The 60,639-nt window shown below is 49.9% G+C and overlaps 1 protein-coding gene across 1 annotated transcript; it reads left to right on the forward strand.

The window, feature by feature from the left end:
- The first annotated feature begins 2,343 nt into the window (after nt 1-2,343).
- On the forward strand, nt 2,344-44,476 carry SLC6A2 (solute carrier family 6 member 2). The gene is made up of 14 exons (XM_069456334.1): nt 2,344-2,864; nt 15,170-15,301; nt 17,206-17,443; nt 27,758-27,896; nt 35,440-35,574; nt 36,566-36,669; nt 37,801-37,925; nt 38,700-38,812; nt 40,053-40,181; nt 40,644-40,743; nt 41,743-41,843; nt 42,114-42,281; nt 43,760-43,831; nt 44,453-44,476. Exons 1-14 carry the CDS (start codon nt 2,564-2,566, stop codon nt 44,474-44,476), a joined length of 1,881 nt encoding a protein of 626 aa, XP_069312435.1. The 5' UTR covers nt 2,344-2,563.
- Nucleotides 44,477-60,639: the final 16,163 nt, after the last annotated feature.

Genomic DNA, 60,639 nt, shown 5'->3' on the forward strand with positions numbered 1-60,639 from the left:
TCCTCAAAGGCTTGTCACGATGGGCCATAGCTCAAAGGAGACAAACACCCCGATGTGTGGGAACCCACAGTTCCGGGCACTTGTCCTGAAACCTCTGCTTAGTCCTTTCCCTGACCGGCCTCCTGTCTTCAGCCCCCAGAAGGCCAGGGAAGAGCGACCATTCCTCTAGGTTTCCCTTCTTCTCCCCTCTGTGTCCCGCTCAGAGGACATTTGTCAGGCTGGTCCCTCTGGCGCAAATGCTCTGAACACCCCCATGCACCACCATTCATTTATTCACTTCACTTGCTCATTGGTGCCCTAGTTGTGTAGGACGGACAAGATCCCTGCTCTCCTGGAGCTCATGTGCCACCCAAGAGGAGACAGAAAATAAACAAACAAATAAAGAGGATAAATTTGGATAGTGATGTAATGAGGGGAATAAGTAGGGTGATATGATGGAAACTGGGCATATTTTAGATTTGAGTGGGTGGGAAGGGACCTCTGGACTGAGACCTGAACAACTCTGGCAGAGGAAACAGCATGTGCAAAGGTCCTGGGGTGGGTTAGAGCGTGGAATGTTTAAAGAGTGGAAAGGCTGGCATGGCTGGGCTGATCCAAACTCCCACCCATCCCACTTAAGTGCTGTCGCCTCTCTGCGGTTCCTTGGCTCACCCCCCATCCCTTTCTGGCAGATTCAGCTCCACCCAGCTTGCACACGTTAGTGGTCACCACCGGTCCTACCACGCTGGGTTGTGATCCACTCTTTACACACTGGCCTGGGAGCTTTTGGAAGGCAGGGACTATCTCCTCCCCAGCCAACACTGCTCAGGCATACAGCAGGTGATCAGCATTGTTTGATGAATAAATAAATTAATCAATAGCTAAATGAACGAGGAAGAGAATAACCAGGAATGACTACCAGGTCCAAATGGCTTTCTGCTTTACTTAACTGCCACCTTCTCAAATTCCCTGACCCGTTACTTACACTGCAACCACGCTGACCCCATTCCCTCAGCACACTTCACTTTCCCCATAGCACATGTCACCGTGTCACCTACCGTACAGTGTGCTTATTTAGTATGTTTCCTGTTTCCCCCTGTCTCCCACCACAGAAGGTAAACTCCAGGACGTCAGGAGTCTCTGATCGTCCTGTCCACTATCGTACCCCAAGTGTCTAGAACAGTGCCTGGCCCTTGGCAGGCGCGTGTAAGAGCCAGTGAGTAAAGGGATGAATGAATGAGGAAATAAACGAGTGAATAGCGGTTCTCAGCCTCATAGAAGAGGGGTCACAATCTCAAATGCTCTGCTCGCCTGCCGGTAACAGAGATGTTGAAATAAGTGCTGGGCTGTGACTTGCCAACACGCTAAAGCAGTCCAGTAAAATCGCCCAATAGCCCGCTGGCCCCCAGTGTGCAGTCCAGGGCACGGAGCAGAATGTTCCCATTTTGTTGATGGAGAAACTCTGACCAGGTAGTTTAAGTGGCCTGCAACGGATGACAGAGCCGGTGCTGCACGGGTCGCTGTCTGCCCCCGTTTCCCCGCCCCCATCCTTTCTGGGTCCCCTCTCTGACACAACTCAGACCCCAGTTCTGGGAGTCTGTCGCTCTCCTCCTGCTGTCGGACGGCAGAACCTGGTGTTCTTGGGAGAGGCGTGCCTTACCCTGTCGCGGGATGCAAAGGGAGGGCGCGCCTGGGTCCCCGAGTCCCCGGGAGCCCGGCTCCCGCCACCCCCGGGCCCGCGCCGCGCTCCCGCCCCTGCCCACCCCCGGCCGCGCTGTCAGTCTCCATTAGCGCTAACAGGCTCCAGACGGAGCGGGCCGGGCGCTGGGCTAATGCAATCGGCGCGTTACCTGGGGCGCAGGCTACATTACCAGCCCGGCCTCCGCCCGGGCGGCCAGAACCAGCCAGCCCGCACCCCGCCGGTCGCCCCGCGCCTCCAGCGCTTCCCCGGCCGCGCCCGAGCGCCACGCGGCGGAGCTCAGCCCCGGGCCCGCCAAGGCGCGGCCGATCGGGGCAGGCAGGGCGCACCGCACCCGGGACAGCCTAGCCGCCGGACACGTGAGTGCGCCCTGCAAAGCGCGGACCGGGCCAGGTGTGACCGGCCTGGGGAGGCCAGGACCGGGACGCGCGACCTGGGGTGCCAGCAAGTTTGTAGTGCACAGGTGTAAGTGTCCGGGAAGGCTACCGGGGCTGTTGAGGTGGCCCAGACCTGAGCTGGGGAGGAGTGCGGCGCGCTGCACCGGGCCCTGTCACAACACTGGGAAACCTCTGCCTCGGTGTGTCCAAACCCCGCCGTTTGGGGGCGAGAGAGAGCGGGTGAACGAGGGAGGGCGCTGCGGGGTCTTCAGCAGGACCCACAGGGCGGTCTCCAACTCTCACTTCCGTCCCAGTCGGGCGCACAACCTCTGTTTTCCAACAAACGCGCGCCCTTTTCTGAGAACCTTGTGTCAGCTCAGCGCGTGCTGATGCTACCGTCCCTAGGCGCTCCTGGGGGCGTCTCAGGAGGCGCAAGCGGGGAGGAACAGCCCGGTGACCACCTCTTTTCCTTTTATCCAAGCAGAGGCTCGGCGTGCCCTCGGGACCAATGAAGTCCCTCTCGCCAGCCGCACCCATGCTTCTGGCGCGGATGAACCCGCAGGTGCAGCCTGAGAACAGCGGGGAGGACCTCGGGCCCGAGCAGCCCCTGCGGGCGCGCAAAACTGCGGAGCTGCTGGTGGTGAAGGAGCGCAACGGCGTCCAGTGCCTCCTGGCGCCCCGCGGCGGCGACGCGCAGCCCAGGGAGACCTGGGGCAAGAAGATCGACTTCCTGCTGTCAGTGGTCGGCTTCGCGGTGGACCTAGCCAACGTGTGGCGCTTCCCCTACCTCTGCTACAAGAACGGCGGCGGTGAGCACTGGGGGGGGCTGGGGGGTCGAACTTGGGAGGCTACCTGTCCACAGCGGTGGCCGGGACAGGAGCTGGGATACACATGGGAGAAGAACGAGGAGACACAGTGGCAAGTCTGGGGTGCAAGAAGGGACACGGCTCACAGAAAAAGAAGGATTGGAGTCTTCAGTGGAAGAGTGAAATCGAGGCATGACCTTGGACAGCGATAGGCGCGTGGGTGGAAAGACAGAATCTGGGGCACCAGGTCGGGGGAGGAAGCTTGACCCGATGGGCCTCAGGAAGGGAAGTGGAGATTTGGAGAGCTCTTGAAGGAGCACCGTAAGTCTGTGGGATGTGACAGCGAGGCACATGGTGACCCTAAATCCAGCACTTTGAGCCTTGAGGCAGGGACTTTTGGGCCAGGAAGGGGTAGAAGACTTGGGTTCCCTAAAGGCACCTGAGGAGGCCCTGCGCTCCTGGGGACAGAGACCCTGGAATAGGCTGGCAGTCGTTTTGCTGGAGGGGTCAGCGTGCACAGCCTCAGCTGGATCAGGTCCGTAGGTGCCAAGAGCTGGCCTGGTCCTCGAGGCAGGAGGCCTGAGTGATTGGGATGAAGGTCCTGGCCACATTGCAGGGTGGAGTGGGAGAGGGGCTGACAAGACTCAGTGGAGCAGCCAGGCTGCTGGCCGGATTATCCACCTGCCCTGGCATGAGCACCCAAGGTCACCTATGGTCAGTCAGGAGGAGGGGAGGGTGCCGCGCTGGGGGAAGCAGCCCGGAAGTCAGGTGCTGAGCCCTAAGCCCAGCTCCACCCTGAGGGGCTTTGTCCCCAGAGTGCCCACACCACCCCAGTCCTGCCACTGTTGCTGAGGTGAGCTCAGAGGTGCCCCACTGAGAGCCTGGGAAAATGACCTTCTGGAGGAAGAAACTGGAGAAGGGGGGAGCCCTGGGAACCCCTCTCTATCCACTGAGCCACTCTCCCATTAGTGGCTGTGACTCAGGACTTGAGGGAGGTCAGAGGGAGGGAGGGTGAAAGTTTGGAGCTGGGTGAAGGGAAAACTTACGACTTTGTTCCCTAGGGTCTGAGACTCAGCTCTTCCACACTTGCTTTGGCACGGGCAATGCTTGGTGTTTGAAAGGGCGGGGTGACCACAGGGAGCAGAGGACGCTGCTCAGAAAGCATCTGGCTCTTTCTATGAGCAAGGTAGCCCAAGGTTGGAGCCACAGATGAGGGTTTGCATTCGTGATCTCCTTTGGCACCTCCTGAGATGGGTCTGTCATTGTCAGATACTCTCAGACAAGATATCTGGGACAGCAATCCTGAGCTTCAGGAGTAGCTGAGGTCTGGGGCCTGACCCCTTGGGGACACTTGCTACTGTGCAGGCTCAGTACTAGCGCCTGGCCCTAGGATGGTGGTGGGCGGAGAGAAAGGTGAGAAAAGGGAAGCAACAGGCCGCTTCTCAAGGGTTTCTGGGCGGGTTTGAGCATCCTGGCTCTTTGGACCTAAGGAGAGAGAAGATGCAGATTCGATATATTTTTAGCAGCCAGGGAGATGATGAATGAGAGACCTTAGGACACACCATCCCTCATGTCCTCAGTGACCGTACGAGACTGCTTGTCCCTAGACAGGGGAAGTCTCTGTCATCAATCAGCAATATTTATCTGGTTCCTCTCAATGTGAGGCCCCGCAAGGGTCACCTAGATGCATGGACAGCCACTTCTGTCTCCCAGGAGCTTAGTCACCTAAGGTCTTATTGTCGTGCTGCTACAAGTTCTTTCCGTTGTCGTACATGCTTGTTGCAACTGAAAGCACCCCAGACAACCAACGTGACAAGTCAGCTAGACGGCCATCCCAGGGCTTGCATCGGGCTGCGTGCTCACTTGGCCATTACCACCAAAGCGGATAAAGGGCACCTGTTGTATGCAAGGTGGTATGCCAGGTTCCTAGGGTGCAAAATGGAACAACTGTGTCACAGGTTGCAATCCTTAGGTGAGGTTGGCTGGAAGCTCCTTCTCTTGGGCTTACCAGCCCTGTACATAGCCTGTCTCAAGTTGGGTGATTTGTGTCTTTGTGGGTTTATCTCCCAAACAGGGGCACATTGAGGGCAGGGACTTGATTTTTTTGTCCCTGTATTTCTAATGCCCAAGATAAGGCCTAGACCCTAGGAATGTGGCAGAAGGTGCCCAACAAACTTCCAAGCTCTCAGAGACCTCCTGCTGTATCCAGAAACAACAATAGAAACACCTGGTGATAACCAACAAAGTGAAGTCGCAGGCAGCCTACATGTTGGGAGTCTTAGCTATAGAGTCTCAGGTTCCAGTTCCTACCTATGTGGCTTTAGCAACTCGTAAAAGCTCAGTTTCCCCATCTGTCAAATGGCCATAATGCTGTTCATCTCAGAGCGTTATTGTGAGGACCACTTGCAGTAACGCCCATGGGGAGCCTGGCCTGGAGTCTGGCCTTAGGAAAGGCGGCTGCTGCTTTTTATTAACATCATTGTGATGATGTATGACATGGGTGGAGAGGTGACAAGTATTCTAAAGGCCCAAGGAGGGGCTGCTTAGGAAATACTCGGAGGGGGTGAGCTGTGGTTGGAACGCAGTTGCTTTGGAGGGTGGGCACAGACAAGCCGTGGGCAGGTAGGAGGTGTTCCGGCTGTGCACCGGGGTGGGAACGTACGGGAATCGTCTCAGAGCATAGCGGCGCAGGCTGGCTGAAGGGCAGGCCAGGAGAGATAAGGAGGGCAAGTTGGGGCTGGGCTGCGGAGGCCTTGAATGCCAGGCTAAGGGTGGGGACGCTGTTGTGCCGGTGAATTTCCATTTCTGGTTAGGATGTCCACACGGTTGGTGTGGGGGTGCAGTGCAGCCCCCCATCTTGGAGTATGAGGCAGCTCCTTTCTCACTTACCCTCACCCCTCCAGAGCTGTTCAGCTGTTCCACTCTGGGCATATTTCTGCTGAGACCTCCTGGCTGTTCCTTGTGGATCAATTCTCATGCGGTAATTCTGAAGTTAGCCTCAGACATAGGCAAGCGGGCAGGAAGGTGGGTATCCTAGAATTGAGGAAGCAGCCAGAAGGCCCACGTTTGAATCCCGGTTCTGCCGCTCACTGTGTGACCTCAAGCACGGCACAGCTCCTCTCTGAGCCTCCAGTTGTCTGCTACAGCTGGACATAAGCTTAGATGACCGCCCCCCCGGCCCCCAAGATTCATCCCTTTCCAATGCCCTGGCTCAGGGCTAAACCCAAGCCGGGACTCACCCGCCCTACAATAGCCCTCAGTCTGTGTGCTCTTCTGGTGCCAGTATTAACAGAGTAACGCTCCAATTCTGACTGTTCACGCTGGCCCAGACTGGAGGATGTTTTGAAATGATGGAGGTGCCAGTAGTTTAGGCCCCTGGCTAATATTTTCTGGATGAATTACTGGGGAAGATCGGCCTGTCTGAACATCTTACCAAAGGCCAGCTGCTGGGAGGCACGGGGTGTGGGAGGTTTCGGGAGGGGAAAGCCACTCTCAGAAATGCTGAGGCTTTGGTCCGAACAGCTGGTCTCTGTGGGAAGGCAGGACCAGGCAGCGGGGCTATTTCTAGGGTTCTAGATTTTCCCTCCACACCGGTGATCTTGGTCCGTGCTGGTCCCTGGAGAGGAGCAGGTAGATCCACTGGGTGCCCTCGTCTGCCCCCCTTCTGGAGAAGAGGCCGGTGTGAATTAATTATCCTTTGCACATCGCTGTTTTCATTCGAGACGTGCCCTGAGGACAGCTCTGAGCTGTGTGTTGCAGAGAAACTATGGCCTTTAGGTTCAGACAGACTTGGGTTTGAATCTGAGTCTGACATTTGCTAGACACCCTCACCTTCCCTGACCTGAGCCTCCATTTCCTTGTGTAGAAAAGGAGAATAACCCAGCACCCTGTGGCAGGGTAGGATGACATCAGAGCCAGTGCCTGTAAACTGCTTGATGTGGTGCCGTGTAATGGGAGCTCAATGAACTCGGTTGTTAATATTTTGTTATTGTTCAATGATATTGGCTGCACGCTGGACCCAGGAGTGGGGCAGGGTCTCAATTTTGGAAGAAGCAGAATTTATCCCAAGAGGAAATTGGTGGAGGGAAACACAGCTGCAAAGCGTTGCCACTTGGGCCTGGGGCCCTGGGATGAAGACCGGGCTTTGCTCTACGTCCTGACAGCCTGACCGCATCTCACCATAGATTCCCCACCCGGAAAAGAGGGTTCACATTCCTGCATGGGGTCCCTTAAAGGCACCATGAGATACTGTGGTTCTGAGTCCCCAGTGGACTTCCCTTCCTTCCCCAAGGAAGTTCAGGGGCTCAGGGACCCACAGCTCTTTTGGGAACCCTCGTGGCCAAAATATCTAGGATTCTCGAAACCAGGTACAAAGTAATGGCTGCAGAGGTCGGGAGTTCCCAAACTCGGGCCACTTACATCTGGCCTGGCCGCAGGGGCCGTCTACACCCCGAGCTTCCTGAGCCAGACACAGATTGCTCAGTTTGGCTGCGCACTGAGGCAGCCAGCTGGTGTGGCGCTCGGCTGACAAGTCTGCACACCCCTTGGCAGAAGTAAGGCGCCCATTTGGGACCTCGATCTGGGGTCACCAGCGTGATTTGGCCCGTTTCTCCAAGCTTGCCAAAGCATCTGGAGAGGCTGTTCCCGACAAGATGCGGTTTAATAGGGATAAATGTTGCATCCTGCCCTGCAGTCCCCAACCCCACTGCCTAAGTACGGATTAGGTTACAGCGCAAGTGGAGAAAGGCCCCGGGGCTTTCACTAGCTGCATCCTCCATGTGAGCCGCTGCTGAGATGCACTTATTTAACCAGAACCACTTCCTAAATGCCTGTCATATGCCGGGGACATGGAGATGCACGAGAGACAATCCGTGCCTTTAGGGAGCTCACAGTCCACCGCAGATACCCTGAAAGTTAATGTCATTGCAGATTGTATTATTGAAGGTATTATATCCCAAATGAGGGAGGTGAGGTCCTCCTCTGTTCTTTGTGGGCCATATTGCCCTCTGCAGTGTGGTTCTGAGCACCCCAAACACCCTCTAACTTGTTTCTTTTAAAGAGGTCAGGATGGAGGAAATAGGAGACCAGAATCTTCACAGAGCTTTTAATAAAGCCACAGGTTTAGTAGTAAAAATAAAGCCCAGACCCTCCAAAGTTAACAGCAGAGAGAGAATCGCCACCCGAGGAGGGGTAACCCCAGCACTAGTTTCCCTGAATCCCACCCCTGGCTCCCTACTTTGCGAGCTGGGTTTGACCTGTCGGGCAGTGGGTGTGTTTCCTCCCTGGGGCTGTGTCCGGGTCTCAGAGTGTGTTTGTACTATTGTCTCACTCAGCAACAACGATCCACACAGAGGACTTCTGTGACCCAGTGTGTGTGGCCTTCTCTCCACCAACAAGCAAGCACTCAGTTCTGCAGTGGACACCAGCTGGGTGTCCTCCGGGTCAATCCTGACACTGTCCACCTGGGGGTGGCATCAGATCCCGCAGATCGAGGGCCCAGTCCCCAAGGCCGCCCCCTGCTTCAGATGCCAATCACAAGCTCCAGGTTGTTGCACCTGTGCTTCTGACCCGCCGGCTTTAATCGGGGTTCCCGTGACCCCCTCCTTGGGTTCACTTAATTTGCTAGAGTGGCTCACAGAATCAGGGAAACACGCATGTTTACTGCTTTATTATAAAGGATATTACAAAGGATACGGATGAAGAGATACATAGGGCAAGGCCTGTGCTCTCCCAGGCACGCCACCCTCCAGGAACCCCCTTGTGTTCAGCTCTCCAGAAGCTCTTGGGCCTTCCATGGAGACTTCGTTGGCATGATTGACAAGTGTATGACAATGTGATTGGACAATGTGATCTAATACTAAGGCTGAGTGGGGAAGCCCAGCAAGGGTCCAGATTCTTCTTGGCCTCTCTGTGTAGGATTCCTTTCCCCAGGGCATGGGGCAGGACCCCTTCTGAAACAGGGGTCTTATGACCTGCAATCGGGAAGGCAGGTCAGAGACTGTCTTTATGGCCAGTCCCAGGACAGACAGGCTGGGGAAAGTTCGTGCCTTGGGGAGAAAAGGGAGCAGGTGAGAAGAAGGCAGGAGAAGGCTAGAGAGAGAGAGAGAGTCTGTTTCTCGAGGTCTGTTTCTGAGGCCTAAAGTGTCCCAACATTATAACAAGTGCTATTGGAGTTACGAGCCAGGAACTGTGCATGAAAACCCACATATATGATGTATATATGATATATGTGTATATATATCATATGTATTATAGTATCGCACAGAGCTATGGCAAGAGCTCAGCTGTAGAGACTGGAGGTGAAGGTCAGGGAGTGTCTTAGTCCATTTAGTGTTGCTAAACAGAGTATGTGAGATTGGAAATTTATAAAGAAAAGAAGTTTAATTGGCTGGAAGTGTCACGATTGGACAGCTGCTTCAGGTGAGGGTCTCAGACTGCTCCCACTCGTGGCGGAAAGCAGAAAGGGAGCTGGGTGTGCAAAGAGATCACCTGGCGAGAGAGTAAACGAGAGTGGAGCAAGAACTCACTGCCCCTCAGGAGGACCTGAATCTATTCATGAGGGATCTGCCCCATGACCCAAACACCTGCCATTAGGCCCTACCCCAATGCCACTACATTGGGGATCAAACTTCAACATGAGTTTTGGGGGGACAAACAAACCCCATCCAAACTCTAGTGGGAAGCAACCGCTTTTGGGGCCAAAAAAGCCAGTTGCCATCATTCTGTATAGAATTCCCTCTTACAGCAGCGGGAACTTACTATGCAAAGGCTTATACGGATGGGGCTGGCGGGTCTCGGTGAACTGCAGGGAAAGGAGCAATGAGGCGCCAGCCCCACCTGGGCTGGGGTTACAGTGCCCACAGTGGTGTGGAGCCCCGAGGACATCAGTCTTGGAGGAGGAGGGGAGGAGGAGACATGAGCTGGCCACTGTGCGCCCAGCCGAGGGTCTCTCTGTGTTGCCGACCCGGAGTGAGCTGGGCTTGGTTCATCATAGGAACGGGGTGTTTTCCTCCAGAAATGGCCACTCGACGGGAAAACACTCTGAGGGGGACCCCACGCCTGATCTGTTTGCTCTCCGGGCCCCTGAGGCGCATGGACGATGGCATGAAGTCAGGGGGAAGGGGCCGCAGGGGAGAGGTTTGGGGGAGGGAGGCAAACAGGGCTGGCTAGAGGGGGTGACCCCCATGGGGCTCTGAAGCTGGGAAAGCCCTCAGACCCGTCCTGAGGGGAACGCCACGGTGAGGCCCCGGGACTTCATGCCCCAGTGTTGATGCGTCATTGGGTGCCAGTTGCTTGGGAAGGGGATGTGGCCTTGGGTGACGCAATTCCCAAAGGGCTGGCAGCAGAGGGCTGGGGACTCCTAGTGGCTGAGGGGGACAGGCATGTCACTCCTGAGGGGGGGTGTGGGAGTCCTTTTCGGCAACAGAGTGGGTGGTGACCTGTGGTATCCTTTGTCCTGCCCTTGCTCAGGGTCAGCACACTTGCTTGGACACAAGGGGAGGTAGCCAGCCCCTCTTGGGACAGGGACATGAGGAGCCCAAGGGACTGCGTCAGAGTCCCGTGCTGCTGAGCCTCCAGCCGGCCGGTGTTCACGCCGCGCTCTGCAAGGGCCCGGCCACCCTCCAGCACACGGGCGAGCCTGTACTTGCTGCTTCCAGTTGACAAAGGTGCCTCACATCCGTCCTCGAGTATAATGACGGGACATGATTCCGTTTACAGAGCACCCACTCAGTGCCCGGCAGCTCACCGCTGTTATCTGTGGTTATCGCGGCAAACCAGCCAGACAGGTGTCATTATCCCCATTTACAAAGCCGGAGCTACGGCTCAGAGAAGGCACATTTACCCAGGGTCACACAGCGGTTACTAGCAGGGCTGGGGGCAGGATTGTCCTCAGAGGCAGGCGAGGGGCTGCCCTGGTCCTGTGCTGCAGAGAGCCCAGCTCCACCCGCTTCCAGGCCCGCGTGGGCCTCGGGCTGGGTTCCTGCTTCTGCAATATGGACCGTGCCGCGGTACTCACAGCCCCAGGCCCAGGGGGAGGCCGGGGGCGTGTTGTCTGCAGGGGCTGTGGACAGAGCTCACACGTGGGTGGGAGAGTCCACATGCATGTACAAAAGGCCCCTCACGTGGCTGGATGGAGGGGGAGGCGGAAGGCGGGGGCAGGGCAAATGGGACACCCCTGTGCTGTCACCCCCCAGCCCAGAGCCCCAAGAGCTGAGGATTCCGAGCTTGAACTTGACAATAGGCCCCTTACAAAGGTCTCTTTGTCAAAATAGGTTAATGGAACGTTTCATTTCACAATTGGGACTTGATTTGTCATCTTTAAATATACTGACTTGGAGCAGCCTGTCTCCTGACTCAAGTCCAGCCTCCCTTGCGCGCTGCTGTCTGCTGTGCTGTCGGGGTGCCCTGGGGTGTGGAGGGAGGAGGGACTAACCTGGCCCCCCCAGGCAGGGAACAAGGTTTTCTTGGGCCTCTGGCGAAAGCCACAGGCAGTGACAACCTATAGCTGTACTGTGGGCACTAAGGGAATAGTTTTGTGGATTTTCCTTTCTTGGGTATTTTAGGGTGTGGCCAGAATTCTCAGGTTAAGGAACCGTGCCCTCAACAGACTGGGCATCTGCTAGGTGTTGGGGGACCCTCTCTCCTACCTGCAGTCCCCTCTGGGACCACACTCCCTCCGCCGCCCTGCAGTTCCCCATGGGGGTTGGGGGGGTGGGGGGAGCCCACCCCTCACTGACCCGCCTCCCCTGGGCATTTCCTCCCTCTTCCTGAGGTCCCCCTCACTGCCAGGGCTGCTCCAGCACATTCCACTCTGAACTTACTCACCCCTGGGCTTCTCTTCCTGAGGACTTGGCATTTGCATAGAGGATTCCAGACCCCTCTGTGACCGGCGGAGTTTCTCTCTGGTGGTGGGATGGCAGGCAGTGGAGGTGATGGGTCAGACACTCTCCTTACTAAATTCATCCAAGGGCCATTGGTTATTGTCTTTTTCACAGCTGACAGATATTTTTCTCATGTGGTCGTGTGAGTGTGTCAACGTGCAAAATTATGTATGTTTCTTTGCGTGAGCATGCACAGGTGTGCATTTGTGTGCATGCATGTTTTTGAAGACTCGCAGGTACTGAGCCCCGCACGAGGTATATCCTGCCTGTGTTTTTCCAGGTCTGGCCCCCTCAGCCCAGCACCTCCACAGCCAGAGCATTCCAGAGCCAAGACAGGATTCTGGGCTCGTGGGCCCGGAGACCCTCAGGCCCTGTGTGCGGCTGGTTGCAGCTGGCACCACCATACATGGAGATGCAGAAGGACCGCAAGAATGTGGCAGTTACGAGCCTTGCAGGGCAGTAACTTCTAGGGGGGTTGCAAATAGCCTCAGTTTCCAAGGAGCCGCTGCAGGGCTGTTTTTAATTAGCCATCGCGCAGCTGACTTCTGTCACCCTGAAGCGCCTGTCTGACCCTTCAACCCTGCCCTGGTTTCCTTCTGCAAGGGGCCTTGCACAAGCCAGCTGTCCTCTCAGAGAATAAGGCCCTGGCCATGGGCGGCCGTCTGTGTTTCATTCATACTCAGCCATTTCACCAATCTTGATCCGCTTTCACCCGAGTGAAGCCTTGGCTGGCCCACATCTAACACACTCCTAGACAAGAGCTGCACCCGCTTTCCTTCCTCGCTCTGTTAGCTGTGACTCCCGGCCAGCAGAGAAGAGATGAATGTCAAATGGGCAGTCTACCTACCCGTTGGCAGTGCCACCCCCAGGCTTGGCATTGGGGAAACTGGCCCAAGTGAGACGCTGGGCTGACCGGCTGATGTTGCCCTCTCCCTTTCTTGGCTGTGTAGAAAAGAACATTGAGTCGTCAGTGGCCAACCATGGGGCCAAGATCTGAGCCGTAACTCCTGGCTTTTTCCTTCCGCATGTTCCCTTGGGCCACTGACTTCAGTCTCCAGGCCTATTAGACACTTTGACACATCAATCCACCCTCTCCCTTCCCCAGCCCTGGCTCTCCACCTGCACGGGGAGCAGCAGCTGGCCGCAGGCAGAGTGGAGCTCACACAGACGCAGGTCTGCAGCCAGGCCGCATACTCACTGGGCTGGACAAGCAACTTGATCTTTTTAAGCCTTAGTTTTCTTGTCCGTGAAATGGGATTAGTGGTAATTCTTTCTCGGGGTGGCATTAAGTGAACACTCATGTAAAAATTTGTGTGTGGCTTGGCATATAACAGGTGCTTAATAAATGGTACTTGTTATGTGCACCAAGCCCACTGTCTACCTCCAACAGCAGCGGTGGCGACACCATCCTGTCGGCAGTGTGGACGGGCATGGGCTCCCGTGCCAGAGCAGCCCTCTCTATGCAGGAGAGAGAGAAGAGAGGAGAATGAACGGAGGAAATGAGGAGGGGGAGCAATGGCACGTGGCCGCTTCTAGAAGTCCAGTCTGGAGCAGGAGCTGGAGCCTGGGACCAGCCTATGACAACAGACCAGGTGGCTCACCTGGTCCCAGATCTCCAGTCCCAGAACAACCACCCTCTGACCCTATTCAGACTCATGTCCTTCATCTAGGCTAGAATGTTCTAGAATCTACGGGATGTGTTGGGAACAGCTCCGGAGCTTTGGAGCCAGACAGACCTAGGTCCACATTCCAGACCCATCACTTACCAGCAGGGTGAGTTTGGTCAAGTCACTTAATTTCTCCAAGCCTCAGTTTCCTCCTCTGAAAAGTTGCTACCCCAGAGGCTTTCTGGGTAGTATAAATGGATCATAGATGCCCAGTGCCCAGTGTGCTACTTGATATATAAGAGGTTCATGTCCCAGTAGTTTTCCCTACCCCTCACCCCACTGGCCCATCTTGTGCTCAGAAGGGTCTGAGTCTCCCAGCATCGGGGCCAACACTTCATGCTTTGTCCTTAAGAGCCCTGGGCTTCCTGAGAAGTCCTGAGATGAAGACAGAGACCGAGTCTGAGTAGCTGAGTGAGTTTGACCCTCAGTGCCATGTGACCTTGCCCCAGTTCTTTGCTAGCTGGGAGCCTTAGTGTCCACGTCTGTAAAATGGAGATAGTAATAATCTTTGCATTTTAGGGTTGTGAGGATTGACGGAGATGTTGCATGAAAAGTGTCTGGCACACAGTAGGGGCTCAGCAAGGGTAGCTGCTGGTATCTGCTGCGAATATTGCTAATGTTACCCTTGTTATATAATTCCCGCTTTCTTAGTTTCTTAGAGAGTATTTGGTTTCCAAGGCTACAGCATCTCAGCCAAAGGCCGATGGCAGGAGGAATCTGGCTCCAGCCCGGCCACCTCTGGCTGCATCTAGAAAGGAGCTGGCATTTTGCATTGGTCACGCTTGCAGCCCGGGCTGACGTGGCATGTGTCCCAGTGAGTCACCTCGTGGCGTCAGAGCTGCCAGGGCACACTGAGAATGGTCTCTGGAACTCAGATGCATCTAGTTCCACCAGGAATTGTCCAGGGATTAGTTGCTGCCTGTTGCCTGGGAGTCCCCTCAAGTTTCCGGGATGCTCTGGGTGGGCATATCCCTGGTCAGACTTGAGCCTCTGGCCCCTTTGTTCCAGAGTTTATCTTCAGCCATCTGTCGCAGGGCGAACCTAACAGGCTGCAAGACACGAATGCGAGTCCTGCTCCTGTCATTTACCAGCGGTGCACACAGGGACAATTCGACTCCCTTCTCTGCCCCTCAGCTTCCCCCCGGGGGACATAATGACCCTGACTGCTTACGATGTTTGCAGACTACTGTGAGACTCCCGAAGGATCCAGTGAGATCATGTTTGGGGAAGCCACATGTGACGCTAAAATGATATCGATAGGAACAAAATTAGAAACTCAGTCCTACGTAACTTTAGGCACTGTCTCCCCCTCTCTGGTTTTGATTTTCTTGCCTGTAAAAGGAAGAGTTTGGGTTAGACTGGAATTCCCAGAGTGGTGACTCATGAAAGAAAAGGTTCCGTGTTTAAATAAATTCAGTAAAGGCTACATTGTTATCCTCCTCGTGGTGTGTCACAGCAAGCACTTGTGTATCAAGGGCTAGGAGAAGCCTGCGAGAAACAAACCTTAGTTTTGCTTAAACAGATGATACTGTGCTGCTAATGTGACCACAGAACATTATTATTATTATTATTATTACTATTGCACTTATTCTTACTGTTAGGATTATTTGTATTCATTGCTCTGCATGACTCTATTTACCTGCCCCCAAACACTCCTTGGGAAATGGCCAGGTGAGCAGACGACTCAGCGCAGACTCTGATCCAAGCACTCTGAGGGGCAGGAGTCTAGCGGGTCACACTCTGCCTCTGTGTCCTCCAGGTGCCTTCCTCATCCCCTACACCCTGTTCCTCATCATCGCAGGGATGCCCCTGTTCTACATGGAGCTGGCGCTGGGACAGTACAACCGGGAGGGGGCAGCCACCGTGTGGAAGATCTGCCCATTCTTCAAAGGTAAAAAAGGGGCCAGGGAGAAGTCAATGGTTGTTCAAAAAGGCTTCCCTGTTGCCCCTGGGGAATCAGCTCCAAAGGTGAGATCTGAGGTCGACCTCTCTTATGGGATTCACAGATATTGACAAGGTCAAGGGTGTCCACCATCCAAAGTTACACGGAGAACATTTGATATGCCAGGAATAGCATTAGCACAGAGTCTGGAAACCTGAGTTCCAGTCCAGGCTATACCAGCTGAATGACCAGAGTCTGTTTTCCTATATGGGAAATTCTTACAAAAGTGTCAGAAGTACCCAGCACATATATCACTACTCTCCATTCTTGCTCCCATGGCAGACATGATAAATTGATCATGGATCTTTATGAGCTCAGCCAAAAAGCAGACTCACAATCCTTAATGCAACAGCCACAACTAATTGATTGCAGCTCAGATATGAGATGAAGCCTACTTGCATTCCAGACTAAGAGCATATCTGCAGAGAGTAGCCATAGCAACTCCCATTTCTTGGCCCCTGTGGAGCTGGGAGAAGAGTGTGGAGTAAGACGTGGTCTCTATCAAGCACTGGTTAGAGAACTGGGGCTACATGGCGATGAGGGCCACGGTGACTCCCATGAGCCTCTGCTCAGCTGGCAGGTGTATCCTGAGTACCTCCTGTGTACTCAGTCCCATGGGAGATACAGGCTGATATCTTACAAGACACATACTAGTTAAGATTTTCTATTGTTTGATTGCCAGAATCCAACTCAAACTGGATTTAAGATTAATATAAAAGGGAATTTATTGGCTTATGTTATGGTAAAGTTCAGGGACTCTAGCTTCAGGTATAGCTAGATCCAGGTGCCCAAATAGTGTTGCCTGGGATATCTCTCTCTGTGTCTCAAGTCTGTTTTCTTCTGTGTTAGCATCAGTCTCAAGTACATTCTTCTCAAGTGCTTGTAAAGGTGGCCATCAGCAACTCTAGGCTGAAATTCTACCAAGTTTAACAGTGACCAAAAACAAAGTGCAAACAAGTAAACAAACAAAAACCCTTATATATTCATTGCTTCATTAAAGGTCCCAGAGAAGACTCTCATTGGTTTGACTTGAGTCATATGCCCATCTATTAACCAATCATTGTGGCTATGAGAAAGCAGCACTCTGATTGGCCAGGCCTGAATCATGTGATCAAGGAAGATGGGGGAATTAGCCCCATCCAAACCTCACAGGCTAAGAATTGCTTAAGGCTAATCCCTTAAAGCAATACTTGGCAGGCAAAAAAATATGTCTGTGTCTACTCTAGGCAAAAACCGTAGAACTAGCCCTAAAGGAGCTTCTGATGCCTTCAGGAACATGATACTGGCACACAGCAGGTGGCTGAGAGCAGGGCCCAGGGAACACACTGGGCTGAAGTTCTGACAGGGGAGTGCTTGCTTGGGGTTCCCTGGGAACCAGATCCCAAGACAAGGATTTGAGTACAAGGAGTTATTTGGGAGGGGGTCCCAGAAAGCAGCAGTTGGAGATAGGGAGGGGGAGGCAGCCCGTAGAGGGTGTGTTGTCGGATCTGTTCCGCCAGGGTGAGGAGCTCGGTGCAGTGGCGGAGAGCCTGCAACACGCCTCGGGGTTATCCTGCCTTAGGGGCGAGGGAGCTGGGATACTTACACCCCAACTCCCTGACACGGCTGCTCCCTGGGGACATTAGGTCACCTTTCTGATGAGCAGGCGGGGGGGGGGGCTCCAGTGAGAAGAGAGAGCCCTCGGGCAGAGGCATGGTGGTGCCCACAGAATGTGGGTGGGGCTCTGGCAATCTGCTGCAGGAAAAGAGAAACAGGGGGTCGGGAGTGCAGTGGTTGGAGCCAGCTCCCCAGGAGACGTAGCTCTGGGGTTGGGCCCTGGGAAGCCGCTGGCTGACTCCTCCGTCCCCACCCAGGAGTTGGCTACGCTGTGATCCTGATCGCCCTCTACGTCGGCTTCTACTACAACGTCATCATTGCCTGGTCTCTCTACTACCTCTTCTCCTCTTTCACCCTCAATCTGCCCTGGACTGACTGTGGCCATGCCTGGAACAGCCCCAACTGCACCGACCCCAAGCTCCTCAACGGCTCTGTGCTGGGCAACCACACCAAGTACTCCAAGTACAAGTTCACGCCGGCAGCAGAGTTTTACGAGTAAGTCACGGACCCCTCATCCTGGGCCCGTCAAGGCCTGTGCAGGGCATGAGCTGAGCCAAACACAAAGGAAAACCACAAAGAGAGGAAGGGGCAAATGCCAGTCAGCATGTTAATGTTTACGAGGCAGCCACAGGCCTGGCGCTGGGCTAGGAGCTGAGGACACAGCCCTGGACGAGGTGGTTGGAGCAGCTCGCGTTCTGGGGCAGGCGGGCGGAGGCAGGGAGGTGATGCACAAGTAAACAGACAAAGACGCCACAAGACTTGAGAGTGTATGTGCCCTGCAGGGAGCACAACGCATTTTGGAGAATGCAATTGCTCGTAAGGAACTGAAACCAGGTATATGGGAGAAATTGATTGTGGAGGGGAAGGAGCTTTGTCTCGGTGGTCAGGGAAGGCCTCTCTGAGGAGGCGACATAGGAACTAATGAAGTCAGTGCAGGGAACATCTCGGGGTTCAGCGGCAGGTGAGGAGCTGCAGTTTGAACCCAAGTCAATGTGACCCTGAAGCTGTCCTGTGACCCACCCTGGGCTGCCGTCTGTCTGGGGCTTCCACGGGGCAAAGTAGACAGAGCTTGTGAGTGAAATGCAACAAGGGGGAAGTGGGCCAGCTACATGTAGCTTCGGGAAATTATCCGGATGAAGTGCGCACGACAGGCACCGACCAGTGGTAGCAAACAGGCATTGTTAAAAAAAAAAAAAAAAAAAAAAGAGGAAGAAGAAAGAAACTTTTATGTAGAAATAATTTTATACATAGAAAAGTTGTAAAAATAATATCTACTCGTCACCCAACTTTACCTTCTATAACCGTGGTACACTTGTGGAAACAGAACATTAACATTGTTATACTATTAGCTAATCTACTACAGACCTTATTTGAATTTCACCAGTTTTCCCAATAATGTTCTTTCTGGTATTTAGTTGTCAGGTCTCTCTCCTCCGTCTTCTCCAATCCATGAGAGTGCTTTGGTCTTTCCTTGAGTTTCATGACCTTGGCACTTTTGGAGAAGATTTTTGGCCAGTTAGTTATTCTGTGAAATATCTCTCAGTTTGGGTTTGTTTGTTGTTTTCTCACAATTAGACTGAGGTCATGCATTTTTGGCAAGAATACCATAGACACGATGCTACCCCTTTCTCAGTGCATCCTATAAGGGATGGGATGTCAATCTGACTTATTACTTGTGATGTTAACCTTGAACACTTGGCTAAGTTGGAGTCTGCCAGCTTCCTCCTGTGGAAAGAAAGTATTTTTCCTTTTTTAATGAATAAGTATCTGTTGGGGAGATACTTTGAGGTTGCGTCAATATTTTGATTATCATTATGCTTTTGCCCACATGTCTTAGCATCCATTGGTGGATTCTTGCAAAGATTATTACTATAGTGTTTGTCTAATTGTGATTTTCTATTTCCATCATTCATTCTAAATTAATTAATTGGAATTCTTCTGCAAGGAGGAGTTGTCCCTTTCCCCATTCATTTATATCAATATGGGCTCGGGGATATTTATTTTATTCTGTGCTCTTAATCCATATAACCATTGCTGTTTAATTTTTTGCTCCCCTGACTCTTCTCAGCCTTTTATGTCCTTGAGCAGGTGACAGAAGACTTGTTCTCAGCCACCTAATTTATTTTTTATTTTTTTTTATTTTATTTATTTATTTATTTATTTTTGAGACAGAGTCTCACTCTGTTGCCCAGGCTAGAGTGAGTGCCGTGGCCTAGCTCACAGCAACCTCAAACTCCTGAGCTCAAGCGATCCTCCTGCCTCAGCCTCCCGAGTAGCTGGGACTACAGGCATGCGCCACCATGCCCGGCTAATTTTTTCTATATATATTTTTAGCTGTCCATATAATTTCTTTCTATTTTTAGTAGAGATGGGGTCTCGCTCTTGCTCAGGCTGGTCTCGAACTCCTGAGCTCAAACGATCCGCCCACCTCGGCCTCCCAGAGTGCTGGGATTACAGGCGTGAGCCACCGCGCCCGGCCAGCCACCTAATTTAAAATGTCTATATGATGCTGTCTTCAGAAAGTAGCATCTACTGCCTTTATCCCTCAGGCGTGGATGAGTCCCATTTTAGCAATCCCTACACAAGTGTCAGCAGTTAAGCAGAAAGAACCTGTTACAAGCTGTGGGGCAAGCCAGGTGGATCCCACCTGAACCCCACCCTTAAGGTACACATGGTCTAGGGCAGAGGTCCCCAAATTTCTCTGTAAAAAAAGACCAGAGAGCAAATATTTTGGGCTTTGTGGGCCATGTATGTCCCTGTTGCATGTTTTTCTTTGTTTTATTTTACCCTTTTCAAAGGCAAAAGCCATTCTTAGAACACAGGTCATTACTAAACAGGTCACAGCTCAGATTTGTCCCAGGAGCCATGATTTGCTGATTCCTGGTCTAGAGTAAGGATTCCCAGGAAGACTTCCCGCAATGGTAGAAATGTTCTGTGTGGTCCAACGCAGTCACCACTCACCACATGTGGTTACTGAGTAGTTGACATCTGACCATTGTGATTGAGGACCTGAACTTTTAATTTTATTTAATTTAAATGTATTTGCCTTTAAGGAGCCACATGTGGCCAGTGCAGATCTAGGGTGTGAGAAAAGACAAATTCACAGGGTTACTCTCCTTCAGTCCTGTTGATTCCCACAGCCAAGTTGCTGGGCATGAGTCCTGATTGTCTGGAGACTGGGGTTATCCCAGGACCATTGCCATCCCTGCCATCTTGGTGCAGTGGGGCCAAGGAGATTGGGTTTGGTTAAAAGTGACCTTTGGAAAGTCTGCTGCCTCTTGAGGCTCAGGGGAGTCAGTGTCCCCAAGGCCCAGGAACTACCCTCAGTGGACCATCACAGAGCATTTGCTAAGAGTCCTGTAGCTGCATCCACCTGCCTCCATCTGTGATCCCCACGGACTTCCGGCAGGCACATGCAAAATTATGTGTTTGAGAATCTTTCCAGGAGAGTCCACAGTTGTCATCAAATTCTCAAATACTTCTACAGCCCCTCAGAGGATCTGAAACACTGCTGTTACTTAAGGCAAGCATCTGCTGTAAGTGACAGCACCGTCCCTGTCTTCCTCACCATCACAATGTGAACGGCTGCCCGCTTACCATGTGTGTGATGCTTTCTGCTAACTTCTCAGTGTGTATTACCTCAAGCTAAGCCTCGCACCAACCTAATGGGGTTTCTGGAACTCTTACCCTTATTGCACACTTGCAGAGGCTTCATTTCACAGATGAGACAGCAAAACCCATAACTGTGCAACTAGTACTGCATAGAGCCAGGATTTGGACACGGGCAGCTTGCACTTGCAAGACCCGGAGAGTGAGCGCCTCCTTACATTTTGCACCCTGGGAGCTTAAGTCTCCTTACTCTAACCCCAGCCTTGCCTGGCGGGGAAACTCCAGAGCCTGTACCCTCAACCTCTGTGTTACATTGGACACAGCCATTATACATGGTTGTTATTATTCAGAAATATTGTTACAGTCACAACTCACATTCACCCAGCTTAGATTGTGTCCCAGCCATTATGCAAGGTGCCTTTTCTATACTATCTTTTAATGATGATCATGGTGGTCTGAAATTATTATTTTATGAATGAGGAAACAGGCACAAAGCAGTAAGTGAGTTGTTCAAGGTCATATAGTTTAGAAGTGACATTTGAAGAGGGTAAGACACAGGCAGTCTGGCTCCAAGACCCCAGCTCTTAGCCCAGTGGTTCTAAACCTTGGCTACACATTGGAATCTCCTGGAGAGCTTTAAGACACACTGATGCCTAGATTTCATGTCCAGAGATTCCAATTTCGTTGGTCTGGGTGCAGCCAAGGTGGAGAGATTTTCATCAGCAGCTCTTTCTGCAATTCTAACATCCAGCCAATGTTGAGAGCTCCTTTTTTAGCCACTGCACTCTCCTGTCTCAGAACAAGATTGTTGCAAGGGTCAGGCTGACACTTCTACAGTCTCATGTCATGAAAAATCTAGGGCCTTCTTCACGCTTCTAACCCCAGGAGCATGACCTCAGGAAACCCCAGAGCTGGTAGAAATGCTGTGGGTGGAGGTTTTAGGCCTTCCTAATTTCTGGGTGTGGTTTGGAGGGGGCGCTGGGGAAGAGTGCTGGGCAGAGTGCTGCTGGTACACGGAATTGGTTGCATGTATCCCTCCTTATCCTCTTGGGGAGGAAAAAGCATAATTTTTCTTTTTGCTCTTGGCAACCCTTGTTCTGCTAAATTAAAATGGAAAAGGGTAGCTTCGTCTCTAGTCTAGCTGGTATTTGATTCCTCCCCTGACGTCTTTTTTTTTTTTTTTTTTGAGACAGAGTCTCACTCTGTTGCCCAGGCTAGAGTGAGTGCCGTGGCGTCAGCCTAGCTCACAGCAACCTCAAACTCCTGAGCTCAAGCGATCCTCCTGTCTCAGCCTCCCAAGTAGCTGGGACTACAGGCATGCACCACCATGCCCGGCTAATTTTTTTTCTATATATATTTAGCTGTCCATATAATTTCTTTCTATTTTTAGTAGAGATGGGGTCTCGCTCTTGCTGAGGCTGGTCTCGAACTCCTGAGCTCAAACGATCCGCCCACCTCGGCCTCCCAGAGTGCTAGGATTACAGGCGTGAGCCACCGCGCCCGGCCCTCCCCTGACGTCTTAATGACCAGCATGTCTGCCCCAACAGAGACTGCCAGCAGGAGGGAGAGGCGAGATGGGTTTTGAGACCCATCTTTAATTACAGCCCTAAAGTTCCTCCAGGCTCAGCTGTGAGCAGAACATGGTGGAAGAAGGTGACATTCTTGCGCATGCTTGGGGATATAAGGGGAACAGAATGCAGGCCTTACTTCAGCAGTTTTCAGCCCTATAGACCTCCCCCCTCCTCCCCTCCCTGCAAACCTTCATAGGTGCCATGAGCCAAGTACTCAGTATCTCTTCACATCCAAATCCCGTTTGACCTTCACAGTTCATGGAGGTGGAAATTATTCCCATTTTACAGATAGGAAAGTGGAGGCTTGGGTTTTAGGTAACTGGTAGAGCTGGGACCTGAACCCAGGTTACTTGATTCAAGGATCGTCTCCTGACTTTCTTCTCTGTCCTGTTAGGGTCCCCGATGGGGGTGTGTTCAGGAGCCTCTGCAGGTAGACAGGAGCCCTTCCTCTGCGTCCCTTTCTCACCTCCAGCCTGCCTCTGTGCTGCACAGCGTGGAGCACATGGGCTGCCTCTGGACCCTTTTTTATGGCATGTGGCCCTTTTGTCTAACTGTTTCTGCTAAAACAGTTACCCCAACTCAGTCTGGGAACCCAGTAAATGGGACTCCCAGTGCCAGCCCTGAGGAGGCCAGATGATTTTTTTCTGTTTCCCCAAACCTCCTGGCCAAATTTTCTTACCATCTTGTACTCATTTAGGCTGAGGACTGAGCATATCATTCAAGGGAACAAAATTGCTGTTCTCCGCGGGCCTGAAGCCAAACAGCCCCGCAGCTAAAGAAACTCTGAAGCTCTGTGGCTTTGTCTGTAAAAGGGCACCTTTGGTGAACATGTGCCTGGCAAGAGAAAACTTCTACCCCGTGCCAGTCCCTGGGGAGGGACAGACGTCTCTCTCCACCCTGGTATTAATCCTCTGTGTTTAAATGTCAAGTGAAAAATTGAGCCTTTTTGGCCCATAGATTTTGGAAAGCCTGGATGGCATACTTGACAATGATTCATTTTTATTAAACTGCTGGAAAACTAAAACAAACCCAAGTTACTTGCACTAACCCTCCAGGCTTGGGCCTGCTGGGGAGAAGAGGCTGGATTCTCAATCCTTTTCTTGGGAATAAGCTCAGCGTCCAGCTCTTTTCACTGCTGAAACGGCAGTCACTACAACCCTGAAAGGGGACTCCGGATGCACGTGGGGTCACCCGAGCCCATTGGGGGCCTTTTGGCCATCTGGCTGGACACTAAAGGAAGGATTTTAGCAAGTTTCAGGGCAAGCACAGTTATTTCCGTGCCTTTTTTCCATGACTTTAATAGTCAAATCAGCCAAATGGTGATTGTCACCATTCAACACTTGGCGCATAAAACCACGGCAGAAGCAGAATGAAGCATCAGGCGAGGTTGGTACCTGACTTTGGTTCTCTGTCTTTTTAGCTATGCCCAGGCCTTGCCACCCTCTCCTCCTCCTCCTCTCTCTCAGGGCATAGGAGAGGGGTCTAAGGCAGGGGATCATCTTTGAGTTGGGATTAGCAGGATGAGGAGAAGTTTTCCAGACAGACGAATGGGGCCGGGAAGTGTGTTCTTGGTGGAAGGAACAGAAGGGCCCGAGGCTTATGCGATCACCCTGCGAATGGGGAATGACAAGGGCTTGCTGCTGCCAGGAGCAGAATGCAAGGTGCGGTGAGGCAAGGGTTGAACTTGGTACGGGAGGGACTGGGGAAGGCCTTGGATTCTGAAAGGCTCACGTTGCCTCCTCCGGACCAGCACCTCGCAACCTCGATGCTTCTGACATTTCGGGTTGGATCATTCTCTGCTGGGAGGTGGGGAGTGGGCACCGTCCCGTGCATTTGGGATGTTTAGCAGCTTCCATGGCCTCTACCTTCTATTAATAGATACCAACGGTGTCCCCCTCCCCTCCAGACATAACAACAAAAATCTCTCCAGACGCTGCCATATTCCTGGGGAGGCAAGGGGCAAAATTCCCCCGGCGAGAACTACTGCTCTAGGTGATGAGGAACCTCTGAGGATATGAAGGCCAGAGAATGACAAGGTCAGAATAGCGCTTTAGGTGGCTCGTTCTGCAGTAGCACAGTAGATTTAAGGCGGTCACCAGGACGTAGAGAGACCAGGGTTGGGGGACGGGAGGGGGGACATTTACAACATCCCTGGAGGGAGAGAAGTGGGTCTTGCCTGAGATGGGCCAGTGAGGGTGGGGGTATGGGGAGCAGACCAAGAGACAAGATTCGGAGGGGCCAGATACGGCCATTGCTTGCACGGGGAAAACGATGTGGGGTGATAGTTTAAGGCCACAACAGCCAGCCTGGGAGCTGCAGGGACAGAGCCGTTCTGGGGAAGGAGCATGGTCTTTGGGGACCTTGGTCACCCACCCGACTCTGCTCACTCCTTCACACATGCTCACCTCCCCCTCTCCCCAGCTCTGGCTCTACCCCACCTGTGCACCTCCTGTCAACTCACCCGGTCCTCTCAGCTCCTACACACCAGAGAGAGCACTCGCCGCCCCTACAGTGGAGCCCACCCAGCTGACCCACCTGCTGAGTTTCCTGGGCTCTCCTTAGCTCCCTTGCCGCTCCTTGGGACCAATCATAATGAGCTATAATTACCATTTGTTGAGCATGTCCTCGTTCAGGGTATTGTGTCACATTCTGTAACTTAACCCTCACCAGAGAGATCTTACTGAAGAGGACAAAGGCTCAGATATTGTCCCCTTGCCGGTGAGCTCCAGTGGGCTGGAGCCATCACCTGCGTGGCCACCGCCATGTCCCAGCTTCCGGCACACTGCCCGGCTCAGAGCAGAGGTGCAGAAGGAGTTTGTAGAATCAGTGAAAACATTCAGGCCACACAGGAGCTGGTGGCAGGGCTAGGATGGAAGCCCAGGTATGTCTGGCCCCAGAGGCTGAGCAATTTCTGGGCCACATTTTTCTATTTTCCTTCACGTGCTTGCAAATAGACATCTGTTTTGAATGGATGAATGAATAAGTGGCTGAGTGAATAAAGCAGCATCAGTGGGGGCTTCCAGTCTTCCTTTCATCGGCCCAGAAACAAAGTTCAATTTCTACCAAAGGGTAAGCTAAGAAAGTTTCCAGACTTGGGGTGAACCTGCAAGGCTGGAGTCTTCCCAAGTCTTTCACGTTGCTTCCAGCTAAGGCTGCCACTGGCCTCTGGCAGACAGGTGATCGACTGTCCTATCCATTGCAGGTATATAAAGTTTTGCCATCAACGTGTGCTTTGGGATTAAAGCCCCTCTCCAGGGAAGGACAATACATTAAGCTACTGCCTGCCTGTAACACTTTAGTATGAATTTATTAATCAGCAGCTTTCCCAATGGACCCCCGGCAGAGAGCAAACGCCTATAGAATGAGAAATGGGCAAGTTAAGTCTCCACATGGGGAAATGTGTGCTTGTCCTGGGCAGTATGAAAGAGCTGGACAAACGGGTTAGGAATTTGCCACAAGTAGGGGGAGGAGAAGAAGTGAGAAGAGAAGTGGGAGTGAGTGGGAGAATAACCATCTTTCCTTCCCAGTTCTCCCTGGGGTGGTCCTGGGATCTCGTTTTCTATAGAAGATGGATTGTCAGCTTTAGCAAGAAAGTTTGGTTGCTAATCCAATAATCTAATATGAGCCAACAGATCTAACCGCCAGGCCCGGGCTAAGCGCTGGGACCCGGGATGGGCGGACCCACCTCGTACCGGGAGAGCCTTGTATACGGGCAGCCCTGACGTCACAGGAGCAGCGCCTGCTAGCAAATGAGCCAGGAGTCACAGGAACTGAAAGGGTTAAAAGGTTACTATTGGGGTGATCGGGGGGCCTCCCAGAGGAGGTGGCATTGGAGCTGGGCTTCTAAGGATGCTGGGCAGTTTGCCGCCACCTGCAGCCTCTGAGCGTGAGGCGCAGAGGAGGGCCTGGCGGGGATTCGTTCTGGGGTCCCTGCAGCACCCTCGAGCCTCCCAACATGCGTCGTACTTTATTGTGAGTTTGCATTTAATGCCGCCCCCTGTGCTAGAATATAAGCCCATCAAGGCAGAGACTGGGTACAAGCAGGTCCCTGCGTGTGTCTGAGGCCCGGGTGGGCGGGCTCACAGCAGGCCTCAGTGAGAACTGAGTGATTTGGGTGCAGAGCGAATACCTTACCAGCTGTTCCCAGTTCTGCTTGCTTTGCCTTGTGGAGCCGGTGGGGGAACCTCTCTCCCCTGGGATGGGCTCCACTGTTTCATCCACAGGTCTTGTTTGACCTTTGCTTAGATCCTAACTCAATTTGATTAGATCCTAATTAGCAAATCATCATTTTGTTTGCAATTCTATGCACCATTCCTTCATTGTAGATTGTATGAGGGACCCAGAAAGTCTTAAACCATAGGAATGTTTATTGTTTGATTGTCTTACTAAAAATAAAACACTCATTGAAGGCTAACCCAGTCAGAGGAGTGACTATCTTTAAGTGACAGCTCAATGAGAGTTACAGGTTGCACACGGCCATGGGATCAGCACCCCAGTGGGGAAGCAGCCCCAGCTCCACCCCATCCCAGGGGTGACTCCAGCCCCGTGGGTTAGTTGTGCCTGCGACGTGTACACAAATGGACTCGGGCAGGCAGCAGTGCTCTCCTGTGACTGCCTCCTCGCACTGTGCATGAGAACCGGAGGTCGCTGCTGTATGATGCTCCGTTTTATGAATATATCATAATCTATCCATTCTATTTTTGATGAATGAGTATTTTGCCATTTTGGGTTATTATGAATAACGATGCCATGAACATTCTAGAACATATCTTCTGGTGAACGTATGTATGAATAAAAATTGCTGCTGGGTAAATGCCCAGCAAATGCGTATCTTTAGCTTTAGTAGATATTCCCAGACAGGGGAACTGTTGTCTCAGGTTCTGGACCAGGGATTCTCTGCCTCGGCAGAAGGGACATTTTGGACAGGGTGACTTTTTGTTCCTGGAGACAGTCCTGTGCATCGCAGGATGTGTAGCGGCATCTGTGGTCTCTATCCTCTAGATGCCGGGAGCACCACCTCCCCACAAGTCATGACAATAAAAAATATCTCAGAAATTGCCAAAGATCTTCTGGGGAGCAAAATTACCACCCGCTAGAATATGAGCTCTATAAGGCAGGGAACTTCCCTATTTATATCCCAGGGCCAGTAGGTACTTAGAGATTTTATTTATTTATTTTTTCTTTCTTTTTTCTTTCTTTCTTTCTTTTTTTTTTAAACACAAGGCCTCACTCTGTTGCCCAGGCTGGAGTGCAGTGGTGAGAACTTAGCTCACTGCAACCTTGAACTCCTGGGCTTAAGCAGTCCTCCCACCTCAGCCTCCCAACTAGCTGGGACTACAGGCACACGCCACCAAGCCTGGCCCAATTTTTGTCTTTTAAAAGCAGACTTGAGCTTGGACTGCCCTCAGATGATTTGCTGTGCCTGGGCGGAGCAGCCTTGGGCACAGGCCACAGCTGGCCAGGGCAGGCCCACCTGATGCATGGCAGTGGCCAGGGCCCCAGCATTGGGGGAGAGTGGCTGCTTCCTGTCTCCATCAGTGTGCACTTGTGGGGACCGGCCAGTGGCCACGACCTTGGCCCTCTTCCCTGACACCGTCTTTCCTGGTCCCCTCCCCTCTCCCCCGGGCAGGCGTGGCGTCCTGCACCTCCACGAGAGCAGTGGGATTCACGACATTGGCCTGCCCCAGTGGCAGCTCCTGCTCTGTCTGTTCGTTGTCGTCATCGTCCTGTACTTTAGCCTCTGGAAAGGAGTGAAGACATCAGGAAAGGTAATCTCTGTTTTTCTTTCAGTTGGGAGGTTGGCCTTGACAAAAAAAAGTTTTTTTCTAGCTATAATCATGTAGTTGGTTTAAAGAAAAGGTGGAAGTAGAAGTGCAAAGCTTGGGTTCAAGCCCAGCTCTGTCACTGACTTGGACAAATCCCTTCCCCTCCCTAAGCCGGTATGTCCCCAACAGGAAGGTGAGGGCATGCAGGTAGATCAGAGCTCCTCGTGCTCTCCTGCCAAAGCCTCCCCCAACAGCAGAGACCAGGGGCTGGGATACCCTCAAGGGCCTCCAAAGCCTAAAGCAACTATTGACATGTCTTTGATAAATCTTGGATTCTGACATAAAATTTCCTTCAAATGTTATATTTGCTTTACTATAAAATCAGTACCACCCCCCAAATTTTTTAGTAAGAGAATGCTCTAGAAGATATCTAGATGTATGCTGGGCTTTGTGTTTCCTCTGACATAGTGCTGAGTGTCCCCAAGGGTCTAGGTGTCTTGGAGAGAACAGCACAGGATTGGATAAGCAGTGACGGCCAGTCTGGAGCTGGCATTCTGAATGTGGGCAACACTGCTCCCTGCAGTCAGCCTCTTAGAGGTGGGGCACACTCAGGAAATGGCTCGTGTTCATTCTGAGCCTGAGGAACACTGTGGGAACAACAACCCCATTTGGGCCACACAGATCTATGTAGAGCATGACTGTTAAAGAGGATGTAGCTGGGAAGTGTTCTTTCCAATGTTTTGCTTAGCTATGGCTATCTAACAAACCACCCGAAAATGTAGTGACTTAAAATAACAACCATTTTATTATCCCTCATGATTCTGTGGATTGACTGGGATCAGCTGGGTGGTTCTTCTGCTCCATGTGATATTCCCTGGGCTACATATCCGGGGTCTGGACTGGGCTGGAACGTCCTAGATGTTGCATACACATTTCCGGCAGTTGGTGCTGGCTGGAAGATAAGTTGGAGCTGTCAACCAGAGCACCTTGGTGGTTTCCCCATAGCCTTTCTATGCTGCTTGGGCTTCTCACAGGATGGTGGCTGAGTTCCAAGAGCATGTTCCAAGCAGACAAGCCCCAATGTGCAAGTTACTCTTCTAGTCTCTGCTTGTATCGTGCTTGATATTGTCCCAATGCCCAAAACAAGTCTTGCAGTAAAGCCCAGAGTCTATGTGGGAGGTGACTACACACAGGTGTGAGTTCACTAGGGGTCATGAGGCAATAGTCTACCATAATCAAGTAGGCATGAATTTGGAAGAAGCTTCATTAGACAACTGATTTTGGAAAAGGGGGTGCCACAGGGTTCTCTCTCATACTCCTAGAGTTCTTGGTCATGCCATTGAAAGCAAAGATGGTGGCAGGGGACGAGCAGCCAGTGGGGATGAAATTTGTCAAGAACTGGAGGTAGAACTTCCTATCATCATTTTGGGGACTCAGTGGCTTCCCTAGGAAGGACTCAAACAAAATGCAGATGAGGGCTGAGAGGAATTCTGGGGTAGAGCAAAACCAGTCTAGGACCACTACCATCTGGATGCCTGGCACATAATAGACCTTCAGTAAATATGTAGGGTGAGTGGGTAAATAACTTTAGGGAACTTCATTAAGTGTTCTTTTGAATTCAGTTCAAAATTATTAAGCATTTATGGACACCTACTATGTACCAGACCTGATATTAGTATTAGTGATGCAAAAATGAATAAGACAGATTCCTTCTTCAATTGCTTATAATCTATGTGTATTAAAGACAGGTTGTAGGTCAACCAATGCCACTAGTTATTTGGGTCTCTATCCAGAGACATATATGTGTGTCCCCCTTTAAATAAACACCAATGGTCACAAACTATACATACTTTTATATATTTTGCTTTTTTTCCCCTTAACTTTACCTTGTGGATAATTTCACAACCAGTAGTCAGGTTGTATATAAAATACCTTAGTCGAAATACAAACTGTGGGGTTTTTAGCCATCATTAAATCAATTTAGTGGGTCACCACAAATTTTAAAAATGAAATAAGCTAGATAATGACTACATTGCACATAGTAAAATATGCTGTCTTGTGGAATTTCTGTTCCAGTTATAGCACTCTATATGTTTATGAATAGTCTGTTTCTATGGAGAAGGAATTTCTTACCATGGGTCATGGTCAAAAAGTATGAGATGCTGCATTAGCGGAGAGAGCAAGCTCTTTCAATTGCCAGGGTCTGCAAAGACCACGGGGAAGGTGACATTCGAGCTGGGTCTGTAAGGACAGGCACAGGTAGGGTGGGGTAGGGGGAAGAGGTTCTGAGTAGGAGGAACTGTGTGAGCAGAGCCATAGAGGTGTTGATGCCCTGGTCCAGCTTTGTCTACTGCTCTCAGCGCCTTTCCTGGGTACCAGGATCAGGGCTCTCCTGGCCTCTGCAGGCACCAACAGAGACCCTGAGGGGAGACAGGGCCCAGCCCTATGAACTGCGGAAGGTGTATGAGCTTCACTAGTGCTACTGGCCTGGGTGTGGGGCCACCACAGGCTTCTAACATTGCACTTCAAGATTAATTTCCCCACAGCCATCGCCAAAGGGGTAGAGACTGTGCTGCCTGGCTGAGCACCTGGCCAGAGCAGAGCTTAAGTTGTCCGCAGGCAGACTGGTGCTCAAGAGCAACCAAGAGGAGCGGGGCTGAGCATGCCCAGTTCCTCTTTCTAAGTGCACCTTCCGAGAGGGAGTGTAATGAGAGGCGGGATAGGAGTGTTACACTGGGAAGTCCCCCCCATAGAACCACAATAAGTGGGAAATATGGGTCCCCCTTGTGTGTCAACCATAGCCACAGCCCACATTTTCAGTAAGTCCCTCAGTGTTCTGGCTGAGCAGGCAAGCGCCCTGGGCAATCCATGGGGAGGGGATTTCTAGAATGGGGAGCTTCACTCAGGACATTCCTGTGCCCTGTCTTTAATTGTTTTTATAAACTGGCTCATGAAAAAGCCAAGAGTGTTGCTTATTTGCTCCCAGACTGCATCTGGAATGGGACACTGAGCTTTGCTTAGCAGGCTTCTACAAGCCACAGAGCCGGCCTGAAATGAACTGCAAACGTTCACACTTCCTGTCGTGGCAAGTGAAGGCTGTGTTTGGGAAGATGCATGACCCTATGGCCACCAGGATGGTGGGAGGCAAGGCACAGTCTGAACCAGGGCAAGGAGTTATCCCAGAGCACACACTCTGTGACAACTGTGTTGGCCCCTAGATCGCCTCTCGGTAGAGGGTGGAGGTTTGAGTCAGGCATTAGTGAACCCCCAGAGAGGCTGGCAAGTGTGTGCACACTGCTGCCTGCCATGCTGGAGTCCCACCTCCGTCTCCTGAGTTCTTGGCTGAAGTGGCATTTAGCAAGTACAAGCCCAGCGACCCGGCCCCTAAATGCCAGAGCTGCAAGGTACTCAGAGGCTCTCAACGCCAACCTCCTCGTACAGATGAGGAAACCAGGGCTTGGAGAGGGACAGGGTTTCACAGCAATCTTTAGCACAGCTAGGACTTGAACCCGGTTGTCCAATATAGAGTCTAGTGAGTGGTTAAGAACATGGGCTTTGCGGTCAGACCACCTGTGACCTTGGGGTTAATGACCATCCGTAAGCTTCAGTTCCCTCAGTTCATTTCCCTGTAAAATGAGGGTGAGTGGATCTGACTGCCTCCCAGCTATTGGGAGGATGGAGGGCGAGTCCGGCATGCAGGGCTGGCAGGTGGGAATTGCTCAATAAATGGCCCCTGTGTGTGTCCCCATCATAACCTCTGCCACCCTGCTCTGTCCCTGCCTACACTGCATTGCCAGTTAGCTGTGGGCTGGAAGGTGGGAAGGAACCAGGCTCCCACCAGCTCTGTTTACACATTGGACTAAATTTTTGGAAACCTTAGACTCCTCTTTGCCTGGAGATAAATCAAGACATCCAGAACTGGCCAGGGTCAGCCACCACTCCGCCCACCTCGCTGCCAGCCTCTGGGCTGTCTGGGGGCCGGGAGCAGGCGCAGAACCTCCTGAGTTCTGGGGAAGGTGGTGGGAGGGGAGCGAGAAAGCCAGACCAATGCAAAGAAAACTTGAGTCTTAACATATTTAAATAGAAAGGTGGTTGTGCTACTTTCACATTCAAGTCATAATTGGAGCCAAGTCTTCCCATGAGTGTGTCAATACAGGCTGGTCCTAGCTTGCTCTGGTGACTTGATGGGACCCAATTATTAATATAATGAACAGCATCATTTGGCATAAGAGCGATGCACGTACTAAAATATTTCCAGCTCGGTGTTTTCTTAAGTAATATCAGTACTTACCCCACACCCTATAAATCTTTTTAAAAAAATGTAGTGAAAATGTCCCTAAAGCTCAGTTCAGAGGATCACAAATTCTAAAGCAGTAAAGGTTAAACTAATGGCAGATTGATAGTGATGACTTCTGTGTTTTTATAGATCCCAGGCAGTGCTTCTCAAACGCTAATGCACGTAAGAATCACCTGCAGGGCTTGTTAGAACTCAGATTCCTGGGTCCCTGTTTGAGAGAGTCCAATTCAGCGGCAGGGGTGTGGTGGTGGTGGCGGTGGTGAGAATTTGCATTTCTGACAAGCTCCTAGGTGATGCTGGTGTTAATCTAGGCAATCCTTTGCCTGATGCCTGGCTTTGTAGCAAGGCTTGCACAACGTCAGTGACTGGCTCACCACCTCTCTGGTCAGCTCCTTCCCTTTAGAGAGCTCTATCCATTTGAATGGTCTTCCTTTTATGGAGTCAAGATCTCCTTCATTTTGATTATCAGCCATTGGTTTGAGTTTGGTACCTGAAACCACATGAATTATCCACAGAAACACCAGGCAGGTAAGAATTTGGGTTTAATGTGATAGAAAGCAGGGACCTCCCTTGGGGACGAAGGGTACTTGCCAAGGCCAATGGCTGTTCATTAATTCCCTGATCTTGGAAGGCAGCTATGCTCACCACTATACCACCAATGCAATTCCCTGATCTTGTGCTCAAAGTTGGACCAAGTCTGGCTTCTCATGGCCAGAGATGCAGGTTGAAATTCTGAGAGCTGTAAGGCCTGGGGTCAAGATGGCAGAGCCCATGTGTCCCTTCTCTTTGCCCAGTGTGCATACAGGGCACAAGTGAGCATGAGTGAGCTATTGGACAATGATCTAGGAGCCTTCCTTTCGACACGAGATCTCAGGCAGCTGAACTCACATCTGCCATCAATTCTGAGAACCTTCGACAAGACTCAGATGGTTTAGCTTTGAACACATGTGCCGGGACAAAACAAGCCCTTCCTTTCTTGATGCTTGACTATAGCCAGACTCAGCTCACCCATGTCCTGATGTATTCCATAGGGAAACTGAATCCATGTTGGAACTTCAGGCATGGCCAATGCAAGGCCACCTCCAGGCTCGATGCCCTGGAGTCAAAACTCAGGAGGTTAGTTTTTGATGGGGAGAGTGTGGTCTTGCCGGGTCTGCTGGGCCAACAGTTGACATGAGCTGTAGGAGACCATAGCAGTTAGGACCCATCACAACATCACGAGAATATGTGAGGGCTTTTCCTGTGCCTGTGGCCAAGGACTTAGACCCATTTGTCCCGTTTTGGGAGAATGAATCCAATAGCGATGCAAGGCCACGCAGATGCAACAGCCTTCATTTCCAGGGCATGTTTCTCTTTTCATTTGTTATACAATTTGTTCCTGTCCACCAAAAGAAAACAGAGTCAAAAGCCCACATTCACAAAGACCTTGACAGAGCAAGTGAGTAATGGAGAAACAACTGAACGACATGAAACAGAGGAGCTTTCTCTGATCACCTCTGAGCCCAGAAGACACGACCACCATCGATACGTTTCCTCCCCTGTTGACTCATTTGCTAATTCATTGACTCGCTCGTGCTTTCATTCATTCTTTGACTTAGTCATCCACTAACCCTCTGATTTATCACTCACTCATCACCCATCTATCCATCCATCCACTCAACCACCCACCCCCTCAATCATCCACCCATCTATCCATCCATCCACCCACTCAACCATCCACCCATCTATTTAACTGTCTGCCCAACCAGACATCCAACCACCCAACCATCCACTCATCCAACCGTGCATCCACCTGACAATCCAGCACTCGTCTATGCAACTGTCCAATCATTCATCCAATAAACATTTTTTAAGGACCCGTGTGTGCCAGGTGCTGGGGATACGAGTTTAAAAAATATAGGATTTTGCTTCCACTCATGGTCTAGTGGGAAAAACAAACAGGTAAGCAAGGAAGATAAATCCTATCCCTTAGGCATAGGTCTGAAAACATATGACCATTTTCTATATCTCCATTTTTGTTTTGACCCCATGTCTTTCTAGGCCGGCAAAGAACTTCACCCTCAGTCATGATTCAAGGCTTCCGTTTTCTTCCTCGGCATGTGTGAAGATTCTTGGGGCTGCAGAGTGCTAGGGCTTGGGGAGAGGAACCATCTGGCTCTTCAGTTGTATGTCCTTTCCTGTTTCAGCTGAGCCCTCCTAGGGTCTGACGGCCCTGACCCTGACCTGATTTTCTGCGTGGGGCACAGTCTCTTTCTGCAAGGCTGCCCATGGCTGCATCAGCCTAAAGCAGTTATTTCTCACCTTGGCTGCCGGTTCACATCACCTGGGAGCTTTTAAAAAATACTGAAGTGCAGGCCCCACCCCAGACCAATTAAATCAGAAACTCTAAGAATGGGATCTGAGCTTTAATATTTTTATCGGTAACTTACCCCAGAGTATTCTAATATGTAGCCAAGTGTAAGAAGGAACGGTGAGGAAGCCCACACAACTGACTCTTCCCCTGTCCCTACCTTTCCTCTTAATTCCTCCAGCCTGGGCAAGGGGACAGGGCCTCTCTTTTTAGTCTGGGCACAATCTCTTCCCTTTTGTGTTTCTGAACAAGATACTTTGTCTATGTCCCAAATCTGTTCCTACTAAAATGAAGGATGGTCAGAAATTCTTTCTGCCCAGCACATTCCTTCTTGGGCAATGCATTTAGGAAGATATGCTTGAATGAGGGCAAAGGAAAAGAGGGAAAGGTAAAGGGCAGGGAGAGAGGAGGAGAGGGAGACAACGAGATTGATTTCTAAATATCTCACCAGTCAGATGGGTACAGCAACCAACACCAATGGTGTGATGGATGCAGGACTGGCAGGAAAAGGAGAGAGCACAAAGTTGGGTGTGCTTAGTCCTGAGGCAACTTTAAGGAGTCAGGAGAGGTGACTTTGTGAAGGAGGAGGCATCCGATGCAATGAGAACCTGAGTCTTTGCCCCTGATGCCATTAGCTTCCACTGCCACACTGTCCCCGGTGTACCTGATTCTCCCCCAGGTTCTGAGCTTCTCTAGGGTGAGGCCAATGTCTGCTCATTGCTCTGTCCCTGGAGTCTGGCTCAGGGTCTTCGCCAGGGATGGAGCTTGTGGAACATGCCTTGGGTAAGGGGAGGTGGGGGAGGGTGTGGCTGGCTCTCTGGCAGAGGGCCCTGTGCCCTGCCAGCCCCCCAGCAGGTTGAGGCAGAGTATGGCTCTCACACACGCCGTCTGTTGCCCAGGTGGTGTGGATCACGGCCACGCTGCCTTACCTGGTGCTGTTCGTGCTCCTGGTTCACGGCATCACGCTGCCTGGCGCCTCCAACGGCATCAACGCCTACCTGCACATCGACTTCTACCGCCTAAAAGAGGCCACGGTCAGTGCCCAGTGACTGCCCGGCCTTGGGCCGGGCTTGGGGGAGGCTTCTCGGGGGCAGGTGGTGATGGAAGATCAGGTCCCAGCTCTGCCATAAACTTGCAGCATAGCCTTGGACAGGACCCTTCCCTCTCTGAGTGTCAGCTGGGATACTGTGGTCCCATTTGGTGGCCTTCACTGGCTGCTCTTTGCAGTAAGTATCCTGGGTCCTCACTCCTGTCCTGTGCCTATGACTCCCTAGCCCACCCCAGCCCTATTACTGCTTTCTGGTCCCCAACCCTGGCCTTTGCCCCCATCCCATGATGTCAACATAAGGAGTGACCTCAGCCCACAGGGAGACCTGGACCTGCCAACTCACCCCCAGCAACCTCCTCTAGCCACTGTCCTGCCCAGAGGCCTAAATGACTATGGAAGCGGAAATTATAATATAGAGAGGTGAAACTGACCAGGGCTAGACCATGAGGCAGGGAGGCTGGAGAAGGGCTCAGATCTTCAGGCCTCTGGCCGTGTGCTTTCATCACCCAAAAGATGGAATAAGAAAGCCCCATTGGCCCCCAATAAGTTACGCCTGTCTGTGGGCTGGTAGGAGCCCCCTAGGAACCATCATCCCTCTCTGAAGATGTCGTCTCCATAACTCCTGAGATGGTCATGACACTCTTTGCTCTTGCCGTATGCACGTTCTAGCCTAGGACTTTCAGTTTATTGACTTTCTTTGAAAATCAGGACATGAAATGGAGCCAGTGAGTGCCTCCGGGGTGAGCTCACTCATGGCCACCCAGGGTTGGGAGACACCAGGGAGGCCCCAGCCTCTCTCCGTGGCTGTCTTGCACGGGCTGCAGGGGAGGGAGTGGCTAGGGCTCCCCGTCTCTGCTTCAGACCATGTTTCCTCGGGTCTCAGAGCACCCTGGGGTTTCCCAGCCCTTCCAGGGCATCCAGAAGGTCTTTGATGCTGTAGGAAGCTGAGGGTGATGGCTTTTGTCTGTTGATTTCAGGTGTGGATCGATGCTGCAACTCAGATATTTTTCTCCTTGGGGGCTGGATTTGGAGTCTTGATTGCATTTGCCAGTTACAACAAATTTGACAACAACTGTTACAGGTAAGGCCCATCTCAGAGCTCTGGGAAGCTCCGAATCCCAGAGGTTGACCCTTGAGAGGGTGAGAGAGAGGGCGCTGGTCTGGAAGCCAACTCTCCTTGACAAGCCAAGTTTTCTTCCTGTGACCATCCCGGGCATTCTGTGAACTCTCACATGGCCTCTGGGGGTCCCGATAAACATATTTCATTTCAGCTGTAAGATGCAGAGCTGGGAGGGTTGAGGCTGCTGGCGTGGGGGACCATGGGGATGGGTGGCTGGGACAGACGAGCACTGTGTGGCTGTCGGAGCAGACAGCACGGTCTGACTGTCCGTCGGATGCCCAGGCAGCCCAGGGTCAAACATCCAGGCTGCTGAGGGCCTGGCAGGGTCAGAGGTAAGCGTGCAGGGCAACTGGGAACCAGGAGACCATGCCCAGCTTGGTGCAGTGAGCATCTGAGGCCACCTCCTGCAGACCCAGGACTGTGGGGACTTCAGACAGAGGCACATGCTTGGGCTGACCTCCATCACTCTCTAGGCCAACCAAGGCTTACGGCGGAATCGGCGTCTTGCGTACAAGAGAGTAGCATGAATGCAGACCGGCAGGACAGGCCACAGGGAGGGAAGGGAATGGGGTAATTAGCAAGAGCACGGAGGCGAGTTTGAGGTGCACCTTGGAGGACAATTAGGATCGCACCAGACAGACATGGAGCGGCTGGCATGCATGGGGTGGGGCCAGCAGGGGCAGGAAGGGGTGTGTTTTTGGACCAGCAAGTTGACTGGTTTGATTTATTCAAAGAGTACACATTGGGAGTCATAGAAGATAAGTCCAGAAGGAAGGTTGGGTCCTCTTAGCAAAGCTCTTGAATGCCAGGGTGAGTTGGGAGGCACTGGGGAGCCACAGAAAGTTTGTGGAAGAAGGAGGCTGGTGACTCGATTCCCCAGCAGGAGTTTGGCAGCAGACTCTGGTATCAGACTGTCCCAGCCATAAGCAGTTGACCCGCTCCCTGCACCACTGACGGAGAGGTTTTGGGGGCCACGCAGCAGTGTGCCAACTGAAGGAGACATGGCATTCAGGGCTGGGTCTGGGCTGCAGGCTCCACAGATGGCCCAGTGGCCCATGGCCAGGGCTTGAACTGATGGTGCTTCCTCCCCAGGGACGCCCTTCTGACCAGCAGCATCAACTGTATCACCAGCTTCGTCTCTGGGTTCGCCATCTTCTCCATCCTCGGTTACATGGCCCACGAGCACAAGGTCAACATCGAGGATGTGGCCACTGAGGGTGAGTGTGCAGACCACCTCGGCCCTTGACACTGAGCAGGGCCAAGAAGCCCACCCCCTTCCTGGCTGCACGGCTCTCTGTGGAGGTTTCCAAACTGCCCATTGGATGGGCTTTCCCTGGACACTGTCCGTGGGAATTCCAGGTAGTCCTGGCCCTGGGCCTTGTAGAACTTTCCTCTGAGTCAGGCTAGGAGGGCCAGATTTTGGAGAGTCCCCTCCGTACGGCCCCTGGGCTGAGCATGCGGCATCCCTCCATTTGCTTCTCACAGGGCTGCCAGGCAAGTGTTGATGGACTCACTTGAAAGATGAGAAAACTGAGACTCAGGCTGAATAAGTTGCCCGGTGTCACCCAGGTAGTGAGCAGTGCTGCCAGCATTCAAACCCCAGGGCTTGTGTCCTTCCCCACTGCTTCCCTTATTCTCATGGCCACCAAGAAGCTGAGACCTGGGGACTCTGAAGACTGTGAGCTATCGAGAATGACAGTGGGTCCCTTGGAGTGTGGGAGGTGGGGCTTGCAGCGTGGAGCAGCTGTCCAGGCAAGCACTGCTCTCTAGCTGGGACATTTGAGGCCACCCCTCTTGAGGCACAGGTGAGCTATAAGTCTGTGCTGGCCTCGTCTGTCATCTCCAGACCCTCGGTCTGCTCTGCCCACGTGTGCCTGACCAAGTGTCACAGGGCTGGGCTGGAGTTGATTGGGCCTCAAAGTGCTTCACTCCCACCTGCAGCTCAGAGCAATAGTCTCAGCCATTGATAAGGTCCTTGATGTTTCTTACAGGAGCCGGTTTAGTGTTCATCCTGTATCCAGAAGCCATTTCCACCCTGTCTGGATCTACATTCTGGGCTGTCGTGTTTTTCATCATGCTCTTGGCCCTGGGCCTTGACAGCTCAGTGAGTGACCCTGCTCAGGATACCTCCCCCGACCCCTGGGCCTGAACCCCAGCACCGCCCTGCCCCCCACAGTACTCAGCCTGAAGTTCCCACCATTCATTCAAACCCTCGATTAGTAGTTGTTTCCAGAAGGCCCTATTTAAATGCAAACAAGTCCTCCACTCAAACAGATAAGACTCAGGCCAAAGCCAAGAACCACAGGAACCCCACTGGCATCATGGAAATCCAAATCAGAAAAGACTTCAGATAAGACAGCCCGACACTCTTCTCTGGAGCAGATGGGGAAACTGGATTAGGAGAGGACGCGGCTAGAATCTTGTTCTCTAACCAAGCACTTTCCCATTATGTTTCAGCATCAACAACCAGCAAAAACATTTGAACCTCAGTAGTTTCTTACATCCTTTTATTTACCCATATGGAAGATTAAATTTACTGTCATCCTTTTCAATCTGTGTCCACTCTTGGTCCATCATGCCTGGAAGTTTGCAAAAAGTCTCAGGGCTAACAAATAGGTTTCCTCTCACTGCCTTTTCCTTTCAATCAGCAGCTCTGCCAAGGGGGCAGTGTGTTGAGAAGGATTCTGAGGCTGCTCCCAGGCTCATAGGGGAGAATACTGATTGCGATTAACAGTGTCTGCCAGGAGGAGAGGAGAGGAGCAGGGTGGCTTGTATGTGTCTTGTCCGCCCTGGCAGTGACCTCAAAAGGAAGGGATTTGCCCATGGCAGTGGGATGTGAGACCCTTTCAGACTCAGAGCCTAGAGTCTGAAGTGACCACTTTGCTTGGTAGTTAGAAATGCAGCCAAAAATCCTTATCAAAAGCTGCTGCCTGAAGTTCCCAGGCTAGAAGCTCTTCTGCAGTGGCTGTTGCAGGAGGCCCTTGCTGTCACGCAGGTGTCACACGGTGTCTGGCGCTGGACACCTTCCACTCCCCATCGGCTTACCTGTACCCCCGCAGTCTGCGTGCGTGGGCGGGAGACAGGAGATTAGGGGCAGACGGAGCTAACCTGAGCCTCCACCCTACCCTACATAGTTTCTCAGTTCTAAATTTACTTGAGAACAGGACAGAAAAGGGATGGGAGGATGGGGAGGAAGGCAGGACCTGCTCATTTCCCCAGGGAACAAGGCAGCAGTCGGGGTGCATGAGTCCCAGGCTGCGGGAGGCCCGAGGTACCCCAGGGCCTGGGCCTGAGGTCCGGGGAGACCCTCATTCCTGTACCCCACCCCACCGGGTTCCCCCCAGATGGGAGGCATGGAGGCTGTCATCACGGGCCTGGCCGATGACTTCCAGATCCTAAAGCGACACCGGAAACTCTTCACGTTTGGAGTCACCTTTGGCACCTTCCTCCTGGCCCTGTTTTGCATAACCAAGGTGAGGAGGGGCTGGGCCCTGGGTCAGCCAAGCTTCTGGGCTGCATTTCAATGATGTCAGACATTCCCAGCCCTGGAACTGGGGGTGAGTAGGACCGGGCTGAGCTCAGAGGAACGATGTTCCACCGCACACCCTCCCCCGGGGCCTGATCCCCTAGGGCTGGGCCCTGGAAGTCTCCCTCCACCCCTGGGCCCGAGGGTTTGGGTGCCCTCTGAACTGCTTGTTGATTTGACAGGCAGCAAAAGTCCCTTTGAAACTATGTCACTCTTTGCTAGCTGAAGCACCCACCATGCACCTGGTGACTCCCACAATGTCAAGACAATAGCCCCACAGTCCTGTCACCTGCACTCTCAAACAGGGTTCTGGGCAGTGGGACAGAGGACAGGTATGAGTTGATGGGCACAACAGTCAGTGCCCGTTTCTGGCCAACGTGGCCTCAGGCTGTTTCTCTCCGTGCCCCAGGGTGGAATTTACGTGCTGACGCTGCTGGACACCTTTGCGGCGGGCACCTCCATCCTGTTTGCTGTTCTCATGGAAGCCGTTGGTGTCTCCTGGTTTTATGGTACGTGAGTGTGTGCAGATGCTCCGGCCCCCAGTCTTCCTGGAGCCCTTTTGCCTGGAGATGTGAAGGAGCTCTCCATTTCCAGGACAGCCGCCTAAAATTCCAGAATTGAGCAAGTCGCTTATTAGGATAAGCAGCCCCTCCCCCCAGGGCTCCCCTGTCCTCAGCTCATCTTAGGATGAACTCTCTTTAATGGGACTGCAAAGGCATCTGGTGTCAGCTGCTTAAGATAAACCCATAGGAAGCTGCTCACCCCCAAATCATGCAATTCCTTCCAACACAGGGTCGCCAGATTTTAGGAAACAAAACTTAGGACCCCCAGCTAACATGAATTTCAGATACACAATGAGCCATTCTTTAGTATTAGTATTTCCCAAATATTGCATGGGACATAATTACACTATATATTTTTTTTCATTATATATCTGAATTCCAAACTTAACTAGGTGTCCAGTATTTTATCTGGCAACCTTATTCTAGAACAGAACTGAGAGAATATTCTAGAAACTGTCAAATGTGTTGCAATTGTTCGTTTCCTCCCAGTGTCGTGCTGAAGTGTCAGTCCTGGTCTCACTGCCCGCGACCACTCAGAAAGAGGTTGCCGTGGAGGAGTCTGAGCTCCTGTGTCAGACTGAAGTCAGGGAAATACCGTATAATACACAGCCATTGTCATTTTCAGAGGAAGAGTGGGGGAGAGGAAAGAGCCAGGCCTTGGAGTCAGGCCTGCGTGGCTCTGTGACCTGGGGCAAGTCCCCTCACCCCGTGAGCCCTGGTTTCCCTCTGACAAATGAATTGAGGTGGCACATGAAAGGCGATGTTGTCCTGGAGTTTGTCCTCTCCTTTGTTCTGCATCTGCAAAGTGCCTGTCCCCAGGTTGCCGAAGTCCCAGGGGGTCAGCACCTGGCCCCACCGCCCTGCTCTCTGCCCCCTCCCCCCACCCCGGGGGCCGGAAGCTCAAGAGAGGGGCCGCTGTGACAGGCTCGCCCTGTGTGTGCGCAGGTGTGGACAGGTTCAGCAACGACATCCAGCAGATGATGGGGTTTAAGCCTGGCCTGTACTGGAGACTGTGCTGGAAGTTCGTCAGCCCTGCCTTCCTCCTGGTGTGTAGCCTGTGGCTGGGGGGCGCCCTGGGGGGAGGAGGCTGCGTCCAGGACGGGGCTGGGGTGGATCCGAAGGCCCCGGGCACAGGGGACACTTGGGAGGCTCAGCCTTGCTGATCCCACAGTGGGCTTCCACCTAAGTGGAGGTCTTGAGCCTGGGCCCAGGTCCCTGGGGGGTCGTTGTGCCAGCTCCAAAGTCACTGTTCTGCTCTCTGTCTTCTTTCCTACATGCTGTTCGCTCACGCACGCCCCTGCCCCCGTCGCCCCCAGTTTGTGGTGGTGGTCAGCATTGTCAACTTCAAGCCCCTCACCTACGACGACTACATCTTCCCGCTCTGGGCCAACTGGGTGGGGTGGGGCATCGCCCTGTCCTCCATGGTCCTGGTTCCCGTCTACGTCATCTACAAGTTCCTCAGCACACGGGGCTCCCTTTGGGAGGTGAGTTCTGGGCTGGCCGAAGGGGACAGGGTGGGAGGCGCCCCCTGAGTCATCCCTGTTGGGGTGAGAGGGGGAGACGGAGGACACAGACGCTAGGGTCAGATGGACCCACCTCATTGGCCAAGTTCTGTACTCTGCCCGAGCCTCAGTTTCCACATTTGTGCCCTGAAGATGAAGCTATTAATATGTGCCTTGAAAGGAAAAAGGGAGTGGCGAGCGCAGTGCCTGGCACTCGGGAGGTGCTTGGTTCCCTCCTGCTCCGACTGTTATCTACGTGGGAAGGAACGCCGAGCCCTGGAGCTCACCGAGGCTTCATTAGACAGACTGCCTTAACGGGGCTCACTCCTGTGTCCCCTTCTAAGGTTTGTCATGCCCCAGATGTCGAAGCCCACTGTGACTTGGTCATCTTGGTATTTACCTGCCTCCTTCAGGCACCAAATGACCCGATCAGCCTAAACCAAGAGTTTTCTGAAATATATTTCTTCTTTTACATGTGTGCATTATTATATGTGTGTGTACATAGACATTTATATGCAAATATTTATGCATGTATATATAAACTTATCTAGATATTTGGGAAATGGTGCCCTGTATTCTGAAGTTATGTCATTCCTGATATTTGGCTGTTAAAATACCCTTTCTTTTATAAACTAATGGCGACAGTGTTTTCCTCATATCCTTACTTCGCAAAACAAAGGTTTCATTCCCTCATTCTTTTATCCACTCACTTGACAGGTATTTATTGAGAAGCTAGTATGTGCCAGGCAGGATTCTAGGCACTGGACAAAAATCCCTGCCTTTGTGGAGCTCACGTTCTAATGAGGAAACGTAAACAAAATGAGGATGTGAGAGGCTGAGGCCAAGGAGGAGCTCAGGGAGGAGGGTCCCGGACAGGCAGCCCCCTCCGCCCGTTCTTTGTATATGTTTCCTGTCCGTGAAATCCCAAAGTCTGGGGCTCTGTCATGGGTCAATGGGAGGGTCGGTGTCCAGTGAACTCATCCTGGACATGGGAACGGGGACGCTTCCTACTATCTAGCCATCAGCCATTGGCTTAGAACACACGCTCTGAGTCTCTGCATGTGTCTACACCTCCCGGGCCGTCCCTGGTCCCCCGCAGGGCCAGCTGCCTCCTTCCGTGCTCTCACCATGCACGTGCTCCAGTCTGGGGTTGAAATGACCTCTGCGTGTGTTGGTTCAGTGCCAGGCCCTTGAGTGGGCTGTAAGCCCCCCACCCCAGAGCAGAGACGGCATAGGTGCCCTTCAACTCCGACCCGCAGAGCCTAGCCTGGTGTCTGACTCAATGTGAATCCACCAGCTCCACCAACAAGGGTGGGGCTGTCTGGCACAGACCTTGCACGCTGTCCCCGTGGGGCTTCAGGGACAATTACTGCGTGGTCCTTATCTGGGGGTGTCAGGCAGGCCTCTGGGAGGGTGTCCCGGGTCCAAGCTGAGGCCTCCCCGTCTCCAAACTCTCACAGAGACTGGCCTATGGCATCACGCCGGAGAACGAGCACCACCTGGTGGCCCAGAGGGATGTCAGGCAGTTCCAGGTAGGCACGGCCTGGACTGCTGGGTGGGGGTTGTGGGAGCAGGTCCTGGCCACTCCCTGCCGTGCGCCGCCCAGGCAGGACCACCCAGCCAGAAAACCCAGAAGGCTGTGGCCATGGCCCATGGTGGGTGGTGTCGGGTCAGAGTCAGGGAGGGGCCTGTCCCCCGCCTTCTATCAGCCCCTGGCTGCCCCTCTGCTCCTTGGTCCTGGGATGCTAAATGCCTGAACCTTCCTACAACTCTATTCTACCTCTATGAGTTGTCACCATGGAGTGCCACCAAACTAGGCTGGGAATTTCTTCTCCAGAAGGAAGAGCTGCAGGTGCCTCAGTACCGCACTGGCCTGAGCCCACCCTTTCCCCTGCAAACATGGGGATGGGGGGTGGGGAGGCTCCCAGCAGGCCCAGCGCTTCTCTTCCAACTTGCTGGGTCACTTTGGGAGGACCCCTTGCCCTTTCTGGGCCTCAGTGACAATAAGGGAATCATCCTGCATGTCACTGAGGTCTGTGGAGGGACGGGCTGTTTCCCTGCTTCCCTTCCTTGCTGCCGGTGGAGTGGGCCCCTCCCCTCCCAGTCCCTGCCTGCCCGACCCCGTGGTAAAGGCTGCATGTCTTTCTCTGCAGCTGCAGCACTGGTTGGCCATCTGAACTTGGCCTGTGGAGGAGGAACCCCACCTGCCGACATCCAGGTCAAAGGCGTCTGCTTCACTGCCACCCCGGACGCTGTGTCGGGATTCCTCTCCTGGGAGGTGTCCTCTCCAATGCCTCCTTCCTCTTTTCCCAGTTACAAAGTGATTTAGTGACTCTGGTTTTTGTTAACCTTTTGTTCATCTGGCCCGAGGGCTGTGAGCTTGGAGGATCCTGAGCCTCGTGGGAGAGGAGGAGAGGAGGGAACAGGAAAAATGACTTCTGTGGAATCCCTTTTGTCTTGGGGGAGTCTCGCCCACTCTGGGAGCCCACCCAAGCTGAGGTCCATGGCTTGGGCAAAATTCCCCACTGCGTTTGCTTGTACTTTGGATCACAGAAGAAATTCTCGTCCACCAGATCAGAGAGAGAATGGGCTCTGGGTCAGACACCAAAAAATCAGAAACAAACAAAAAGTCCAGCTCATTTCATGAGGGGTGTGCATGGGCTTCCCCTCTCTGGCTCACCCCAGCCAGAGAGCTCTGGTGTCTGAACGTCAGAGGGGAGTTTGCATTTATTTGTCCCTAAAATGAAGTCAGTGGATAGATGCTTTGGGGGGTCTGGAGCAGAAACCTTCATAGTTAATTTTTACTCTGGCTAATTTGTGTGTGTTCTGGAACATTCTTCTGGCTTCTAGTGGTCAGATGGTCCAGAGCCGTGGGTGTCAAGGGAAAGAGTATAAAGAGACCACAGTGACCAGGTTCTATGGAGGTGCCTGAATCAGATAAGCTGGCAGAGGCCACTAGGCGCGTCGTGTCTACTGAGGCCACAGGCTGGCCTTGCTCTGTCAGTCTGCCGGGGTTCCTGAGACCTTCCTGGGGGGACTTGGGCAGGGACCCAGCGGGGCCAGATGCGTGTCTCCACCAGGGGATTCTACGCTGTCCTCATGGGGCCAGGTGGGTGCCCACGGGCAGCCTGACAGGCTGTTGTGTTTATTTATTGTTCCTGGATACCTGCAAAGCCTTTCCCTGGGAATCCTACCCTGCGTGGCCCAGAGGTCATGAGCAACGGGGAGGTGGCCCTGAAGACTCCCGTTGTCTCTCTTCATGGACTAGACTGGGCACCTCTGAGGGCAGGGTGGGACCAAAGCAGCCCCATCCTCAGGGGGAGGGAGAGTATTCTGAGCTGACGGATGGGTTGGTGGTTTAGAGGGCGCCTGCGTTTACTCCTGGTACAGACTGGCACGTGGCGCCCTCTGGTGGTGCTGGCGGCTAGTGTGGCTTTGGTAAGAGAAACGATTCGTGGTTTGCTAAGTTGGTGGCATCTTTTGGGGGTTTCTGTTTATGGTTTGAGTCTGTTATGCCTTGTTGGGAAGGACTATGGGAGCCCCTGTTGCAGAATCTTGGGCCAAAATAAGACAGGCCACTGCACCAGCACTTGGGAGCATGGGGAGACGCACGAGGAAGGTACTTTGCCTAAAACTAGGATGTCGCCGAGCCTGAAGGATCCTGCAGGAAGAGGGTGATATGGGGGCAAGCCGGGGGCAGGGAGCTGGTGTCGTCTCTGGTGGCCCCGAGATTACCTTGCTGAATCTGGGTCCTCAGGTCATTCCTGAGAGAAAAGAGGGAAAATCAGGAGACTTTTGATCTTTCTATATAAAAATGCCAGCTCAAGGCCTGAGACAGTCCAAGTGGCAGGTGTCATGGAGCCTTGTGAAAGGTGAGGCCTGAGCATCCAATCAGTGAGGGTCTGGGCCCTGTTAGTGACTTCAAATCCTCCCATAGAAGGCGATTCCTCCCTAGGTGTTACAATTTTTTTTTTTTTTTTTTTTAATTTTACAAAGCACTTTTACCCATATCACCTCCCATGTTCGTAGTGAGGACTGCGGGGCTGGCTTCTACCTCCCCATTTCCCCGGTGAGAAAACCAAGGTCCAGAATGCCAGTTGCTCTTGCACAAGGTTTCTCAGCTCCTAAGGGATGGAGTCGGACTCTCAATTCACATCCCCTGTCTCTCAGCCCTGAGCACTTTCAAATTCCCTGCACGATGTGGTTCACCCCACCCAGGGCTGTCAAAAAAAAAAAAAAAAAATCCATTCAAGTGGCAAAGGAGCATTTCTTAGCAAAAGAACAAAGTGTTGGAAGAAGGGAAGAGATGAGAGAATGGCATGTATTCCCCTCTAACTGGTTGCCAGAGAGGAAATTATTTAGCTGCTGTCTTTTGATGAAAATAATCACCCTTTAGAACAGTTGGGCATGAAAAGCTGAGTCTACTTGGCTGAAATGAGAGCAGACAGTCAGAGAAGCCCGTGTGCACTAGAACAGGGCCACGCTTCAAAGAGAGCCTGCAATTTTCCCTTTGCCATCTGCATGTGGCCCCTTCTGCCTCCAGACGTTTGTCCCGGGGGCGAATGGGAGACGTGGTGCTAGCTGAACCAACACCAAACCAACGCAATGGTGCTGCCTTGCGGCGGAAGGTGGCTCCTAAGTCCGGGGCGGGGAGGAACCTGGCTCCAAGTCCAGGGCCCCTGGGCAGGTGGGGGTACCTGGAAAGCCCTCGGAAGTTCTTGGGGCGGTGCTGGGAGACCATTGGGGTCCACCTTTCCATCCACGTTTCATGGAGACGGAGTGTGTGCTTTATCACAAGTAATGTTTGACTTCTTTTTTTGTGGCCTTTTTTTAATAGCAGAGTTCACCCAGGACAAGGGTGCTCCTGTGTACTGTATATGACACTTGACACTTTTGATATTTTTACCAGGTTTTTAAAGAATTATTATTTTCCATGAAATGTATAATATCGGTTTCAGAGCATCACGTTCACATCTACTCAGCGTCTAGTTCTTTAGGGCCCTCCTGTTAGTCTTCATTCCACATGCAGGTGAGACAAAGGAGAAGGGGACCTGCCAACTCTTGCCAAGCATCCTGCTGAACAAAAGTCCCCAAAGCTGCCTTAACCCCCAGAGGGAGTTCCCACCCGAGTGGGAGCCAGCGTCCTGCCACATGATGTGTTTTCAAGCCTTGCTAGCGTGAGACTGAAGTATTCTTACCAAAGAAGTCATTTCTTACTAATGAAGCCCATTGAATTCCCTTCATTTGTTTGCTTATTAATATTTTTGAAAGCCACGGAATGGAGAAGAACAGAGAGGGTGTGTGGTGTGGTGGAAACAGCACAGCATTTAGAGTTGCACAGACCTGAGTCTGCAGCTGACTAGCTGGGTGGCCAGAGAAAAGTGGCTACATCTTTTGGGACTTCAGAGTTATTTGTCTGTAAAATTAGGGATTGGATCAGATAATCAAAGGTCCCATTTAGTTTAAAAAAAAAAAAAACTGCATGTCTCTATAACAAGGTTCTTGCGATAACTTTACTTGCAGGAAGCAAATCGCCTTACTGTAGGAATTTCCAGAATGATCTGGTGACCAATGACCTACTGAGCAGAGAAATGCCAGATTTCTGGTCTTCGGGACTTTAATTTTTCTGGGCATTCAGTAGTAGTTCCTGTTGCTCAGATATTGTTTTCAGCTGTTGCCAGAAACACTTGGTATTTAAAAAAAATATTTCCAAACCTTTTGTTTTTTGGCTTGTTTTGAGGAATTGGAAGGTAACACGTTGCCATCTCCTTGTAAGTCCCCGGGGTCCACAGCTCTGCGGGAAGGCGGCGGAGCTGTTCCTGCAATCACAGAAGCCACTGACACATTGGTGAATGTGAAGTCACTTTTGGGGTGCCTGCTCTCGTCCCTCTGTCTCTCCGCTTCTGTGTACGTAACGGCTGTTTCAGTGGTGTCCTCTCTGTGTCATGGACTGTTGCAATGTCATGCAAACTTCTATGTTTTGTTTGGATTTATTTTAAAAATTGTTCTCTTCATGGAAAAAATCCATGTACAGAATAATAAAGGATACTTCCTGTGCCACATATCTGGTAATGCAGTTGTGAATGCTTTCTGCCATGAAGGTAAAATGCTACGAATTATCTAAGGCAAGGGGGTTTGCTATGATCAGCTTCCAGCTAGTAAACAAAGAGCTTCTGGTCATAGTGGCCAAGCTTTCAACTAAATAACTCTTTTTATAATCTATGGAACAGGAGACTGGAAGGGTTAAATCTGTAATCCTGGCTCTGAGATTTACACATTTCTATTTAAATAAAAAGTGGGTACCAAGTGAACTGGTTTAGTTTAGTTTTCATTTCTAAGGCTGAATTTCGAGGGTATCAGAACCTCCAGTTGGATCGAATTAAACCTGCAACGGCTCCCTATTGCCTACAGGATAAAGTGCGTACTTCGTAGACTGCACAATTTGGTGCATGTGTGAATTTTTCTGGGAAGAGGGATATAGTCACACTTAGACCTTTAGAGCTGAGTTTGGGGAAGATGTGAACTTACATGTAATTATTTTTAGTGCAAATCATCAAGTAGATGGTAACACCTATGTAAAGGAGGTGTTGTTAAATAACCATTCAGTCAATGACTTCAGATATGCAAAGGCTGTCAGAGAGTGTATGATGGGCCCAAGTGCTGAATTAAGGCCAATGGTAGGAAGTCCAGGAAGACAGCTTGCAAGATTAGACCTGAGCAGAGAATGGGCTGTTGCTGGAAGTAGTGAGCTCCCCAGCACTGGAGGTATGCAAGGAGATAGCAGTCGATGTCTCATGGGGAGGTGGGAGGAGGGAGCACAATGTCAGGTGGGCTTGGGGGAGGGAGGTTGTATAACCTCCAGGCCCCTTCCATTTGGAGCTCCTGGGATTCTTTTTGGACAGTCACAGCCCAGCCTTGCCCAGCAGCATTTAGGAGATGCAAATACATTTATGCCAAGGATCCCGGGGTAGGGAGTGTTTGGCCTGTCAAATCGGACTTGGGCAGACAGCCCAGAGAGGCTATTGTCGTCACTTTGTTTCAACCCAAAATTGGAGTTAGAGTTTATTATAGTGAATTAGACAAAAGGCAGCTGCGTTTCCAGCACTCCCTGTGCATGCTGGCATTGCGTGAGTTAGTGGCCCTGTGGGAACAGGGGAGGGAGGCCCGGCCAGAAGCAGAAGGGCAGCTCTTTTGGGGGTGATGGGGGATCTACCACCCCATCCCCTAGGCCCATAACGTGGTGGGAGAAGCCAGAGAAACACAGATGAGCCTCATGTTAGGCACTTGGTTGGGCTTTTGAATTTTCCCAAATTTAATTGCACCCCTGTCTTACTTTGGGAGATTGGATAGCTTCATTTTTATTTCCTTCCAAAAGGAGTAGTCTATCTCTAGGCCTTGGTTTGTTCATCTATATAGTGGATCATCAAAACTAAGTTTTCATGGATGGGCTTCAACACATTTCAGAACCTTCTGAAATTCAGTGCCAATTTTTGTTTGGATGAATTCATGTCCAGTTTTCTAGGGAGAAATTCCATCCATTTATCAGATTCTCAATCGTCTTGAACGGACAGGTCTATGTTACTTTTGGGGGCCTCTCTCTTCTGCTGATATATGGCACCAATCTCTGCCCTTGCCCCAAACTAAATGAGGATGACAATAGAGCTTATTACTGAATCTTCGTCACCCTGAAACAGGTTGACTTTCTTTTTTCTTTTTTAGAGATAGGGTCTCTCTATCTTGCCCAGGCTGGCCTCTAACTCCTGGGCTCAAGTGATCCTCCCACCTCAGCCTCCTGAGTAGCTGTGGTTACAAGAGCACACCCCCATGCCTGGCTTGACTTTTCATAGCAATCCATCCCACAACAAATGCCTCATTTGTTTTCTTGGCAATGACCCTGAGAGGTAGACAGCAGCAGGAACAATGTGCCCACCAGACAGGTGAGACGACTGAAGGCTGGAGTTGAGAAGTGACTGCTAAGGTCAGACAGCTCCCAAAGGACAAAGTCAAGTCCCCTCATGCCTGAGTCCATGGTCTTCTCATCATTTTTGGTGCACTCTGAAAATAGCATGGGGTAGGGACCAGACAAGTCCTGACAGGTGCCCTAGAGCTGTGGGGAGGAAAGCAGAGCTATGAGGACTTGGTCATCTAGAGGGGGTTGGTCATCTAGTTGGAGGGGCCTGGGAATATCACTTTGTCACACATCCCCAAACAGGACAGTCCAAGGGGGCCTGGATGGATCTGTGTTGCCGAGAGCCAAAGCTATGGAAAAGTTTTGGACCCCCAGTGTCCACGTGAGACAGGCTACTCTGATGTTATGATTGAGTCACACCAGATAAGTCATTACTAAGCCTTGGCATTCCCATCTGTAAAGTGAGAGTGTTGAATTAGGTGATTCTCTAATGTCCTTTCTGTTTTTGACTCTATGAGATACACTTAGGAAGCCATCACAGAGCTGATGGACTAATTCACACTAAAATGTGAACGGCTAATTTGTCAGTCAGACACTGATAGACAGGGGTGGGAGTTGCTGCCTTTTGTTTATCCTATAAGTTTAGTCAGAGGTCAGCAAACTTTTTCTGTAAAGGTCTCCATCAAAACTTCTCAATTTTGCTTTTGTAGCATGAAAGCAACTTTATTTATAAAACCCAAATATATAATACATATAAAAGAAATATATTTTTATGTATATATACATATATGTGCATAATGTATATGTAATTTATACACATATATGATTTATATTTACATATGCATAGATTTTAACAAAAATATATAAATGTGTATATATTTAAGTGCCCAGAATGTGCTATGAAGCGAATGACTTGTGCTAGCTCACCTTGTAACAGAGAGTTCAGCTTGAACCGAGGTCTGCTGTCTAACAGGGAAAATATCTACCCTGGCTTTTTCCAAACATTCCCCCAATCTTGTGCTCTCTGGTTCCTTATGCCAGATACAGGTTGTCTCTGGGCTCACTCTGAAAAGCAGAAAGACTACACATACATGTTAGGATGATGAGCGACTGCGTATAACAGAAATGTAACATGGTTTCCTAATGAATGGGGTTTTCTCATGCTCTTGTATCTAACAAACAGGCAATGGGTCAGGGAGAGGGTGGTCAGCAGGCAGAAGAGGGAGAGATGTCCTTGGTCGTCGAGAAGGGCTTTAGGGGGGGTCCCTGCCTGGGTGTGTCCAAAAGCCTGAGATGATTCTGGAGCTGCTTGAGAAAGTCACCAAAAAATATGTGAATACCTTCTAGCTTCGTGCTCCAACATCCATAGTGTGTGGTTCTCACGCTCATGCAGAAAAGACGGCTGATCCACCTGCAGACATCTTGCCCACTGGTCCGTCGGGAAGAAGGCGGATGAGAAGTGGAAAGAGACTGAGGCCAGCTGAGCCTGTCTCTTGCGACTCAGAGAAGAGCGGCTTCCCTGCAACCCCACAGACGTCTGCCTACATCCCATTGCCCAGACCCGGGCACCATTTCAAACCCTACCTACAGGAGAGTCTAGAGAGCTAAGGATTTTTAACTGGGCACATGGCTGCCCTGAACAGAACCAGGGTTCTCTTTGGAAGAGGATGAGAAGGATATTGGAAGGAAACCGATATTTATCTTCTTCTCTGTGGCTTCCTCGCACTGGATCTCATCATCCTCTGAGAGCAAGAGGGGCCCTGTGGGAAGCACCATGGGCTGAGAGGGCACAGATAGGGGCTTCTACGTCCTATGGACTGAGGTGAATTACTGCCATGGGTTCAAGTTATAGGGACTGAGGTCTTTCAGGGTGCGGACACGCAGACCCGGTGTTGTCATTCACAGAGGCCTCCTATGATGGCAGGTGGATCTGTCCACTGGGCAGAGTGTTTCTGCCCACTCCAGGTTCCCTCTCCCCCTGCCTGGCCTGGCAGGGCACCTCAGCAATGGAGGAAGGTGATTTCTTGTTTAGAACATGAGCACGGTGGCCACCAGGTGGCACCAACACACACTCCTGCTGCTAAGCAGAGGCTGCAGGAAGCACACAGGGCTGGGGGTGCTTGTTCATGCTCTAGACCTATCTCACAACCTATCTGAATCCTCACCACTCTCCTGAACCAGGGGACTGCAAAGCAGTTCTTGTATATATGCAAAGATCCATTTGGTTTTGCTATTATTAATAGTATATCATGGGTGGGTGGATTCATTCATTCATTCGTTGATCAGAATCATAGCCAGCCCTGCTGTGTACAGGACTGGACTAGAGAATACACAGGATGAATAGCCCTGCCCTGGAGGAGCTCTCAGTCTGATGGGGAGACAGATGGTTGCTGGTAAGGAAACATTTATGGAGCACTTATTGCTTACGTTTAAAGCCCTCCAGTGGCTTCCCATTGCTTTCAAGGTAAATCCAAGTCCTCAGTCTGCCTCTCCTCCTGTCACCCACCTCTGCTCCAGTCATGCTCGACTAGCTGCAAGTGACCCAAGTGCACCCTGTCCCCCTGAGCCTCACCCCTGGGCTCTTCCATGGCTCTCTGATACTGGCTCACTCCTCTCTGCCTCTCAAGATATCACCCCCTAGAAAACACCTTTCCTCACCCGACCATCACTGCACTTACCACACTTACTGAAATGATCTTTCAGGGGACCAGCAACTTTGGGGACAGGATGCAGCAACCACTTATGTATACTTATATGCCCAATAATAGGTGGCACTAGGGTTGAGTCTTGAGAGAAATTCCAGGACATGAGAATAGCTCCAGTGACAGCACAGAGGCATGAATCAGTAGCAGGGAGTACCGGGATCCGCAGAAATTTGCAGGGTCCAAATGGAGAGGCTGCAGCAGAAAGTCAAATCCAGAATAGGAGGGAGATCCTGTGCTGAGATGAGCAGATGGAACCTTTTCCAGCAGACAGTAGGAGCCACTGAGGTGTTAGATCAGTGGAGTGATGGAACCATACTTGGGAGTTAGACGGTGTATGAGCAAATGATTGCTGTGCAGCAAAGCACCCCAAAACATAAAACGACTAGCGTGTACTTAACTCATGAATCTGTGGGCCTCCTGGGGAGTTCTGCTGATCTGTACCATGCTCAGATAATGTTTCAGTTTTTATTTTTATTTGTAATTACTATGAGTACATAATAGTTTTATATATTTATAGGGTACATGTGATGTTTTGATACTGGCCTACATAGTGTAATATCAATAATCAAGTTAAGGTAATTTGTGTACCCATCCCCTCAAACATTTATATTCCAATTCCACTGTTTTAGGCTTTTAGTTATATTAAAGTATATCACAATTTGTTGTTGACAATTGTGACTTTGTTGTGCTATCAAATATTCTTAATTCTAACTACTGACTACAGGTTGAGTTGATCACCTATGGCCAATGATTCAATCCAATCTGTTTGTGTATTTTGCCCATGTTTTAATGGGGCTGTTTAGTATTATCTTGCTGATTTCTTCAAGTTCTTTGTAGATTGTGTATATTAGCCCTTTATTGAATGGTTTGTGAATATTTGCTCTCATTTTGTAGATTGTCTATTTGCCCAGTTGATTATATCCTTTGCTGTGCAGAAGCTTTTAAATTTAATCAAATCCCATTTATTTATTTTTGTTGTTGCTATAATTGCCTTTGAGGTCTTAGTCATAAATTCTTTGCCTAGGCCAGTGTGTAGAAGAATTTTTTCTTCATTTTGATCTAGAATTTTTATGGTTTCATGCTTTACATTTAAGTCATTATCCACCTTGAATTAATTTTTGTAGGTGGTGAGAGATAAGGTGCCTCTTTCATTCTTCTGTGTGTAGCTATCCAATTACCTCAGCATCATTTATTGAATAGGCTTCTTTTCTTCAGTGTCTGTTGTTGTCTGCTTTGTTGTAGATCAGATGGTTGTAGGTAGATGGTTTTATATCTGGGTTCTCTGCTCTGTTCCTTTGGTCTATCTCTCTATTTTTGTACCAATACCATGTTGTTTTGGTTTCTAGTAGTCTTGTAGTATAGTTTAAAGTCTGGTAATGTGATGCCTCCAGATTTGTTCTTTTTGCTTAAGATTCCTTTGGCTATATGGGCTCTTTTTTGGTTCTAAATGAAACATAGAATTATTTTTCCTAGGTCTGTGAAATATGATATTGGTATTTTGATGAGGATTGTATTGAATCTGTAAATCATTGTGGGCAGCATGGATATTTTAACAATTTTGTTTCTACCAATCCATGATATGCCTTTCACTTGCTTGTGTCATCTCTGACTTCTTTCATCAGTGCTTTCTAGTTTTCCTACAGAGAACTCTCACCTCCTTTGTTAAGTATATTACTAAGTATTTTATTTTCTTTGTAGCTATTGTGAATGGTATTAAATCTTTGATTTGATTCTCAGCTTGACTGTTATTGGTATATACAAATGCTACTGATTTTTGTATATTTATTTTGTAATCTAAGACTTTGGTGAATTTATTTATCAATTCCAGGAGTCTTTTGGTGGAGCTTTAGTGAGTTTCTAGATAAAAGATCATATCATCAGTGAGAAGCAATAGTTTGACCTCTTGTTTCCTGACTTGGATACCCATTATTTCTTTCTCTTTCCTGATTGCTCTGGCTAGGACTTCCAGTACTATATGGAATGGAAATGGTGACAATGGGCACCCTTGTCTTGTTTCAGTTCTTAGGGGGAATTCTTTCAACTTTCCCCCATTCAGTATGATTTTGGCTGTGGATTTATCATGTGACTGTTATAATTTTGAGATATGTTCCTCCTTCACTCAGTTTCTTGAGTGTTTTTATCATGAAATGGTGCTGGATTTTGTAGAATGCTTTTTCTGCATCTATTGAGATGATCATATGGTTTTTGTTTTTGCTTTTGTTTAAGTGGTGAATCACATTTATTGATTTGTGTATGTTGAACCATCCTTGCATCCCTGGAATGTAGCACATCTGGTCATGGTGAAATACTTTTGATATCCTGTTGAATTCAGGTTGCTAATAGTCTGTTGAGTATTTTTCCTTCTATATTCATAAGGGATATTGGTCTGTAGTTTTCTTTTTTGTTGTTGTTGTGTCCTTTCCTGGCTTTGGTATCAAGGTGATGCTGGATTCATAGAATAAGTTGGGAGATGATTCCTTGCTTTTAATGTTATGGAATAATTTCCATGGTATGGATACTAGCTCTTTGTAGGTCTGGTAGAATTCAACTGTGAAAGCATTTTGCCCTGGGCTTTTTTCTGTTGGGAGAATTTTTATTATTGCTTCAACCTCACTGTTATTGCTCTGTTAAGTAAATCTGTTTCTTTCTGATTGAGTCTTGGAGATTGGTGTTTCCAGGAATTTGACCACTTCCTCTATGTTTTATAGTTTATGTGCATAGAGATTTTCACAGTATTCCCGCATGATATTTTGCGTTTCCGTAGTATCAGTTACAATATCTCCTTTTTCATTTCTGATTGAGTTTATTTGGGTCCTTTCTCTTTTATTCCTGCTTAAGCTAGCATGAGGTCTATCAATTTTGTTTATCTTTTCCAAGAACCACCTTTTTGTTTCTTTGATCCTTTGTATTTGTTTTCCATTTTGTTTAGTTCTGCTCTGAGCTTTGTTATTTCTTTTCTTCTGCTGGCTTTGGATGCAGTTTGCTCTTCTCTTTTTAGTTCCTTGAGATGTAACATTAGATTGTTAATTTGTAATTATTCTATCTATTTTGTGTTGGTATTTAGGTATGAATTTCCACCTCAAGACTGTTTTTGTTGAATCCCATAGATTTTGATGGCTTGTGAACCCTTTGTCATTCAGTTCAAGGAATCTTTTGAGTTCTATTTTGATTTCATCATGAACTCAATGTTCGGTCATTAGCAGATTGTTTAATTTTCATGACTTTGTGTAGATTTGAGTATTTCTCATGAAATTGATTTCTAGTTTTGTTCCACTGTAGTCTGTAAGAATATATAGCACAATTTTGACTTTTTTGAATTTCTTGAATTATGTTTTGTGGCCTAAGATATTATCAATCTTGGAGAATGTCCCTTGTGCTGATGAGAAGAATGTATATTTAATAGTTTTGAGTAGAATGCTCTGTAAATGTCTGTTAGTTCCATTTGCTGTAGAGTCCCATTGAAGTCCAGTGCTTATTTATTTTCTGATGATTTGTCCAGCTCTGACAAGGGGGTCCCCAGCAATTACAACATTACTATTTATGTCTTTGCTTAGATCTAGTAGAATTTTCTTTATAAATCTGTGAGCCCCTATGTTAGGTGCATATATATTTTGGATTGTGTATTTTCTTGTTGAATTGCTCCCTTTAGCATTACATAATGGTCATCTTTGTCTTTCTGTACTATTGCTGATTTAAAGCAAATTTTATCTGATATGAGAATGGCCACATCTGCTCTCTTTTGGTTTTTGTTTGTGTAGAATTTTTTTTCTATCCTTTCAACTTGAGTCTGTGTGAATCTTCCTGGGTTAGATGTGTTTCATGGAAATAGCTAGTACTTGGGTTGTGTTTTTTCATCCATTCAGTGAGTCTATGTAGGGCATTCACACTGTTAATGTTGAGTGACAGAATTGACATGTGGGATGCTGTTCTGTTCATCATGTTGGGTAGCACCTTATTCCTTTGTCTTCCCCCTTTTGCTATTGTTTAGTATGAGCTCTGAGCTTTATCTGTTGGGTGATTTTACACTGGTGGGCATCCACCGTGCTGATCTATGGTTAATGCAGGTCTGAGTATTTCCTGTAGGGCAGGTCTGGTCATGGCAAATTCCTTTAGTGTTTTCCTATCTGGAAAAGACTTTATTCCTCTGCTGATGAAACTTAGTTTTGCAGGATACAAAATTCTAGGCTGGCAGTTGTTCTCTTTAAGAAGATTGAAGATGTGCCTCCAATCCCTTCCGACTTGTAAGATCTCTGTCAAGAAGACTGCAGTTAGCCTGATGGGTTTTTCTTTGTTGGTTAGTTGTTGCTTACATCTTGCTGCTTGTAGAATTTTCCTCTTCATTTTGACTTTGGCCAGGTTGATAACTATGCATCTTGGAGATGTCCTATTTGCTCTAAATCTTCCCAGTATTTGATGACCGTCTTGTACCTGGATGTCTGAATCTCTGTCAATCCCAGGGAAGTTTTCCTCAATAATTCCTTCAAATAGATTTTCCATGCTTTTTGTCCTTTCTTCTTCTCCCTTGAGGATACCCTATAATTCAGTATTAGTGTGCTTCACATAGTCCCATATATCTCTAAGTGATTGCTCAGTATTTTTAGTCTCTTTTCTGCCTCTTTGAATGACTAGGTTAGCTTCAGAGCCTTTTCAGGCTCTGAGATTCTTTCTTCTTGCTTTAGTCTGTTGCTGAGGGTTTCTGCTGTGTTTTGATAGTCCCTAAATGATTCTTTCATTTCTTTAAGTTCTATTTTATCCTTTCATTTGTTGTCTGGCTCTTTTCTGACTTTTTCAATTTTTTCATTGATTTCTTAAAATTTAGTTTGACTTTTTTGTTGGTTTTCAACTTTCTCTTCAATTCCATTCACTTCATTTGCCATCCATATTTTGAATTCCATTTCTGTCATTTCAACAATTTCCTTTTGTTTGGAGTCCACTACTGTAGTTCCATTGTGATCCCGTGGTGGTGTCAATCTATCTTGTTTTTTCATGTTGCCAGGGTTCTTTTGCTCATTTCTTCTCTTCTGAATCCTCTTCTCTCAGCTCAGGGCAAATAGGGTTGCAGGGCACCATTCTCCTTTGCTGGTAACTCCCCTGTTTAGTTAGAAGGAGAAGTCCCTGGATGGCACTTTTGTGTCCTACTCTGGAATACTGGCCCATCAAGGGAGAGGTGGATGCACTGACAGCTTGTAGTACAGCTGTTCTGTTTTGTTCCTTTCCCCTGTGATTACCGCAGTTCAAGCCAATGCTGGTTGGTGTTCATGCAGGGTGGTGGATTATTCCCTAGATCATTGTTCGAAGTTCTAGCTGGGAGCTGGGTGATACCCTGTCCACAGAGGCTGGTATTATAGTGGAGTGCTCTGCCTAAGTTCTCCCTGTGGAGGTGACAGTGGCAGCTGGGTGAGGCTATCTAGGCAGTGGTGGTCCTGGGGGACTGGGCTGTGAGTGTTGCTCAAGCCATATCCAGGTGTAATGGCAGCTAGAGGCTGGGGATTCCCTGGCAGAACATTGGACTTTGGGGCTGTTCTCCCACTCCGGTGGCAGTAGTGGATACTCAGGGCTCTAGGTTCAGATTGGTCAGGTTCATAACCCAGCTCTGTGACCAGGGCTGTCTTCATGGGTGTGAGAACTGTGCAGTCACAGGTTGTATTAATGCTGTGCCATTGCAGTCTTTGAAGTCTTTATAAGTTTTAAGACAAGTGTCCCACATTTTTATTTTGCACAGGAAATTATGTAGCTGGTCCTATCATTTACTAGCTGAGTTTTCTTGTGCCTTCTGTTGATTTTCATGGGGTTGATAACAAGTACTCACCTCATAGGGTTTCTGTGCAGATTATTTTACCTAATATGGAAAGTACTTTATAATGAAAACACAATAGATATTCAATACCTTTTAGTTCCTATTACTATTGTTATAGAGTTTAAAGTTATAATCAATAGATCACCGATGGCTGATGTCCACATCTATGTGTAAAGATCCATCTGGCTGGTCATCTTTCAATTGATCCATACAGTCCCATTGCCAGGGACTTGTTAAGGAACCACAAATGGGAATCTGACGGTCCTGACCCCAAAGAGCCCACAGTCTCACAGGAAAACCTCTACTGTCATTTGGCCTGAGGGTTTTAGTTTGTTGTCCTCTGCTCTATAGTGTCACCCCTTCTCTTTAAACCAAATGGAAAAAATACACTGTTTCTTCACCTCACTGAGGCTCCGGGATCTCTGCGAGGCTGTCTCAGGATGAGCAGCTGTGGTGTGAAGGTTCTGCACTGGGGCCCTGGTAAACTTTCTCATGGGTTGAATCTTCCACCAGCACAAAGGGAGGAAGCACCCAGGCTTTTTTATCAGCTTTCCAGATGTGGGGCAAGAGGGGACAAAAGAGGAGTGAGGCTTAAAAAGTATCAGCAAAATCAAAAAGTGGAGACAGACTCCCCATGACAGTGTTTAGTGGGGTCTTGCTTTTTCTTTGATCTGATCTGACAATCTCTTTAAATTGGTATGTTTAAATCATTTTCATTTAATGTAGTTATTGACATGATTAGATTAAAAACTGTTATTTTAACAAGACTTTTTAAATTTCTTCATAGGTTTTTTTTTTTTTTCTCCTTTATCTTGTTTGCTTGCTTTAGGATTATTTTTTATGATTCCATTGTATCTCCACTACTGGTTCCTTATTCATATCTCTTTAAAAATCTTTAGTGGTTGTCCTTGGTATGCAATATACATCTTTAACTAATCACATTATACCTTCAAACAATATAATATCAATTATAAGAACCTTACTTCAGTGTACTTTACATTCTTATTTTCCATCTTTGTGCTATTTTTGTCATTATTTTGCTCTTAAATATGCTCTAAGTTCACAGTTCATTGGTACTGCTTTTGCCGAAGACAGTGACTTAAGACAAAAATCTAACTTTTATTTTAAAGATTTCTGTAGTGTTCACTTTGCTGGTATAGATCCAAATTTTTTCCTTGTATCACCTATCTTCTACATGAAGAACTTCCTTTCATATTTCTTGTAGCACAGGTATTCTAATAATAAATTATCTCAGTTGTTTTTCTGAAAAGTCTCTTTTTCTCTATTTTTGAATAATATTTTTGTGAAATAGAGAATTCTGAGTTGAAAGTGTTTTCTTTCAGCACTTGAAAGGTGTATCTTCTTGTTGTTGTTTTTTGTTTGTTTGTTTGTTTGTTGTTTTTGCTTGCATAGTTTCCAGTAAGAAGCCTTCTATAATTCTTTTCTTTGTTCCTGTGTATGTAATGTCTTTTCTCTCTGGCTTCCTTCAATATTTTCTTATTAAGTGTCTAAATATGTATGTTAATGTTATTGCTTAATCTTGTTTATGGCTCCCTCAGATTCTTTGATATCTTTCATTATTTTGGGAAAATTCTCAGCCATTATCTTTACAAATATTTTTTTCTCCCTGTTCTTTTTCTCTTCTCTTTCTGGTATTGTAGTTATACATATGTTGGACCTTTAGATATTATCCTACATCTCTTGAATGCTGTGTCTGTTTGTTTTTTTCTCCAATCCTTTTTCTCTTTTTATTTAAGTTGAGTAATTTATATTGACCTATCTTCAAGTTCACTTATTCTTTCCTCAACTGTGTCAGGTCTACTGCTCAATTCATTAGAGGCATTCTTCATTTCTAGTATTTTTTCTTTAATTTCTACCATTTCCAATGTCTTCTTTCTTACACTTTCTACATTGCTGCAGAAATTCCCG

The sequence above is a fragment of the Eulemur rufifrons genome, chromosome 23, assembly GCF_041146395.1.
Source record: "Eulemur rufifrons isolate Redbay chromosome 23, OSU_ERuf_1, whole genome shotgun sequence".
NCBI lineage: Eukaryota > Metazoa > Chordata > Mammalia > Primates > Lemuridae > Eulemur > Eulemur rufifrons.

Bases quoted from the DNA above. Each gene is read 5' to 3' on its own strand.
- SLC6A2 (XM_069456334.1), top strand. From the start codon at position 2,564: ATGAAGTCCCTCTCGCCAGCCGCACCCATGCTTCTGGCGCGGATGAAC. The intron at 40,744-41,742 runs GTACGTGAGTGT...GTGTGTGCGCAG, and splicing joins TGGTGTCTCCTGGTTTTATG to GTGTGGACAGGTTCAGCAAC. The intron at 41,844-42,113 runs GTGTGTAGCCTG...CGTCGCCCCCAG, and splicing joins TCAGCCCTGCCTTCCTCCTG to TTTGTGGTGGTGGTCAGCAT.